General features: G+C 38.9%; 1 protein-coding gene across 1 annotated transcript; it reads left to right on the top strand.

Moving 5' to 3' along the window:
* Positions 1-45553: 45553 nt before the first annotated feature.
* On the top strand, positions 45554-57305 carry DLK1 (delta like non-canonical Notch ligand 1). The gene is made up of 5 exons (XM_054161838.1): positions 45554-45773; positions 46601-46664; positions 47066-47196; positions 51063-51204; positions 56148-57305. The coding sequence occupies exons 1-5, from the start codon at positions 45704-45706 to the stop codon at positions 56887-56889; spliced, it is 1149 nt and encodes a 382-aa protein (XP_054017813.1). The 5' UTR covers positions 45554-45703; the 3' UTR covers positions 56890-57305.
* Positions 57306-72089: the final 14784 nt, after the last annotated feature.

Genomic DNA, 72089 nt, shown 5'->3' with positions numbered 1-72089 from the left:
AAAAACCACTCAACACATCCCCCCATTCCTTTACCCTCGCCCCCCCCAAAAAAAATCCACCACCACACAAACAACAACCAAACACACACACAAGACACCTACTTTATACAATTTTCCAATATACTGAACTTGGCAGGCTTTTAATGCACCTTGGAACTTCACTGTTCAATCACAGATAGTTAATTTTGATGCAAGTCATTCTAGATAGGTGAATAGGTATTACTGTCTCTATAGACAGGGAAACAAAGAAAAATAAAGGGTCTGAGATAGCACAGTGAAGACTAATGACAGCTTCCACTGACTTCAGTAGCTGTTATTGCTCATCACTTTTAAAGACTAAGCTACTTGTGTTGACTGTTAGACAAAGATAGACTTGAGGTTTAGTAAGTTTTGTCCTTGGTGTCACATGAAAGCTATTAAATTTATTCTAGGAAATACTGTTTTCCTCTGCCTCAGAAACTTAGTAAGTTTAACACTGTCATGAATACCAACAAGCAAGCAATAACAAAGCAATTTTTTTAGTCGTTGTGATCATATTTACAATCTCTCTGGCTCATCAAGGACAAGATAAGTAAGAATTTTAGAGCTCTGATCTTCTGGGTCATGTTTTTCTCTTTTATATTGAATGACTGCATTTCTGTGTAAAAAGTCCTATGCTTTTTTTTTTTTTTGCTGTGATGTCAGGTACAAAAACCTACACAGTCCTCAGCTTGCATCTCAAAGATCTAATGGCTTCCTTGTTTCTTTTATTACTCAAATGTTCTACAATAAACAACAAATACCTTGCCATGCAGCAAAGCTGTTAACCAATTGCTTAAATCCCAGAGAGTGTTATGTACTTACCCTTAACTTACTTAAATGCTTTCCTGAGTAGAGATAGAGTGCTGATCTGAAACCAGAATATGTTGCCTGGGGCCGCCATATTTAATAGTTTCAGCACTAGAATTAGAACTCCTGTTCCTCATTCCCAAAGAACATATGCAGGTCACTAAACTGTGCTCTACTTCACAGGGAGGTTGTTTCTGCTGTAAGAATTCTCTTTTCACTAGGGTAACAAATCTGAAAGTAATAATTGGATATGGAGGAAAGCGTTTCATCATCAGCTCTTTATACTCCATGAGTAATTTACATTTCTTATGAGAGCAGAGAGGGATTATGTTTCACAGATATTTTTTTTCTTTTCACTTGTTTTTATTGCTGGGAGGATAGGAAGGGGCTGTGGTTGCTTATATTTCCACATACATGTGATAGTGATCATTTTTAATTTAATACAATCAGAGTTTTTGCCAGCAAAAATGTTTTTTCTCCTCACAGAACGTGAAAACAAGTGGGTGAACATTTGTTCACGTACGTCATGATGTACAGATCACACAATGAATTACTTGTTTCTTTAAAGTTATTTCCAGTAACCCTCAAGATAGCTGTTGCTGTCTTACACTCATTTCTCTTAGCATATCAGACTCAGATGATCTCAATAAAATGCAGAAGAAAATAATGTTCTTCAACACTGCAGACACTGGACTTTAAGGAATGCTTTAAAAGTCTTGCAAATTCTTCCTCATCAGCATAGCTGCAGAGACTTCATTTCAGCCACATGGCAGCAAAAGTGTGTGTCTGTGGATGATGAAGGCAGAGATCAATTATTCAAGGCTGATGTATCTGATGAAGAATGCTTAAATATCCATCTTCTCATCACCCAGATGGAATCAGTGTGCTTTCACTCAGATAAAGATTGATTAGGCCCCAATTCAGTAAAACAGTTGCAGGTATAGATTTGGCAGGGCAGGGGGGCAATAAGGAAAAGAAAGAATTTTTCTAAAACTCTGATAAAGATGAGATAAGGTACCTTGTGTCATACTCATAAAGAAATGGCTTTGAGATTTATTTTATTTTTTTTATCCAGACTAGAGAATTCTTGTTAATAGCTAGTTGCCAAAACACATGCCCTGATTAATGAGAACAGATGGATTTCTCCAGAGGGTCTGCAGATTTAGACAGTACTTACACTAAATGAAATGCTAATGATCTGGCACTGTGCACCTCTGTGTGGATTAGAAACCAGTAATATTATCTTATTGTATTTAATGGAGTTAGAACAATCCCTTTCTAACTTTTCAGATACAAAGTTCTAGCATTTTGCATCACCTCCATCTCACTAATTGCTGTACATAAGTGACCTAAATGCATGTATTGGATTTCACTGCCTGCAAGCTCTCTTGGTAGATTACACATTTCTTACAGATTCTTCTCAAGGTCTAGAGGAATATCTACATTTTGCATCTTTAAAATGCATCACTTCATTCTGGTAAAAATTTCTTTCCAAGTGAAAAAAATCTGCAAATTTTGTAGCACAGACATTGTCTGTGCAACTGAGCAGTTGTGTTCCCCAATCTACCATTAATCAATATTTCTATTACTATATATATATAAAATTAATACAGATTTTCAAAATAAAGGTTAATGAATTCTGCTCTGCAGAAGCTGACTCAATATCTTTCCTTCTTTTGTCTAAAAATCTGCTTTGGTGCAATCTATTCTTTGTTTTGTTTTATTTCCCTGATTTGTCAGTAAGGCTGCAAATCCACCATTTGCACAATTCACGCCTGCCTAGCTATATCATTCTGCCATCTTTTTTGTTTCTGGAAAGACCATGAGGAAAAGAATGCAGAAGAACTCAAGTCATCCATATGGATGTATAAGGGATAATCTGTCTTTCCAGTTAAAAAAAAAAACATCTAATTAATCTCAGGCGAAGGATCTCTAGCTGTTACTTGTTTTAAAGGATCTGCTTTTAGATTCTAGCAGGTAGGTAAGTCCCCAAAAGATGATTTTCCTTTGTAAATAGATTTCTTTGCTAAATATGATTCCTTTTCAAATCATAAAATAAGAATAAATTCCTTCAGGAACTCCCAAAAATCTATGTACCAGAAGTGGGCGTAAGAATCAGAAACCAGGCCTAGAAAGTTGAGAGTACAGTAAAGTACTATAACAAATATAAAGGAGCTTGCAATACACAGTCATTATATTGGCAGACCGCAGAATTTGCCATTGACATTTCTCCTGGGTGGGGAAAAATAAATAAAATAAATTCCTATGTTCAGGCAAAGAGACAGATGTGGCACTAATAGCCAAAAATGATGGTAAATTTGGAGTAGCAAGGTCTGAAGAGAGATGCCCTAATGGCACATATCAGTACTGTAAATTGTGTCCACAGCTGAAAAGTGCCAGTGTGGCAAGGATGAAAAGGAATTTGTTGTGTGGTCTCACAGAATATCCTGGCAAGTGGCAGGCAGTCTCACTTTGTTCGAGTATCACTGCACCATTGGAGATTTGCCAAACTGTTACTTTGCATAACATTTTGTGAGGAGCAGAATATTTGTGGTGGACTGTCTAATCCATGGTACTACACTGAGGAAGAGAGACAGCAGCTTAAAATAATTTTGATGCAGTATCTTCGTTTTTTTCGATTTAATTAAAGAAAGGACAGGAGACCACTTGGGGCAGACATTTGATGATGACTTCCCTTTCAGAATTAATTTTCCATGCCTGCCATCTTGCCTTCCTCTTCTAAATCCATTTCGTGGTCAATCCAGTTTCTGATCTTTCCTTTTCTTATTCAGAGCACTGCATGATGTCTTGCCCATACACTGTACTGAAGTCTAAGTTATATTGACACTATTGCATTCACCAACTATATTTGTAGTCTCAAAAAAAGTATCAGATTTGACAGGTTCTGGGTGCTATGAATTCATGCTGATTGACATTAATTATATTTTGTGCCTTTAGCTACTTATTAATCACACAAGCTTCTTTTTCAGTTTTTTCCTTCTATGGGGTTGTGTAGGACTTCAGATCTAATGGGGGGGGGAAAATGAAGAATAAAGCAATGTGGGATGATGGAATTCCAACTTAGTCAATAGGCAGAAATACATCATTCCTGGAAGTAAATAAGTATTCTTGCCAACTGGCCAGTGAAGCTCCTCTGTCCCAATCTCTCATAGTCAATATACTAAACAGCCAAAATTAGGTCTCAGCACATCAACACTGGAGTACATTAATCAACCTCAGAATGAAAGTTGGTTTTAAACTTTCAAACAGAATCTAGCTTTAGTGCAGCAAGCTTGACACTATCAAAAAAGGAGGTGGTCTGAGTCCTATTGCAAGTTACTCTGCTTAAATCCATTGAAATTCAAATGTTTTACTGCAGATGGAAGCCAAACATGAGACTCATTTTGGTACTGGCACTGAAGACTGTGTGCTGCTTAAGCCGTCTTAACACTATGCAAAGTGTCAACACTGTTGTAAGGGAGCCCTATATGTGACAGCAGGAAATGTAAATCACTTCCCTTATCTGAAACAGCAAAAGCATCAGGAAGTGAGGTTTGTATTTGAACTGAAGGTGGCCATAAATGCAGCCATCTGTGCTGTTTGCTTTGCCGTCTGCCATTAAAAGATGACAATAGATGAGCCCTGACCATATGATATTTATGCTGCATTAACTTTCTGATAGATTTCACATATGTTTCAGGCCAGTAGGATGAATACTGTGGATCTTTGCCTCCCCTTGCCCTCCCAAAACAGTGTGGAAACATCTTCCCTTAGACTGTGGACCTCAAGCCTGTGTGATGCCAGAGTCAGACAGTACCATCCCATAGAGACAGCTGACTTGCCTCCATGGGATAGCAGATTTTCACAGGGAGGGTCTTCTCCATGAATCTTGTGTTAAGCAATGGAGTAGCCTTAGGGCTCTCTCTCACATCAAAAGCTTCAGAAAGGAATGTCACCCACCCTGAATTTACATTACTGTCTCCTAAGGAATTGGTACTTTATGAAATTTTCTATAAAAATGCCAGGATAAGGCAGAAGGTAGAAACAAAACTGTGGAAAGTGAGAGGGAGCTTAATGCTGTCAGCCTTCTGTAGGTTTTGTTCTTGTGTGGTTTTTTTTCTGGCACAGTTAAGCTTACTTTGTCAAATGGCCACTTTGTAGTAAACAGCTTCTTTGGCAAATTACTATAGCAATTAAAGGAAAACATTTAAGTTTCCATATGAAACCAAAAAGCACACTCTACCAGATCTGATTTATTCTAATATAACCTTCACTGGCTTCCCTACATGCACAGTTTACATCAAGTTAAAGTAGCTGAAGCATTGAAGAAAACATTAAGGTATAAAATACTCAGGGTCTCATGATATATCAGATTGAATACAAGCATAAGTTCTTTGGTTTTGGACACACTCCAGCAGCTTTTGACACTGGTGGAAAGAATGCTGTCTTTGATATGTCTACAAAACCAGCTAAGGCCCTGAAAGAAATACAGGTAAAGAGAAACAGTTCTTGTAACTCAATAATAAAAAATACAAATTCTGTTTTTAAACATCTGCACTGTCACAGAAGCATAGAATCATAGAATGCATTGGGTTAGAAGAGACCCTCAAAGGTCATCTTGTCCAACATCCCTTCAGTGAGTATGGACATCTTTAGCAAGATCAGGCTGCTCAAGGCTCTGTCAAGTTTGACCTTGAATGTCTCTAAGGATGTGGCTTCCACCACATCTCTGGGCAACCTGTTCCAGTATTTCACAACCCTCATTGTGAAGAACTTCCTCTTTAAACTTAACCTAAATCTAGTGTGCTCCAGTGTAAAACCATTGCCTCTTGTCTTATTGAGACAAGCCTTTCTGAACAGTCCCTCCTCATCCTTCCTGTAGGTCCCCTTCAGATATTGAAATGTAGTTACAAGGTCTCCCTAGAGGCTTCTCTTCTCTGGGCTGAACAACTCCAACTCTCTCTCATAGTTATGTCACAACTGAGAACCCAGTTTTTACTGTTCACAGGGAAAAAACATGTTTATTTTCATTCTGAAAACTCAACCTGGGATTAAAGACCCAGATGAATTTTCTTTCCAGCTTATGCATCATCATGGAGAAAAACTTACAAACATACAGTAGCTAGAGCTTGGCTAACAAGACTGTAAGTGATGCATAAAATAGAATTTGAACCTATCTCTTGTTCTCAACAGTTTAATTGGTTCCCTGGGGCAAACTGTCAAGAAAGGAAACAGATATGATTCTGTATTTGAGGTGGCCTAAAAGCAAATTCAGATCATAGGAACTATAACCCTCATCTCTCTGAGTTACTTTATTTGTTCATCTTGAAAGCAGGATTTTACAGAATTTTTGAGGGCACAACAAATATTTATTGTTTAATAGGCATAGTAAATTGCTGGGACTACCATGCTGCTAGGTCCAACTTTCTCAGGCTTGTCTCCACCATATCACTTACTACAGGTGCTACAGACAAATCTTCAAAGGACATATACAATTTAAGGAGACATCAGGAAAAGCTTTGCTACTTGGAATGGGCTGATCCTCATTTTTGCCAATCTGCTGTTTTCAGGCTCAGCATCTTTTGCTTTCTTTTCTTTTTTTCCTCAGGTTCTTATACCTTTTCATGTCAGCATTCCTCACTCGAGTTTGAGTTTACTGACTGTTCCCAAATCAGCCCTCTGTTTCTACATCTTTTAATCTCACATGGTCTTGCTTTAGAGGTTCTTTCATTTACAGACTGGTGATGTTTTTGACAATGTAACTGAGCCAATGTAATGTGACATAATATCACAAAACTGGATCCTTGCTCACGAAGGCACACTTTCTCAAGGTACCCTTGTGCCATCACCTTCTATAGAGTTGGTGGAGTATCATGGTTATAAAGACCAGGATATATGGAAAAAAGGGAATAGTGGTTAAAAGTTGAAATTTATCCCAGGAAAAGATCTGTGAGATTCTGTGTACATTCACAAGTGATAAAGCAGATCTTTAGAAACAGTTGTTGTCAGAGGACCAGATTTCCACATCTGTACATGTCTTAGGGGCTTACTTCAAGTTAATCCTATTCCATTCCAAACATCCAAACTTATGCCAGTGGATGAGAAGTACCACATAAGCAGCTGGAGCACATCTTCTGATTTGGTTTTGTTCACAGGGAACACCGCTTGCAAACTCTGAAAGCCAGAGCACAGTAACTGGAGTGAAGTAGTAAGTGAGCAATTCACTTCAAACAGCTACTGCTGATTCAAATGTTCATGCATATGTAGAAGTACAGAATGCTCAAAACCAAAATCAAAACAAGAAAAAGGTTATTTTCCTTGATCTCTCTGCATAGATGTGAATCATGGCCATTCTTAAAATACAGGATTGGAAGGCATGCTTTTGGTGTGGAGCTTTCCCCCACTCAAATACATGCAGTCCATATCTGTGACACAACAAAAGTTCAAACCTATCCAACTGGATCCCTTTGTAAAGTCTGCAGTGTAAAACATTGCTGTAGATTTAGTGTTCTATAGTGCCAACAAATGCAGAAGTCACCAGTGCTCCAGTTCACCCCTCCATCCTCCAGCACCCTGAATCTTCATTTTGTGTCTCTTCTTTATATTACAAAATGTACCTTACAAAATTAATCATTCTCTTCCAAGTACAAGTAACAATTCACTGCAGCTACATAATTGTTCTGTAATGTTTTCTCCACTGGTAGATTAATGAACATTCAAGGTATTTTTTTTTTTTATCAAGGCCTAGTTCAGTGAACAGAATAATTTAGATTTAATGTGTGGTCTTAAGGACTGTACAGAAGGCAGAAAGGTATTCAAACATCTCACTATCTTAAAGCAAATGCTCATGAGCTTTGGTCCTCACTCGGTGGTAATCATAATTTCATTATCAGTTAATTTTTCTCACAGCTTTGAAAACTACAATTTTTCCTTCATATGTTGTTTTGGTTTTTTTCTTCCGTCCTCTGGCATTGTACAGATGACTATACTGATTTGGATTTAGTGCATTATTTAGAACTTTTTTCCATTAAAGGAAATGGTGATTCTTTGGCTACAAAGAGCAATCTGGACTGTTTCCCTCAATACCTATTTCAGTCTCAGATGGTAGCTATATCTCATGAGTATTTGGAGCAATCCAATCTCCCAAGGCATACACTAGGCTAAGCCAGTTCTGTACAGCACAGCATCTTGCTCCCTGGTATATAGTTGCTAACTCCAGCACATATACTGTCTCTTTCATCTGAACTCCAGCCTCAGACTTAATTAATAATAATACTAGTAATAATGGAAACAAGAAAGTAGAAGGAGAACAAAATACAGAAAGACAGAAGTACTTCATTTTTTTATATGATACAGATGTCTATGAACTAGAAAGATGTGTACACTTCTCTTGCAGGACCAGGAATGAGTACAGCACCAATGTGTGTAAAAATAACAAGAAACACATCCAACCATAATTGAGGAAAATTAATTCTGATATTGTGATTCAAAATATTTTCTCTAGCAGGTGGATTCAAGGAACCTCAATAATGCTGATGCTGTGACAAAAAATGGAATGAATTGTTTCTCTGTGTTTCCACAGGGGACATTTTGCTCTAATCCAGGATAAGGGCTTTTTAGAAAATATGAAAATGGTTGGAAATTAAGCACAATCTGATTCTTCCCTTCACCTGAGAGGAAGGAACAAAACTCAGGTTAACAGAAGTAGAGGCTGGGGAGAGAGTTGCTGAGAAAAGGCTGGTAAATCTGATTTGCAGTTCTTGTTCTTGCTATTCCTACAGATTCTCCTTGTATAAAGAAAGTAGTCAATACACAGAGATAGGCATGATTTGTTGAGAACAGTTTCAGTTTGCACTGGATTTACAGCAATGCTGCATAAAATTCAAATTGCATTCACAATGATGTTAAATGGTTTCGGAAAGTGGGAACCAGTTTCATATTCCTGGCTGACAGATAATGCCAAAGTATCATTGAAATTGAGATGAACCTGATGAACCAGGAGCTGGTGCAGAGGGACAATGCTGTGTTTTAATCAGAGAAGCCAAATGAAACTTTATTGCCCTCATGAGCACAGTCCTGCCTCACGACAGCTTTGCCTTCCAGCCAAGGCCTGGCTCACAGTCTTGCCCATGCTTTATTCCCTTCCCTGATGGGCAGCAGACTGCAGACTGAGTTGGAGTGGAAATCTGCTTCTGCTTGGCAGTTCTATCCAGAACAAACTGGCATTAAAAATAGCTGAATATCAATGGTTTGTTACAGCTGAATGACCCTTTTCAGGGGCCAAGCACCAAATATTTCTGTATTTCCAAATGCAGACACTTGCACTAGATATTTTTTTGCTAGCTGACATTTGTATTGGTGCCCAGAAGCTTTGACTGCCTGGAGTTAAGGTGCTGTTTCTTGGGTTGTTAATCTCTTTAGCTAGTCCTCATGGGGAAGAACATTGCATGTGTGTTGCTCAAGCAGGTATTTATGGAGGTCTATGGGAAGAAAGAGTGAGTTAAATAGAGTCCTTTCAATCTCTGTTATTCAAACAGTGTTTGTTTAGAGCTTTGTATTCTGAAGATTCATCCAACAGCCCAGAAAGGAAAAATCCCTTTTGCTATATTCTATAGAGCGTACCTGAAGACAGAAACTAGGGTCAGCATCAGTCAAAGGTTATTTGCATTGCAGCCTCTCTTGAGAGTTTGTTGTCTTGAACTGATAGGAAAAAATTCTCATGGGGTTATAATAAGCAGTTTTCTCAGTCAGGTTAACACATTCAGAAATCATACCGAGAACCTTTGAAGTGCTAAACTGCCCAGCAGTGCCAGCCTTATATACAGAGATTGTGATATTGATAAAACCCAGCCAATTTAAGATCGACTTGCACTCTCTTTTGCAGTGTAAATACGGCATTTCCAACTGTACCTAAATTTCCATCAAGGTAGATACAACCAAATAGGAAGAATGGTACCATGCTTCCATTTTCAAGAATAGAAATATGTCATGCAATGGCTGAAATATTTTACATTCTTAGTCCACGTTAGCAAAATGCAATAATAATGATCATAACAATTGATCCAATTCTGAATAATAGGGTAAATAACCAATGTAGGAAATATCCTTTCCTTGGACTGACTGATCACACCATGTTTGCATTGACATTATTTCTTGCTTTAGGACAGAGGGTTATGATGAAATATGGATACAAAACAATAAGAGATCTAGATCTCTTCTGAACGGAGTGTCATTGACTTCAACAAGTTAATACATCTCTGGAAACTTACTCTATAACCTTTGAAATTAAGAGTAATTTCACATAATACGTCTTCTGTGGAGTTTCTTACACTTAGCCATGATTTTCCTGCCATAACCTTGTACACCCTCCAAAGCTCCAGCACAAAATCAAATTCTCTGCTGCTACAGTTTAGACTTAAGAGTCAATTGCCCTTGTTCCTGTCTTGTCTGGATAGTATCACCCAGTTTGGACAATAAAACAAGAAAAAGTGTGGTACTTACAAAGCCTGCAGTGCAGTGTTTATTGCAGATGACACTGGCAGTGGCTAAAATTTAGCCTGATTTTTCATTAAGTGGCTTGTCTTTTCATTTGATGACATCAGAAACATCGTAGGGTAGATTTTCTGCCAGGGAAATGAGGTGAAAATGCACCCATTTACAGTAGCAGAGATTTTAGCCAGCATTTTTAAAGCTCCCACAGCAGCATATAATTTATGGGTTTTTCTGTGGCGATGTTCACTCCTACACAGTGTGTCTGAAACCAAACAAATCTTTGTGAGACAGATGGTTCTTATTATTGGAATGAAAATAAGTTCCTTAAAAAAATAAAAATCAGATCCAAAATTTTCTCCAAAAGGTGAATTGGTGTTATTTTTTGTTTTCTTTGGCTAAGGAGTCAAAACTGGACACATGAGGAAAGAGGGAAGTTTTCACCAGATCCTCAAGATATTCTGTCCATTGTACAGTTTGAAGCTGGGACATTTAAAAATTGTCCTCATGTAACCTAAACATTTACCTACATTAAGGTCAAGGTTGGAGTTTAAAATTCCATAGGAGGTTGTATGTTCTTTTCACTGCTTCTTCCTCACTTTAGTGTGGAGAAAGTAGGCATGATCAACAGCCTAGAAAGCATAAGGAAACTGTCGGTCTACTCTGTGTGCCTCATGGTTTGCTGGTTTTGATTTCTGTCTTCTAAATTCCCAACATATTGAGACATTTGAAGGCATTTTTCTTTGGCTGTTAGCATCTCATAATGGTACAGCCAACCTCAAAAATCAGTCTCTAGAAGAGACTGCAACAAATGATACACTTTGGACAGAGCAGGGTGCAAGCATAGATCATAGATCAGTGCAGAAGCCACTTGGCATTAAAATCCACTGCTCCAGTACATTTCTGAACAGAAGTAAAAAAATCCCTGAAGTACAACTGCAGCAATGTTAAAATTAAAAAAAAAAAAAAAAAAAAAAGCACATTTAATTTCTATCATGATGTTCCTGAAAATCATAGCTATCACTGAGTAATTTAGGACACTAGCAGAATTCCTCTTCCAACAGGAAAAGCATGCTGGTGCCCAATGTCCATCCCTCTGAGGTGAACAGTGGTACAGATGTGGTAGATGCTTCCACATATCAATTACTGCCCACGGACTGCCACAAGCAAGGGAAAATTGCAAGTTTCCCTTCTTTGGAAAGGTGGAGGACCTAGGAGGCCCTTTTTTTCTATGAGAGTGTTCTATACTTTAGGGGTATTCTGCTAACCACCTTTACAATATGCACAGTGTGGACGATTAATTCCAACTCTCAGAATAACCTTGTTAATGCTATGAAGGGAACGTGTTTCCCATCTTATAGCTTCTCAACTTGACTTCCCTCAAAGTTAAGTGTGATTTGCCCTCTCACACTTAGTTCATTTGGAAATATAGGTTTCACAGAAAGAGAAGTATTCTTAGAAAGTAAGAAAAAGAACATTCCTCCAGGATGTGCAGCTCACAGGTGATGAGTGATACTCAAGATGTAGTTTTCCTTCAGATTAATTGAATGACAGACATTTCATTCCTCCATACTATGTGGTCTCCATTTGAGAGATAATTGTGGTTATCATAGGATCCCATAACAATCAAGAAACAATCAAGACAAAGAGTTCAGGCAGTTATTTGAGTTCTTGGGGTTTGGTGGTAGGTGACCTATGAGGATAACTGTGTAATTGCCTATTAGCCACTGTCCTGGTTTTGCTGGACCAGGATCACAGGCCATGGGCTGCAGGCCATTCACAGTTCCCAATCAGCCAGGACAGCTGACTCAAGTTGGCTCACAGCTGTATCCCATGCCATGAGCATCCCTAACAGTGTAAAGGAGCCTCTTGCTTGGAATCCTCCTCATCCTGTTATTGAGGACTTCCTTTCTGGAAATTCTAACTGCTGCACTTTTGCTGGGCTGAATATAATTTTATGTATCATGTATTGACATTGGTATTAATATGATTATTTCATTAAATCTGCTTTTATTTCAATCTGCAGGTCTTTCCTTTTCCTCATTCCCATTCTCTGCTGGGGAAAGGGGTCACTGAGTGATAGAGAAACTGCTACAGTTTAGTGCCAGATGTGGGCACAAAGACAGCCACAAATGCACAAAAATGTGGAGTCATAAACTAATCTATGGAAAATCCACCATCTGCTTCTGTGAGCTGGGGTGATAACATCTGAGGTCTTAGGCTAGTAGACACTTGTGATTACACACCTATTGAAATCAATTCTTGATTCCTACTCTCACAAAGAGAGAATTTATTTCAGGATGGCATGTGGAATAGGATTTTTTTTCCCCTCTTGAGCACATTATATTTTAATCTGTTCTTTCTTTGCTGGGTATTAACAAAAATAAATTTATCACTGGCAGAACAAAAACATCATTTCCTGCATGGCAAAACATCACAAGTTAGAAAGCAGACATTTATTCATAGGTGAAGTTGATTGTTTCCTCTTTTTTTGCATATAAAACTGTCTCCTTTACTTCTAGTATCTCATAGTGGTACAGCTAGCCTCAAAAATACAAAGCACTCTCTATCCAGAAGCCACAGCATATGCACTGAGGTGCCTTAGAGAAGCAAAGGTAAGAGGTTCTCTTTTGTAAAATATGTATTGCTTTGGGCAAGCTTATAATATTCAGTGCCTCATATTTCTGTGCTCAGGAAGAGCTCCATAAGAGAAATGTTCTCTTTAGAAATTGTTGGTCACCTGTTTTAAAGACATCATAATTGTTGTTTCTGGACTGCTTGTTCCCATGTAGAAAAATGTTCAGAGACACGCATAGTAAAGACCAAGAGATTGCAAAAGGCAGGTGTGTGTATTGCAAACATAATTTTGCTACCTCAGCATTTTGCAAACAAAAGTCAAAAAGGACAGCAAGCCAAACGTGCTGTTAATCATCTGATTGTACATGCAAATCAGGCAGGTGAGGACATGATGATTCAGATTGGCACATTGAGGACTCAGATATTAGTGGTACAAAGTGTAGCTGGGGAAAAAAGGGAGCTATTGTAGCAAGCTTATGAAAATGTACTAGTTAATAATACTGTCCATAAATAGACCACCTCTAGGAGTGAAATTATCTGTACTAAGCTATAAGAATCAGTTTTTAAATGCAACCCTTTTATTGAATATACCAGTCAGGGCAACAACAAAAGTGCAGTTGCAACTAGGCAACTGGGTGTGGATCTTTTACTTTGAACATTTCAGCAGAATGGTGATAGATTCTAGCTGTAGGCCACACATTCTGTCTCCAGAGTCTTATCTGAAGAGAATCAGCTAGTGCTGCCCTCTCAAGTTTCAGGTCATAATTGTCCTTTGAAAAGGGGTAAAAAGTATTTTTTCTGATGTCTAAGTGATTTAGGAATTTAAGTCCCACTGGAAAGTCACATCATAAAGATATTTCTCATTTCTTTAAGATAATAAATATTCATTATGAAAGCCAATGCTAGTAGAGCCAGAACATTTAGTAGGACAGATATCCCTACATGGTGGGACTTAACAGACGACTATTCTTATACAGGAACATAAAAGAAAATGTTGCAGATGAACTGCCTTTGTTTTGAAGTGTCCAGATGTTTGGGGGTTTTTATTTTCATCTTTGTAGAAGCAATGTGTAATGGGAGAAAACAGATTTTTTTCAAAAACTATGAAACATTAAAGTAACGGTGGGGGAGTTAGTCTGACTATCATTAGCTCAGAAAAGGTCACCCTGGCAACCTAGTTATATTTAGTGTTACCTTGATAATCTAGTTTTATGGTTTGATTTTCATCTGGGGGAATTTTTTTCTCATTCTGTATTTTAAAAAATTGTTACTACTAATTCCTGAAAGCATCTCTTACTTCAAATTAAACTCCAACTGCAGGACTTTCAGAATGTAATTACCCAGATGTTTAGCCAAAGCAAAGAGGCTTACTTCACTGTTCTTTTGAGAACTGATCTAATTTCATGATCTGCTCAGGGCATTACTTCCATGCATTGTCTACTTGTCCTACCCCAACAGTTAGGTGTGCAAGAAAGGCAGCATCTTTTGTTTCTCCTTCTGATGTGGCAGAAGCCCAGGTCATATTTAACAAATAGCTTATTCTAGATTGATTCTCTATTTTCTTCCCTCCTTCCAAAAAGCCACTTTTGTTCCAACAGGGGATCTCCGCTTCAGAAAGTAGATGCACATCTTGAAATCCCCAAAGACTGGCAGTGTTTTAATTTGGGCCTTTGAGTCAGGCTGATTTCTGTTATGTGTCTTATGAATGGCAGAGGACTTCAATATTAGCTGTTGCTAAAGTAAAGAAAATAAAACTGTTCAAAAAATATATAATAATCACTGTATCATTACTGAATTGTTTACTTCAAATACTAATGCTGAGATATAAGCTATAATAACTGTATTACACAGTTCATACTGTTCACATGATGTCTAAAATAGGTAGTCTTAAAAATTGTTCTCATTTGACCAAGCTATACTGAAAGTGGCCACCCTTGTACATGCTATAAAGTCTACTGCATCTGATTTGTGAAGGCTGAACTGTTTCTACTTACCATAAGCTTTATCTGAGTCTTCACATTTCATACATGTAAAACATAAGGGCTTGTAACTGAAGACTAAATCATAGAATGCTTTAGATTGGATGTGACCTTTATGGGTCAGGTAGTCCAACCACCCCACAGTGAGCAGGGACATTTTTAACCAGATCAGGTTGCTCAGAGCATCCTTTAACTTGACCTTGAATGTTTCCAGGGATTGAGCTTCTACCACCTTTCAGGGAAACTTGTTCCAGGGTGTCACCACCATCACTGCAAAAGAAAAAAAAATAAATTAAATATTTCCTTATATCTAGTCTAAATCTATCATCTAGTTTAAAACTATCACCTCTTGTCCTGTTGCAGCAGGACTTGCTGAAAAGATTGTCCCTATCTCTTTTTATATGCTTCCTTTAAGGACTGAAAAGCTGCAATAAGTTCCCCCCACAGTCTTTTCCAGGCTGAACAACCCCAGTGCTCTCAGCCTGTCCTCAGAGGAGAGGTGTTCCTGCACTCATAATTTTTGTGGCACTCCTGGACACACTCCAATGGATTCATGAGCTGAGGGCTCCAGGGCTGGACACAGTAATCCAGATGAGGTTTTATCAGAGCAGAGTAGAGCAGCAGCCTGCTGGCCAGGCTGCTTTTGATGCAGCCCAGGTTGTGATAGGAATTCTGGGTACATGATTGGCTCATGTCCTGCTTTTCATCCACCAGTACCCACAAGTCTTTCTCATTAGGGCAGCTCTCGATCCCATCATCCTCTAGCCAATACCAAGTATTGCCCCAGCCCAAGTTAGGGACCTTACACTTGGCCTTGTTGAACCTCTTAAGATTCACACAGGCCCACTTCTTCAAGCTTGTCCAGGTCCCTCTGAATGACACTTTGTCCCTCTGGCATGTCAATCACACCACTCAGGTTAGTGTCATCTTCAAACCTGCTGAGGGTGCACTTGATCTGGCTGTTTCTCATTGAAGAAAATGTTAAAAAGCACTGGTTCCAGTATGGACCCCCAACGGACACCACTTGTCACCTATTTCCATCTGGACACTGAACTGTTGATCACTGCCCTCTGGATGCAACCATCCAACCAATTCCTTATCCACTGAACAGTCCACACATCATATCTCTCCACTTTAGAAAGAAGGATGTTGTGGGCAACTGTGCCAAGGGGGTTGCAAAAGTCCAGAAAGATGACATCCATATCTCTGCCTTTGTCCACTGATGTAGTCATTCCATCACAGAAGGCCACCAGGACTGTGTACCTCATCCCTCCACAACAGGACAGTGTTTCTATACACTTCCCAGAATCAAGCATCTTGATGGAAAACAAGAAAACTTGTCCATAAAATCAAAACCAACTCTAAACATCATCCCAACCAACAGACTTGTAAACACATTAGAACTCTGTCCCTGTTCAGACATTTTGGAGCTGTACTTGGTTATTTAGGATCTGCTCATTAATCACATTTGTTCCTCTTTGTAACCAAAGCAAATTTAAACTAATGAAACACCAAAAGGAAAAATACCTGACTGAAAGATATTCTGGTCTTGAAAATACTGATTCCTCATCTTGCCATGATGTGTGATGTTGCATCTAGCCAAGGTGTGGCAAAAAACTTAAATTCTTTTCCTGAAGAAATAAGTGGTGAGAGCCTTAAAAGACAACCTACAGATAAAAGGAATCAGAAATTTGTTTGGAATTACAGGACAGTAGCCCCAGTGTCAGAAAGGATACAGACACCGATAGCATCAGATTGTAATTAGGTTATACTCATGAGTATAATTAATGTAATTACAATACATGTAGTCTACTTGTCAGGATCCTTTCTGTTAATACTTCTGTTTCTTTCTTAAACAAATTAACAGAAATTTCTCAGAATTTTTATTAAAGCAGTCTCCAAATAGTTTTTAAACTCCAGTTTCCTAATTATTTTAATTTAGCCACTAACTTCATATGAGTTTATATTCCAGCCTGAGGTCCACACACACATTGATAAAACTCCCTTGACGTTAAAGGTTGGACAAAACAAATATTAAGTCATGCCCATTATTTATCCAGCAGCATTAAAATGAATGTTTCATTGGAAAATAAAGAGTTCCTACTTTTAATGGTCATATGTTGTTATAATTTGTTTTAATTTTATGCATTCATTGAGTGAACACCTTTATAGATGAAGGTATGCAATGAGGGGCCCTTTATCCATAGTTTGCTTTTTGGATGTGCCTGTAAATTCTTCTGAGCATTGTTAAAATCAGCCTCAGTCTAAGTTTTGAAGATAGCTTGACTATGTGGCTACCATGTTCACTTTCTATTTATAGTTTAATTGCAAGTGTGTAATGACTGGGTGTAACAAACTAAGTTGCTTCCATATGACCAGCATTCCCAGTACCTTTTATGCTCTCCCAGAGACAGCAACCTAAGTCTGTGGAAGGACTCATTGAGTCAGTCTGTGAATAAACAGAAACAAAACAGCCCCTTTTTCAAAGACAAAGAAACTATTCATCGATATAGCTCAGCACACCAGTCTAACCTTTTCGTCTTTGTAATTACTGTAGGCGTTACAGAGCAGAATTGTTTTGTTAATGAACACTCCCTTACTGAGAAATGTGCTATTCTTCTGGCTTTTAACTCTGGCTTCTGCATATAAAGCAGTCCCACACTACCACAGCTTTGTGTGAGAACTCCTTCACTCTCTTCAGAGAAGGCTCAAGCTTCAGCTAGACGTTTGCTAAATAGTATACAATATTTACACCTGAACTAGTAGCCATTTAGCACTTATCTAACTCAGCTATTAGCTCAGCCTGTTGGCATATAATTCTACTTGAAAAATGCTAACTCAGGGTGTCTTGTTGTTTGGTTTTGGTTTTGTTTGTTTGTTTTGTTTTTTCCTCTCAGTGCATATTTCTTTAGACAGTAAATTCTGTAATGTTCTGCAGCATTACTTGCTGGTAAATTGTGAGGAAAAACGTATTTTTTAAGCACTGTGGGAAACCAAGATTCATCACTTTCAGATTATTAAATTTGTGTTCTTGTAGAATGAGCTACTAACACGCAAAGGAGTGGTACCAACCTTTTCTAATTGATGGAAAATACAACTATATTTGTGTGAAGTTTAGTGATTGACTGGGAAGGTTTTGCTGGGATGGCAATAGCTTCATTCTCAGGACCTTCTGCCAGCTCTCACTATCAGGTAATCCTATGAGCATTTAGGAGTTGTGCTTTCATGCATGTCATCACTTCACACTGTGGTCTGGATCTGTCTCCAGCAAGTTTCTTACTTGCCATTACAATCCACTATTTCTTTTGCTGATGTCAGACAGTTGAGAATCTTGCTTCACTGCAGCTTGGTAAGCTTACGTTACCAGTTTTATCTATCAGGGATTGGGGAAAGGGTGGATAGAGGTGGAGAGGAGTGAGAAGTGGCCATCAGCAGACTTGGTTTCACTGCTTGAGCATGGGTGAAAGGGTGAAATGTGCACCTACAACCACTCCCTCCCTCCTGCTTCCCCCTTTTTCGGCCTTGATGTTCCCTCAAGAACTGCTTTCAGCCACACTAGTTGTTTAGTAATGAAAGCTTTAATTATCATGTTATTAAATTTTTAATTACTAGGAGACTGGCAGAGACTAAGGTCAGAATACCAAAGATGGATATTTTTATTATCATGTGACCTACTTTTTGTTCATCCAGGAAGAAATCTATTTACAGCCATGATATTTATAAGGTTTTATTCCTGTTCTAGGCAAGACTTATGTGAAGAATCACTAGGTGCATCTAACATTTACAATGCTGCCAACTTGGATTAAACCTTGCATGAAAGATTTTTATGTGTTGGTTTTGTAGAAGGTCTTATCCAAACCTGTTTTAAGTGTATAAATGCTTAGGTAAATCATTGCCTGTAATCAAAAGATAGAGTGACTTTAGAAAATATGATCTTATAATGGAAAAACATACATGGAATAAATTGCTGCAAAGAGAGAATTATCTGTTCCTTGCATCTACAGTGAGCAGGACAACAAGTAAAGAGGCTAAATATGACCAAAGGAGACTTAGGATAGATATGAAAGAAAACTCTAATGGTAGTGATAATTAATCACTGAGATAGCTCACCTTGAGAGAGCATGGGCTCCCCACAGTTACAGCTTTTTAAGGACAGATTGAAAAAGTATCTAAGCAATGGATTTGATTTCCTGTGGGGTAAAACCTAGATGCCTTCCTGTGATCTTGCCTGCATCTTTATCAGCCATTAGTCTGTGAAGGCAGAATAAGACTATAGATTGAATTGCTCATTGTGATTTTATAACTAATTAGATACAGAACTGGTGATTTAAATGCATTTATGAGGTGCAAACATTTTGACAGAATGATCTTCAAGCAAAGCAGGTACTGTAATTCTGAAGTACATACTAGACTCAGAATTGTTGGCTTCTCTTCCTTCCTCTATGGGAAACAGTTGCAGAATTTGCTTTATGGACACATAGAGATGTTTGTAAGGTCTTTTGTTGTGAATTGCAGTTATAAGTTCTTGTTTCTACAGACTATGAGAGTATTTTTGTGTCCTACTTAGGACAGACTGCTAGAAAACAAATACACACACTGGTCTTGCATGATTATGGGGCATTGCGTTAATCTAAAATAAAGGTAGCATGAAAAGCTGTGTAATCCTTTATGGAGATGTAGACAAGTTTTGACTGCAGTCTAATCAGTTACATTAAGGAATAATCAGATTAGTATGTAGCTGTCACACAACGTTCTCAGTAGATTATTTTAACTGCCAGTATACTCAGAGTTGGCTAAAGCAGATTAGGTCTTGGGTAGAAGTTCAGAATTTTTCCTGTTTAAATTTAGAACTCTGGGGGATATCTGTACCTGCTCCCACTCACAAATGAAGCTTGTCATACTTCACAGAAAAAAATGTGTATTAGTTGCATGAGAAAAATGTTATTTGTTACATAAAAATGTGTCCAAAGGACAATGGATTTTTCTGCTAGTAGGGTCTCATAGTTTTCCAAATGCAAAATGAAGTCAGAAATAAAATGAGCTACTTTTGGAATCAGCAGTTGCTTTGCAAGGTGTGCACGTGTATGGGTGTTTAAATTTATTTGCAGGAAGATTGTTTAAAGGACAGTGTGGAGCTTTATTTCAACAAGGGATTTCTGAAGATAAAACCCAGCTGCAATGCAAGAGAATCCTCATGGGTAAGTAAAACATCAAAGGAAAAGCAGAGACAAGTAGGCAGACAGAGGAGGTTGGCAGAAAGAAACAGAAAGGGAGTAGACAGATGAAAGTAGAAATATAAATGAAGTGCAGCTTCAGTAGAAGACCAGATGCTCAAACTTTGTGCCAAGGGTCAGAGAAAATAATCAAGAGTCATATGATTCAAAGTGACAAAAATACAAGGCAAAATAGCTTCAAGAGCCAAGGGTGGGGAATGCAGTTTCTTCTGGATATTTTTGGAGTACTTCCAGAAACCCTATCTAATCAAGGAACATGAGAAGCTCAGAGGGATGTTGAACCAACTGCAGTAAAGCAAGGTAGGAGCTGGAGTGGCTAGCCACATTTAACTCCACCATGGATACACCTCAGGCCATTTGCAAGTGTGCATAGAGAATTACAGCTGTGAGAATGGCTCTATTACAGTGGGATGAACTCAAAGGAATCCCTGGACATAGCACTCTTTTATTGCACTTTTTTTTGCACTTTTTTTCCTTTCTTTTTTTTTAAACATTTCTTTTCTTTTTTCTTTTCTTAGTCTATATGTAGGCAGCTGAAGAATTCAATACTGAAATATAAGAGCTGTTTGTCTCTGGATAAATTATTTCTATCCAGAGACTGCATAAAATGTTAATGAGCATGTCTCTTTTTTCTCTCAGTTGACCAAGAAACAGGGATTTAGGCAGCTAATTTATTATTATTTACACTAGCATGCAAATTAATCTGTCATTCTCTACACCTAAAGGAAGAAATATTCTTAGAAGAAAAAAAAAAGTAAAACACAAAGAGACATGAAATAAGTCCTCCTATTATTGTGACTGTCCTCAGGTACACTTCTTTTTTAAAAGGAATTTTTCCTACACATAATTTCAGGCACATTGATGCATTTCTTTCTGTCCCTCTGGCTGGGATAGGTACAAGACAGATGGCAGATGCAAGCATCAAGGACAGCTGGTGCAAGGCCTTCCAGACTCTGGTGGTCAGTCAAGACCTTCTGTGTCATATGCAGGAGCTTTCCACTACCAGATTGGCATCTACAAATAGAAACAATCCACCATCAGTGGGACAATCAAATACATAAATGCCCAAGTGATTTGCCAGAAACTAGGTAGAAAATAAAATTTTGGTTCAGGTGATAAATGAAAAATGGCAAAATCACTGTAGGATCTGAGAAGACAACCTGAAGAGGGTTAGGGGAAGAGGGAAATAAGAAAGCAAAGGGGAAAAGGATGTAGGAAAGATTTAATCCATTTAACTAGCATTTAGTCCAAAGGCACTAAATGGGACCTTTGTGAAGTGCTCACAGTAGTACAGAGTGTAGTAGAACATCAAAGTAATAGGATTTGACAGCATACAATAACGATCCAATGTTAAAGCTGATGAGAAATTTGCTAGGAAGCAGCTTCACAGGCTGTGACATCTGCCAGAACTACAGTATGTCTATGGAGATATCCAACCCACAAGTGGTGTCAAAGATGGTGACTGCTGAGGATTTTTTAAACGTCAGGAATATGAGACCAAATAAGAGATCTGAAGTGATGTGAATATGAGGTCTCTTCTTCACTGCTGCAGCAAACTTGCTGTTAAAAATACAGTCAAGCAAGTGAGCATCACACCCACTAAACCCTTAGTGTTCCCCTTGTAATCTGTATTGTCTCCCACTGCTTGTTTGGCAGCTCCCAGAACTTCCAAATCCTGTCTCTAACCCAGGCTAATAGGAGGCAGAATGAGGGAGATATAGCAGAGGGCTGCTGCAAAAACTGTAATGTGGTCTTGAAATGCAAGTAAAACATATTGTCACATTTGTCTTACAGATGCCTTGTCTATACCTAGCCACGTTGAAGTAGTTGACTCTGGGGAAGCTATGTTCAAGACCATGTATAAACTCTGGCACAAGTTTCTAGTTTTCCTAACCCAACTGAACAATTACAGATGTTCTTTCTTTGCGTAACTGTATGTTAGATCATAGGGCAAAGAAGGAAGGAGTGAAAAGCGTCTATCAAGTACTTCTGTTTCCTCACTTCCTGCCATTTGCTGTCCCCACTAGGAATCTTTTCCTCTCTGAGACCTTGCATAGCTCTAAGTAGCTCCAGGTCATAGGAGAAGGCAACAGGAAATCCTGAAATAAGTTGCATACATGCCTATGCCTGCTTTAAGCACAATATTCTGTATAGAGAGATATAATATAAAGCTTGCTAATTCTGTGTGGACCCAATTTTAACATATATTTTTCTGTGAAGCAAATAAAAAAAGCCTAAGAAAGTACTTCAGTTTTGCCATCCTCAGTGTCTTCCACTAAGGAGGCTTACAATTAATATTTCAGTTGTTGATCATCAAATATATTTACAAAGGTTCCTAGTTTAGGAACATCAAAGATAGAGTATGCAGCTGTGCAACTTCAATACTAATGTAGTGTTAAATGCTTTCACTTGTTCAAAACTCTACAAGATTAATTAGTCTTGAAAGATACTTGCTAACTTTTATAATCAAAAATACAATGTGCCTTATTCATAATACCTACCTTTATATTTATCTTTGTTCCTTTATTCTAACTGAGAGTTCAAAGCTAAATAATTGAGGAATGTTTTTCAGAAAAAGAATGATGTATGGTGTAGTCAGTTATTTCTTTGATGCCTCCCCATTATTTCAATGAGCATGTGAAAAGTGATGTTTCTACACCCAGGAGGACCTAAGAGAAATACTTGCCTTTGCTAACTTTTGGATGTTTCTTCTAGCAGCACTTGGCCCCAGACGTGCAGTTTTTAGTACTCTGTTCTTGGCAAAAATGGCTTAGACTAAAATTTAGATCTTGTCACAGCTTTCTCTCTGGTTTGGTTGCTCAGCCCTTATCTGGTACTCCTGCATGAATGCCCTCAAGCTAACTGACAGCAAAAGTCTCCATGACAGACCAACCAGCTTTGGTACCATAGTGCATTGGCATGGAGCAACTCTTCCTGCTGTGGTAGTTAGCTTGTTAAACCTGTATTGGTGTATCTTTGTATGCTGCCACAGGGCACACAGTTTTCAGTAAAAGGCCTAAATTTATGGTGGATGAAACTGGATTTTTGTAGCAGGATCAGAAAACATTTTTTGAATGTACCTTAAGGTCTTAACAGTTATAAAAATCCACCCAATTCAGTGAAATTTAACGCAACCTATAATATGATTTTATATTGCCTTGAGTAATTTTTCACTCTGTAATTTGTAGTATTCTTTTAGAAAATAAGGTTGAATAAATCATAATAGGAAATGTATGCAATGCTCTCATCAGTAGTTTAAGCATTTTAAAACATCAGAGAACTTCTTATGGAGCTATGTGTATGTGGTGAGAAGGGTAAGAATGAACATTGATAGAGGTTAGAATTTTCTTGTATTCTTTCTAAACTGTTGTTTGTTGAGAAGAGGATATGACATCATATCATATACTTGGAAACCACAAATATTTGCAGTCATACTGAGTCAAAATACCTGATTTCTACAGAATGCTGGCATTTTTTTAATCACTTTTGAAGTATCTCTTCAAAGTATTGTAGAGTTAGAGTTATTGCAGACTATCTAGATCTTCTGTAAGAAACCCAAGCACCAACAAACATGAGAACTAAAGAATTTTAAAACTGGGCCAGAATTTCCTCTAGTTCAAGGTCTTTTTATAATGAAAGTGGAAATTTCTTCAAGCAGACATTTCTGCTTTGTAAATTCCACTCTTTCAATTAAAAAAATTTATAATTTAAATTTTCAACCACTTATAAAAGATTTGATTTCAAAGGGTTAGTTATTAGTCCCATCTACAAGTAGTTCTGATATCTTCCTGTCAATGTACAGGAATTGTTAAGAGCATAGTGGATTTCCTCAGGAAAGAGCACCAATATCCTCAACAGTATTGTGTATTTACTAAGACAGAACCAAGAATTAAGTTTCTACATTTTCCCAGCTTTTAGTGTTGCAGGAAGACTTAATTTTTTTTTTTGGGGGAGGGGGATGGGGGGATTTTTTTGTTTTGTTTTGTCTTGCTTCTTTGGAACAATAAGCCATTAACTGTTTGGTTTTTACTCTTCATTTCCGGAGTTTTGTTTTGTGAAGACAATTCCATTTTTTACATCCCCAGTAGTGGCATTCATTTCACTGGGATTATTCTTATTGCACTTGGCTACAAGACAGTACAGAATATAGGGATGCATTACTAGATATGGTTCTCCTCACTAGCAGAAAGAGCAGACATTTGGGGTGATGTTGTCCTTTGATTGTCTCTTACTCCAGCCGAGCTAAGGAAAAGCTCACTGCCAGCCAGAAACCAGCCTGCTTTTCCCTTTCTTTGCTTTATCTGTATGCTTCTCTGTGTACATGGGAAATCTGACTGAAATCAAAAGTTTACTATTTCTTCCTCCAGCCACAGTGCACCAGTGACTCACGGTAAAAGGCAAACCTGCTGTGAAACAGAAAATCTTTTCCAACTTGCAGTGATTTCTCATAAAGATACTATACCCATCAGTGGTTTCTTACTTAAGGCAAATGATATTTCACAGCAGCTAACCATGTACACAAGGATGCATAAATTAAGCAAAATGTTCCTTATTTGCCTTTTCCTTTAAGTGTCTGGTTTGTGTACACAAAAATACAAAGGGATTTTTTTTTTTTCTTTTTGAAGGCAGACAATGAAAGCACCTTTTTTGGGGGTCCAGTACATGTGAATTCTTCCAGTAACAAAACCAGAGCTAATTTTCTGCTTAGAAATTCATTTTCTGTGTGAATTTTTTATTTATAACTACCAAAGAAATGTGTCCGTGAAATCTTAAGCCCATTGTTGTAACAGCCAAGACCTATCTTTTAGTAAAAGTTGTTCTAATTTTTTTTGGAGTAAGAGTGGATTTTGAGTACAGTATGTGCTCCTTGAAGATTACCAACTCAATATATGAACTGCTACCTTAGATGGGAATGTTCATGCCTGGGTTATTTCAAGGAAACCTTTTCTAACAGGTGAACAGGTGTCCTTTCCATGGGGCAGCAACCATATGTAATTGGACTCAGAGAGAAACTCATTCGCTAATTTCATTGACATCCATTACAAATCCCAGATATGTTATTGCCTATGCCTTCTCTAAAATAAAAGCATAGCTAGAAAGTTACTCAAAAGGCTCAGATACGACATGAGATGTCCTTGTCATCAGAGAAGGCAAAACCTGTTACAGATACTAGCCATAGTGTACTGCTACAAGGCACTTGGATGCTGCATTAGTGAGAGTTTCCTCCCTCATGTTCTGGGAAAGGCCAGGAGGCTGCTCAGTGCTGTCTCAGCAGACCTTTTGTGATTTGAACTTTTAAACTTATGAGGTTTTCCCCTAAAATACCACTTCCTGGTAGAGAGAGAAATCATATCCTTCACATATGTCTCCTTATAAATCTTGCGTACTTATCTTTTTAATTATACTTTTAGGAAAACATTCCACTCATTTCTTAGTGTCTTGCATTAGGGCAGAAGAAGGATGATTATAACAGCATTTTCGGTGTATTCCTATGTTGTAATGAGGATTGATTGTTTACTTTTCCTGAACTTTCTCCAAGATTTTAATGAATCATACCTTTGCATTCATCAAACTCCACTTCCTCCAGTTTTTATGGAGATATTTCCACATCTCTATTTTTCTGTGGTGAAGGTTAAGATTTTCCTATGTTTCTAGTTGATGTATTCCTGTGGAGAATATGGAGCTCTCCAACACCAAATTTCAAATCCTCATGTTGTATAAATTAACTAATCCCTATTAAATTTGAAGGAGATAATTTACACTAGCTCAAGATCTAGACTCTTTTCTGCCTTGAAGATAAAAAAATAATAAAGTAGAGAGGGTTTTTTTCATGCAAACAACACATTCAAAAAAACACCTAAATGTTATAGAACCCCTTTATAAATATATTTTGGTCAGAGATGAAATTTGAGCTATATATCTCCAGAACAATGATGAGTATATAGTTGTGGGTTTTTTCCCCCTCTGCTAAAGTACATCATCTGGGGGGTTTTAGCCTTTTTCATCCATTGTATATCTTGAAGTCACTTCACACAGCAGCCAGCTGGTGAAACAGGAGAAACCTATTTCTCTAGTACTGGGGAAGATGTGGGGGAGTTTATGATTTCTCCCCTCATATTCTGTACTGTTCAGTAATACCACTCATGAAATCCCTAAGGCACACAATGCTGGAAGGCAAGAAGAGGATGTGTCATCACACAGTTATCCCTCCTCTGTTTCTTACACTAAGCAGATAGTTTGAATCTTCAGGCTGATCTCACCACAGCTATTTTTATTTTAAGATCAGTGCTGGATTGGGACTTAAGGATTAAAACATCTTCCTAATCAACCATTTGCAGACAAAATTAAAATTATAAAAGTTGCAAAAAAATGAGGGATACTTTTATTGTTCACTACAGAGAAGCAAGGGAACAAACAAGTGTGAGCCCTATATTACCTAGTTCATTACCTAAGTCTCTAATGAAACTACTGTGCATTGAAGAGATGATGAAAATCCGTGTGCTTTAATGATGCAGTGCTACTTAGTGCATGGCAAGAGATTAGGTGCAAACAGCTGGGGTAAATATAACTAAAATTGCTGTGCTGAGAAATTAGTACAATACATATCAATCCAGCTCATGTCATCTCAACTCACTTACTTCTCACTTGTCTAAAAGGTATCTAAATGAGATGTAAAATCTGGCAGATTCCCCTTGATGACACAAAGGGCTGTATTCTTTGCCTCTGTAAGATCTGCTCCACAGAGGAAGCCCAGTTGTAGCTGTCAAATTCTAGAGCTGCCTGGCCTTGAATGTGAGTTGGAAAAGACTAACAGCTTTCTAACTAATCGTGGTTATTAAAGTGCATTCTTCTGTGGTTGATCTGTGTGGCACAGTGTCCCCTTGTTGTCTCCCAGAACAAATCCCATTGTCTCTTTACCTGTTTTCTCTAACACCACATCTCTTATGCCAGGATGCTGTGTGGCAGTTGTTATCTCAATGGCCTGCATGGCTCTAAGCCCACTAAGGATGCTTCCATTTTTGATCTGTCAGCAGGTGTTTCCAGAGATTTCCCACTAATGAGGTTGCTTGCCAGCAGGAATGTTCACTTTTGTCTGTAACTGTGATGGCTTTGCTTGGCTGCTTATTCTTATTTTATACTATGTTCCTTGAAGGTACTAACTGTGCAAAGTGGACACCTCTAGAAAGTAGAAGATTCCTGCCTCCCAGGGGATAAGTTTGTTCATAGAAATAAAGTTTCTGTGACACAAAGTTGTGACAGTTTCTGCTCAGAGCAGGGAGCCCACAGTTCATGCATAGTCTGAGAAACTAGAGGAACAGGTATAGAAATCTGGAAGTCTGAGATGATGGGAGTAAACACAGCAGGACCAGAAGGATTTCTTGGAGTTTGTGGCAACTCAGAAGTATTCCATGTTGTCTGAAACCAGTCCCAGGAGCGACAATGTACTTGCAAGGATGCAATGAGCAGAACTATTCTTGGCTGTAATAGAAGGACATTAGCATAGCTGTGTGAAGCCAAAGGTTAATTTTGCTCCCTATCTTACCTCTGTCAGTAAGCCTCCCACATCACAAGCATAAAGTTGCAGTTACTGTGAAAGACTGTACCAAAATCATTCTGAAAATCTGAGGATTTATCAATCACATCATCCTTATCCATATTTTCATTTATCAATTGAAAGGATTGTAAAAGACTCGCAAATAGAGATTACCTTTACAAAACAGCATACTTTTTTCTTAAAAAAAATAAAAAATAAAAAATCCTGTTTAATTCTTGCCAGTGAAGTCAGATATACCATGTGTCCATTAATTCAGTTCTTTAGTATAATTTCTACTAATTTGCTCCATTAAGCTTTATAGGCCTGTTGATTCCCCATAACTGCTCTGGGAACTTTTTAAAATAGACATCTTAATGTCACCCTTGGGTCCTCAGGTATAGATACAATTTAAATACGAAGGCAAACACTGTGATTAGAAATTCAGCTATTTCATCCTTGACTTCCTTTAGAGCTCATGAACGATTATGATCTGGTCCTGGTGAAGTCTTTTACAGCCCAGTCATCAGTAGACTGCACAAATTTTCTGGCAGGCCTTTTGTTTGTGTTGAGTATTAATAAACACTTATCAGTAGTTTTGTATGTTTTTGCTAGTTGCTCTTCAATGTCCTTGATGCCCCTGCAGCTTTTGTTTCTAGACATATAAAAGATTTATTTGTTTACCTATTTACATTCTTTTCCACTCAGTCATTTTCAGGTTACTTTATTTAATGCTACTGTTTTAGTCCATGTTCCATTAATACTAAGTTTACTTGAGTTTTAAATAATAATTTCAGTCTTTTAGAGAATACTACAAAAGATCTCTCAGGTCTTCTCAGAGCACTGAACAGTTTAAGGTCCTTTCACAAGGCTGTTCTTACTCTACATCCTATTTAAGGGTCTAATTTGATTTCTCACTTCTCCCAAGCAGAAGTCATCAGTACCCCAAAATCTGCACAGATCAGAAGGAAAAAATATGTGTCAAAGGTGCTTCAGGAACATGTGTAACATCAGCTTCCAGGTAATATAGAATGTGGCCTGAGTGACTCTAGTTTACGGTCAGTTAATCATTAACTTTTGTTTTCAGATTTGCAAGTAAATACTAGTTTGATGCTCTTCAACACTTTTTCAGATATTGTATGCTGCTTGTCATTGATACTTCCACACACCAGTGTACATCTCAAGACATAATATCTGTTACTGAGCTCTCTGTTTGTGAACCTGGACTTTCATTTGAAGAAACCACACAAGACATTAGACTGCTGTCTGGTTTGTTCCTGATATCCATGCAGCATCTACGAAAACATGATGGCTGTCCCACCAAACTCTAAGATGCGCAGGATTGTAAATGTGTGAGCTCAAATGAGATGACGTTTTTTAAGCAGCTCTTGGAAACAAAATTGGCTGTAAGTCTCAAAGTTGTCACACGCAAATGTAGCATTCATTTTGAATGATTTCTTTTTCCTTCAGTCATTTATATATACATACCCAAGCTGCCCCCACTCATCCTATACATGCAGACATAAACTAATTAGTTTTATCCAGCAGCCTTAAAGAGAGCAAGAGAGATTTTCTGTTTCTAAATACTTGGAAGCTGCTACGATGGAGACTTGATAATTACCAGCATGGCAAGAAAAAAAGCAAGTCTTAAACTGGGAAAAGACTTCAGATACCCTTAAACTGTAGGATATGTGATAGACATTTAATAATTCTTATTATGATAAGGCTATCAGGAGAAAGCATTATGGCTGTAAGGCAAATCATACGGTAGGGATAGAGGCCAAATACTAACAATTGCAAAAGAGTGGCTTTTTTTACTAAAGAGCAGAAGATGTTAATGGATATCTGGATGCATTTCTGGACAAATCAGATTCATGATCTGTGTTGTTACCAATCATATTAGAGAAGTGTGGAGAACACCTAGAGTTTAAATTTAGGTGGACGTACAAGGAAGGAGTGTACAAAGACAAACCTGGAAGACAGATTCTAGGTCACTGGGTCCCAGAACCTTTGCCAATTGCACCAATGATATCTTCATAAATATATCAAGAATGCCATTCACAACATGTTTTATTTGCCCTTGATGGTCTTTCTAAAAGGCTATTATAAGCATTCTTTGAATCTCCAGTCACAATTAATTAGCATCCAGTTTAAACTAACCTTTATGCATGTGGTATGTGCAACCTTTGCCCTCAGCACAGATAAATCTTTTCTATCCACAGTGATATACTTATTGTCAACAGTTGTTCTCAGCCTAGGCTAAGCTCAACCATCTCTTCTAGTCACATTGATTACACCCCAGATCTCACTATTCTCTTCCCTCCACACCTCTCACAGCTCTGGATGGGCTTATGCAACTGAGTGGCTGGGGTTTTGAGGACACTAAATTAGTAAGACCTTGTAGAGCCCATTCATGGATAATTTTTTTCTGAGCAATTGTTTCACTGTCAACAATAATCAGTTATAGATCCAGTGGTCTTCCTACTCAGTCATTTCCCATGGATGAGCTCCTGACTTAAAATCTGACTCCTTAAGAGAAGAAATTTGCATGCCAATTTGAACTCTATCTCATTTCATCTCCTATTAATCTATTCAGTTCCTCACTTGACCATCTGCAATGTGAGGGGTTTTATCAGCACATTTGTATTTTTTGTGGCAAGACCATAAATATAAATGTTAAACAAAGCTGATCTAGAAAAATATGCAAGAACTCCAATAATATCCCTCCAGCCAGTGAAATGCTTTCTCTTTCATTTTGCTTTTCCTACTATATCTGTCTCCCCTCTATCAAGTTCTTACCAAGATTACAGTTCTTGTACTTTAATTCTTGACTTTTCCACTTAACTAAATTCCCATGTGGTGTGCTTTGTTGATACCCAGATAGATGGTTTGATTCTTCTTTCAGTTGTATAGAAAATCAATTATCAAACTGAAGAAAATTATAATTTTTTTCTGATAGTATCTAAATTTGGTAACCCCCTTTTATATCTTTCCTGTTTACCCTGATATCCAAAACAGAAGGTTCTTTCAGGGAGGAATTCCCTTAAAAGGGGAGTGAGAAGCTCTGTATTCTTGAAGTGCCAGTCACAACTGGGGAGCAAAAATGATGTAGACTAGAGAGACATTTGTGTGCAAGTCTTTGGTGTTTCATATCTTATATGAATTTGTATGCAGTACTTTGTTTTGACATTGTTTTCAGCCATTTCAGGCAAAAAAAATTCCAAGGGGAGCCAAACTTATTCAGTTAATAGGAAATACACAGAAGGAAGGGAGGTCTGCTCCAACAGTGTTACACAGAGAAATCACCTGTTTCTAAGAGCTCCTCTTGTCAAGGCTATAGATATTTGCAAAGCACATCCTTCCCTGTGAAAGGAAAGGCTATACATCCCCAAATCTCCTGAATAACAGAAAGAAATGACACCTGGTCTAGAAGGACACGTTGTATATTCACTGCTCGTTGACATGCAATTTGAAAAGAATGTGAATAGAAATTTAAGCAAAAAGAGGCAGCAGATACAGAGTTTGGTACATTAGAGTAAAATTCCTAAGTTCTACAGGAATACAAATTTTCATCAATAATAATAATAACAGAAGTAATAATTGCATCAAATTCTTCAACAGTAAAGTTCAAATTTAAAGACAAACATCACCTTTGTCTCATAGTAAGTGCAACATGAAGTGGGGAGTATGGAAAATGCCCTGACTCAGTAAAGCTCTTTAAGGTATTTACCTTGGGTGATGTGTATTTGAGAATCCAATATTTCTTTACAGAAAGCCAAGTTATCTCTGGAGGATAATAAGCTAGTGGTAAAGTATTTTTCCTTTCTGTACCAGCAGTAGTAGCTGCTCCTGGTAGGGAAAGTAAGAACTGTCTATCTTCATCTGTTTTGGATAGAGAACAGTCTTCTAAACTAGACTTCAGATACATCTTTACATGTTTCTTATGCATATCTGCTTACAGATAGCAACAGATTCTTTTTGTTTCTGCTGTAGAGGGCATACAATTCTGCCCCTATGTCTATAAATCACTGTTGGTTTCCTCATGCATTTTATTTATTGACAACATTATGCTAGCCTTAGAAATTAAAATACCATTCTTAGAATTTCAAATAAATCAATCCCCATATTGTTCATCCAATCCCTCTTAGGAATAAATAAAATTAAAAAATAAAATAAAGGCAAGCAAACAACCTCCATTTCAAAGAAATGTGATATTCTCAGCTGTAGACCTTTGTCACTTCAGGTGAGCTTCATCTCTCATCTCACAGGGGTCAATGCAGTGCAGTACAATGACAATGGGAAACTCTCTTGCATGATTTTTTCTGTAGAGTATTGTCAGCCTACAGCAGCCAAGCAGCAAGGCTGCTCAGAGCAGCATTCTGCACTGGGTATCATATTGTCATGGCAACCGTACAAATGGGTCATCCCACTCCTGCTCAGTTTCATTGTTGCGTGGTGTGTAAGAGAAATCACAGCACAAGTGAGCATGAATGTGTTTTTGAGCTTCTGTGAGTCTGAGCCAAGCTCCCTTCCTAATTTGCCCTGAGGCATGGTACCGCTTGGGGAGGCACTGAGCCTGTGTGCCTGCTCAGGGGCATGCAGATGCTTATGTCTATGAGCTCAGAGGGTGAAGACAAGGGCTTTGAAGTGAAAGCAACTGCCAGGAATCAGTGATGATCTCTTCTCCAAGAAAGCATTGGGTAGTAGAGGGAAACATACTACTAAGGCAAAGGCAATGATGAGGCAATGGCTGAGACAAGTGCTGCTAGTGGAGTTAACTGGGAAACGTGGTGATGTAGTGGGAGTCCCCTGAGGAGTGTGAAATGGTGTGTCTGCTGAGAACTGACTTATTCTGATGATGTCTTTCCTGTGCTTTCCTCACTGTTCCATTCTTGTCCTCCTTCCTCATGGTTTTTCTTATTCTTCCCTCCTTTTTTTCTTTCCATTTTTTTTGGCACATTCTCTAATAATCCTTCACTGACCCTTCATCATCTATTCCTGTGGTCCCATTAGCTCACACCCACTCTGACACTCTTAATGGCTTCAGGTAGGACCGTTTCACATTACCTGTCCTTTACGCTGCAAGATACTTTCCACCATGAAACCTTATTTTCAGACAGATGAAAACTTAATCTAAGTTTATAGCTATTCCAGCTGGAACTGTGTGTGCCAGACATCTGCACGAAAAAGGTATTTTCTTGAAGTTTATGTAATTATTGTCAGCCAAAATTCATAAAACATTTGCAAGTTTGAGGACAGAGTTGACATGGAGCTAGGCCAAAATTATGGTAATCTTAAAAAATTTAAATACTTTACCCTAGCTCCATGGTACAGAGCAGAGATAACAGTTTATCAGGACTTGCTGCTGTTTCCTTCAAGGCATGCTTCCTGTTTTCCTTATGAATATCTGCTCTTTTCCAAATAAGACATAAGCCCCTGAAAGACTGTTATTTGTGTATCTCAACAGAGAATTCTTAGTGTTTACTAGATAAGGTTTTGTTTATGCTCTTCATGCTGCAATCCAGAGACTGAAGTACAGTGTTATCCAAGGAGAGGATGAGACAGAAGTCTGATAAAGGTAAGCAGACTCTTGATATGGGAGGTGGATCACAAGTCCAAGACTACTAGGCAAGGAGATGAGTATAAGATGATGAGCTGAATCACAGAATCATAGAATGGCTGCGATAGAAGGGACCTTAAATAGCAAGAAGAAGGACTTGGGGGCTGTCAACTGATGAAAAACTCAACACAGGTGTGCTTGCAGCTCAGAAGGCCAACTATATCCTGGGCTGCATAAAAAGTGTGACAGGTCAAGGGAGGTGATCCTGCTCCTCTGCTCTGCTCTTGTGAGACCCACCCCACCTGGAGCACTGTGCTCACTCCTGTGCAGGGACATTTTCCACTGCAACAAGTTGCTCAATGCCCCATCCAACCTGGCCTTGAACACTTTCAGGGATGGGACATCCACAGCTTCTCTGGGCAACCTAATCCATTGTCTCATCACCCTCACAGTATAGAATCTCTTTATATTTAATCTAACTCTACCTTCTTTCAGTTTAACACTGTTACCACTAGCACTGCCTTTTCTGATAGAGTCCCTCCCCATATTTTTTACAGAAAGAAGACCTAAAGCCAGTGATTAGGTCATTTCAGAGGCTAGATCTAATGTGCAAACAAATAAGAGTTCTGGATTTTGTGGTAGTATCGGGTACAGGGAAAGAACTGGGACTGGACAGGCAGCCAGGGACTGGACAGATTGTGGGGAAATGATGGTGTAATTTTTCATTCCACCTGTAATGAAAACATACTGGATGCAGCTTCGCAGATGAAGAACCCCTTAGGGGGGAAGAGGGAGGCACAGGAAACAGCCATGGAGAAGATGCAGTAAATAAAGAGGCTTAGCTCCCCGGAGAGTAATGCTGCAGAGGAAAAGGAGGAGGAGGAGAGACTGCATGAGGACTAGGAAAGAAGAAAGTAAGATTGATTGCAAAGGAAGACTGGTGTGAGAAATCCACGGAAGTGTAACCTTCCTGACTGAGACAGGACTGAGAGCTACAAAACACTCTAACAAGGAAGTGCTAGAAACATGAGCAGAAATGATAGATCTTGCAGGAAACAGCAGGAGCTACACCTGGAATGGAATTAAAAATTAATCAATTTCACTATTCATCTACTGTCAGTAATTATGTGAAAGCTCCTCATCAAAGGGGTCTCATTTCCCCACCAAGGACAACTTGCTGTGACCAACAGCTACTTCACTATATGAAGATGCAGAGCTCTGTGCAGAATCTCCAGCTATTACCAACAAGCAAGTGAACCATGAAGACACCAGGATGATGCCACACCATTTGACTGAAAAAAAGAACTATCAAAGAAAAATCTGACTATTACCTGCGTACTGCTTTTAAAACAGCACAAATTTGACAAAGCATAGAAAATTTACTTCTCTGTGCAATCTTTTAACCCACTTGTATGACTTTTTTTTTTCTTATGGTGAAAGGTTTACTTAAAAATCATGCCTTTCTATTGCAAAAGGAATAAGGGGTCCCTTTTATGGAACAGCCTGATGTGAAACTGAGCTACATTTATGCTCTGAAAATTGTGCAGTCTGCAGGCCTGCAGGTCAGGTGTGTACAGAAGGAAGTGGAAGGAAGAAGTAAAGCTTCTGCAGAATTATCTTCTACTCTGCCTCTCTCCATGATGTTGACTGCAATGTCACTAGAACCAAACTATGCAGGTCTGGCAATTACATTTTACTCATTATCAAGATCTCTCACTTGAGCCTGAATTGATAAGGTGTTGTGCTTTCAACATTGCCTTTCATGTCTTTGAGAGCTGTGCTTTGAATATCTAATGTGCTAAATGGCCTGAAAAAAAACCTCTTCCATTGCAACTCAGTACAAGTAGGAACTGTTTATTTTAATTTCTGTTTTTCCTCAGTCCTCCAGATATAAAATGGATGTACAACTCCTGCCTTATGTTACAAAGATATTCTGAAAATATGTTCATTTCTATTTGTGTAGCTGTTGGGTGTTAATATGAACAGCATGAAAAATCTCAGAGAACATTCAATAACTCTGTCTTTAGAACAGGTTTTGAAAAGCACAGGAGATAAAGCACAGGAGCCACAATAAGTAAACAAAATACTGAAAAGCTATTTGAAAGGTGAGTACTCAATCAGGCAGATGTGCCATGAAAAAAACACAGTGTGTGATGATGAGATTGCAGGTGAAATTACAAAGCATAATCACAGGAAGCCAAATTAAGTTTGCATGCAGATCTTAATTCTTACATTTCTTATCTGCTGAGGGCTTGACTTCTTAGCTTCAAAAATAATACATTAATATACCGTTGCACAGGTTTTGTACAGACTCATATTTTCCACAACAGATACAAATGGTGAAACAATAAGAAAACCCCTTCCTTCAGAGCCATTTGGATAGTGTAGCCTTTCTAGATCTTTATGGTCATGTTATTTGGGTGTGGCTGTATCCTGGTCTGTTGTTCTCATTTGACTTTTTTCACATTTCTGATTAAGAGTGTACCTTTCCACATTCATACAGTGCCCTGTGCAGTGAGATCACAGTCCTGATAGCAGTTCCAAGACATTTAATGCAACAAAAAAATTAAATTGTTTTCACATTGTCAATGTGACCTGTCACAAAGACTAGGATTTTAGAAACTCAACATAAAAAGGCAATTCTTGACCTAAGGAATCTATACATTTAAAATGAGACATATAAAATAAGACAGCCATATAGTTAAGACCCAGGCATGTAAAAAAGACACAAGCAGATAAAGCAATAAGATATGAGTCTTATCAGAAAAAAAAATCAGTAGTCTTCCGCATTAATGTAAATGTAATTGAGAGGATTGTTGTGTCTTTCACATCAGATCTGCTTGTCACTGCTTTCCAGTGCATCAGTTAAAAGGATTTTTTACTTTCCTTCTTCCCAGTGGAGGCTTTTACCTATTAAGCAAAATGCAAGCCAGTGATTGCATAATATATGATAGATTCTGTGTTCTGTTTCCAGTTCCCAAAGCTCTGTTGTGTCCGCTGTGTATCACCATCGAAAAAAAAAAATATAATAATCTCATAAGGTATAACAAAAAGGGAGAATGAATCAAAATCAGTATGAGAGTAATGGTGAACATTACTAAATCAGAGAACTAAGTAATCCAATGTCACTGTATTCTCAAGAGAGCAGGACTCAAAAGATTTATAACACATTTTTGTTTGAAGATGGGAAGGGAATAGTGAGGAGAAATATCACTTGAACAAAATACCTAATTGCACTTGGAGAAGAAATATCATACTTCTTCATGTATTTAACATTCACAAATTGTATGTAGATGAAACATCTAATCATTTTATAGAAGATCTGCATATGTGAACAGTTTATAGTTAATGTATTTCATAGTAGCAGTGAAAAAAGGACTATAAAGAATGCATATAAAAGTGACTATTTCAAGAATGTAAGTACACAGACCTTACAGCAGAAGATCCATAGTTCATATTAGTTTGGAAAATGGAAAATGTGCCCACTTCTGACAAAAAGAAGCAGTATTGCCTTTGTCAATAACCATCAAGATTGGAAATTCAGAATGCACTGAAACTCTGAATTTGGTTCCAGGTCCTTTTGAGTTTTTCCTCTCCAATTTCATTCTTCCTCTTTCCAAGGCTGAGATTAACTCTAAAGGTGTCAATATAGTAAGAAGAAATGGGGATGAGGAAACCTGACCATTCATATCTGACTGACTTTATCATGAGTGAGCTTGAACTAGTTTCCTTCCCTGCACCTCTGCTTTTCTTTCTGCGAAATAGTCAACAGCAAAGTAGTGCAAAATCAGAAGCTCAGCATACACTGCAGTGAGAAAAACACCCAACTCATTCTTGCATTTCAAGTCATTTGTCTTTATTAGATTTGCAAATATCTTATCAGTTATATCTGATTTGGGGAAAAATTAATCACAGCTAATTCAGTCTTGCCTCAGCCACCTACTTAATCTTTACTGCTAAGGAACAGAGGTGTTTCAGGCACAACAACAATTACATTCCTGCTAAATTAATTTTTAATTTTAATCTCAAACCATGATAGATAAAATCATTCATATTGCTGAGCATTCTACCTTAATATGTATAAGTACTGGATTGGCTTACTGAAGTAGTTAATTTCTTTCATTGGAAATTTTTCACTGAAAATTGTCTTTCCAAAGTCACAGAATATCTTAAGACTGACACAGAAATTGCAGGTATTTACCTGCATTAATGATTTTAAATATATTATTATGGTAGCATTATTTAATATTTTTCCTTCTTTCACTTCAATGTAAGAGCAGAAAGAAAAAAGATTTTCTGGGAAATGCAGAACTGAGACATAAATTAAACCAAGGGAAAGAGGTTGGGTAGCTTTGTGAAAATGTCCTTTGCAATAATATATTTGTATAAAGGCTTGACGTTTTGCCAATCTCTATTTTTCTTGTCCTTGATGCTAGATTGAGGAAAAGAGTTTCTGGCTATGGCAAACAGGACTGCTTCTGGCATGCTCCGCTTCATTAGGTGTTCAAGAGGGGATTGGACGTGGCGCTTGGTGCCATGGTCTAGTCATGAGGTCTGTGGTGACAGGTTCGACTCGATGATCTTTGAGGTCTCTTCCAACCTTGGTGATACTGTGATATTATTCATCAGACATTCCTCCTGGTTTGGGTTCATTTTATTTCCTAAATAATTATTTTTATGGCACCAATTGTTGTCCAATATTACCCTCACATGTATAAATGGAACAATACTCCTGAGGCAGTGTCTTCATGTGTGCCTTACCCAGGAGGTAAAAGTGCATTGACAGAGTAGAAATTTCATCAAAATCAATAATTTTCAACTGATGGTTACATGATATCCTGTAACAAAATAAAGATTAAATAGACCTAGACGAAATGCAAGGTAAAAATAATAATGCTACTAGAAGTTAGTTTTGGTTAAATTTTGTAGTTTAACATAATTATTAAAAAGACCAATAAAACCATAACGATAGAATGACACATTAAAAAAAATAGCAGCAGAGAAACTAACTAGAAACAGTATGGCAAAGGAAAGGATTGCAACAACACATAGTAACATTTATAATGCAAAAGGAGGGAACAGATTTCTGCTATTAGTAGAGGTATAGAAAACCAGGAATTTGAGCAAATAATCATACATACTGGGGGGGGGAGGAATAAACCAAAAAAGCTAAGACACTAACAGCAAAAGACAGTCACTGGAGGAAAGTTCTGGTTTCTTTGTTAGAAGACAAAGTAAAAAATACCGGAAACTTTTTGCATGCTGCAGGAAACAGCAGACAATAAATACCCATTTGTGAGTGTATATAAATAACAACAATGGATCTGCTAGGAGTTGTATACAATGGAAGTAAGCACAGCATCTTTTCTTTAAAATGGCACAAAATGAGAGAAAATACTAAGAATGAAAATAACAGCTTACTTTCTATAGTTAGCAAAAAATTCCAGCTGAGATTAAGACAAAATCAAAGATTGAATAGCAGCTAGAATTCTGACAGCAGTAATGAGTGTAGAAAGGCATGTGGATTGTTTTTCATTTATTCTTTTGCCAAACATTAACCTCTCCCTGGGCTACTGCAAGCCCCTAAAAGCCTCCATCATAGCTAGTTCAAAGCTCTGAAACTAGCAGGCACCTCAGCATATCAGAATTTAGGTCAAAACTGTTAGTATCAGAAGACACTAGGGGTTTCAAAGAGTAAAGTTTTGTAAGTTGCCAGAGTACCTCTATTTTGTACTGATTTTTTTTTTTCAAGTTTAATTGTGCATTTCTTTTTTCTGTTATATACTTCCCTTGTATGTTTGTTTTCCCAAACATTATCCCTACATAGATATCACATATATATTACATATTACAAAGATAACATATGAGTAGATTCTACACACATTAAGAAATATATGGCAATGCTTTCTCTTTCTGGATTACCCATATGTGGACAATTTTCCATAAAACTTGAACCGTGGTTCAGTGTTGAATTTCACCTCTCTCAGATAAATTTTTATGGCATTTTAAACTCCATGTGCCTAAAACTAAACTCTTTGTTTTGATAAATGTCCATCTCACACCAAACTGTCCATTTTTCTCTACAAATCTCCCTTTTGGCCAAAAGACAGAATAACTCATTTAGAAATTCAGAAAACCATAAGATCATGGTGCCTTAATGGAGCAGCAGTTTCTCCCTCTCTTGCTTTCTCTCCTGTGCACAGGCAGCTTCTGCCCTGAAATGAAGTCTCAGGTCTAGTTATGTTTCATATAGGAAGTAAATCACTTTACTAGCCTCAGGAAAGTACTTTCAAATATTTTTAAACGCAGTATCACTAATACAGTAGCAAAAATGTTCTGTTTACTGACTGTTAAGAATCTAGGTGCATCTTCTCTGCACCAAATCTTTCACACTGCAGGAAAATAGAATATAACAAGGTGGTGTGAGTTACAAACTGGATGTTATCTTCATCTCCAAGTGGGTAAAGCATGTGGGAGCGTTGCTTGCTATCATTAACTTCAGTCAGACTGCAAATCACCTTTTAAAAATCCTAGGATTCAGTCTGTTTTTCACATCAGTTTGCAAAGGAACATTTTCCTGACCAATAGATATTGCAGGACCACAAATGACAGCTTTGAAAGGGACATCTAAACAAAATTCCTGCTTCAAGCAATGATGGTTTTGTATTCATCTTTCATCTTCCTCTAAGTGTACTTAACCTTTCCTTAAAGACATCTAATTATTTTGCCTCTAGTGACAAAATGTCTTAATGTCTGATCAACCTCGGTGCTAAATAGATGTCTATATAGCCGTCTAAATTAATCCTTCTTCCAAGTAAAGTTCTGCCCATTACTTCTGCCCACTACAAATTTTTGCACTTCTGTCTTTCCTGTTTTCACACTTTATGATGATCCATATCTTTCTTTAGACTTAAAAACTCCTTCCAGGATTCTCATGCTGCCTATCAAAGAACTTGTCTAAATTTTTCTAAACTTCAAGTACAGACAGCCCAGTACTACATAAAATTACAGCGATACCCTTCCAATTCTTTGGAAAATATCTTTTATGTCATTTCTTGCTTTGCTTTAAATGTATTCTTTTTGTAACATCTTCAGTTAGGATCCCATTTTTGTTTGCATTAGTGACAATCATATTTTCTGAATATATTTTGTTTTAGTTTATCCCTATGCTATGTATGTTTGGTTGTTAGGGTTTTTTTTGGTGGAAAAAATCTACTTGAATGATAAGGAGATTTTTTTGCTGTCTTCATGGATTTTTATGTAGTGATTTTTTAACCCTGTATTTTAGTTGTTAGGTGCATACATCTATCAGTGGAATAACTCTGAATGTGGAATCTTACTGAATATTTCAGATTTCTACATTTAGGGCTTTTTACTTTACAATATCAAACAGATAGATTATGATCTCAGAGACAGCAAATCTCTCTTTCCCAACACTGAGAAAGGTGAAAATTGCATTCATTTTTTTCATCAAGACTACAGTCAGTGGAAAACAGCTCCAGTGCTGAAAGCTTTGCCTCACTCTTCAGAGTGGCCAAGATTTGATGTAATGTATTTTCTAAAACAGCTGGCAGAATTCTCGGTAATGGGATGATAGATACTGCTTTGTCAATAGCCAGAGAGGGAGGTTATGAGGATTTTCAGTGCTAGTCAATGGGTTTGGCTTTAACTCCTGTAAATGATTTAGTTCTATATGCTCTGGCTGCTGTTCCAACAGAGAAAAAAGCTACTGTGATAAAAAAATATTTTGGTAATCTCTAGCTAACTATTGATAAATGTTATTTTTGTGTGTAGTGAAATCTGTTCTGTGCAGAAAAAACTTTGCTTTATGTGCCCTGATTCAGAAGGCACTGAACAAGATTCCCCACTAAAGTCTGCATACTTCACCTGTTGCCTTTTGTAAGGGCAGAAACATGCTCTTGAACTGGGTAAAACAGCAGCACAAATAATTTTTCTTTCTTGCCAGTCTTCTGTCAATACAGTCACTGAAGGGTACTCTCATTAAAGAGCCAGAAGGGACACAAGTAAATGGGGGTAGCAATGCAAGGAGGTTAGGACAAAAGGACAGAGAGGATGTTCTGCTCAACCCCAACAAGTTACACGTGAGGATGGGAAAGCCTAACATCAGAACTGTAAAATAGTTCCATATGGCTCCAGCTGTGCCTGCTGAGCTTTATTATCATGAGCAATGTTATCCACAGAGTCCAGCATGGAGTACAAACTTGTAAACCTGATTAACAGATCCTAGAACTATACTTGTGAATATCTATGGCTGATGAGATGCCTTGAGGGATAAAGGATAAACATCTCCAGTGATAATGTTAAGAGTTTCTGATACTCTCATTCACAAAGTATCATTTCTTTGCCAGGGAGAGGGAACTGCCTTGTAATTGATATTTTCTTCTTTCACTTTGCAGAATGTGTAAGGATAGCCCAAATTAATCACAGATTTTTCTCCCTCTCTCACATGTAGTTTCTATGTGACCCTGCTGCTAGCCTCAGATTTCGGCTACCAGGAGTTTGCAGGGACCCTCTTGTATTAATGACTTTTTTTTTTCCATTGATGCAGGTTCCTGCAAAAATGAAGTAAAAATTTGATTGAACTTCTTGCCAGTCAAAAGGAGTTATGCTAGCAGACAAACAAGCACCACTTAGGAGTACTCATAGCCTGGCAGAACTTCAAGGGTTCCTAGCTGCTCTTAGATGTTCAGACTTTGCAAAGTTGCTTGCATGTTGCTGAGCAGAAAGTTGGTGTACACTCATTCTGTGGTCAATGTAGAATCATGGAATTGTTAGGGTTGAAAGGGACCTCAAGGATCATCTAGTGCCAACCCCTCTGCCATGGGCAGGGACACCTGACACTAGATCAGGTTGCCCAGAGCCACATCCAGCCTGGCTTTGAAAATCTCCAGGGATGGGGCTTCTAACGCCACCTTGGGCAACCTGTTCCAGTGTCTCACCACCCCCATGGTGAAAAACTTCTCCCTAACATCCAATCTGAATCCACACATTTCTATTTTTTTTTCCCCTTTCCTATCACTCCCTGACACCCTAAAAGTCCCTCCCCATCTTTCTTGTAGCCCCCCCTTAAGATACTGAAAGGCCATAATTAGGTCTCCTCGGGGCCTTCTCTTCTCAGCCCCATCTCCCTCAGTCTGTCTTCATAGGAGAGTTGCTCCAGCCCTCTAATCATCCTCGTGGCCCTTCTCTGGACATATTCCAGCACATCCAGATCCTTCCTGTAACAGGGGCTCCAGAGCTGGATGCGGTACTCCTGGTGGGGTCTCACCAGAGCAGAATAGAGGGGGAGAACTGCCTCCCTTGACCTGCTGGCTATGCTTCTCTTGATGCAGCCCAGGATGTGATTGGCTTTCAGGGCTGCAAGTGCACACTGCTGGCTCATGTTGAGCTTCTCATCCACCAAAATGCCCAAGTCCTTTTCTTCAGGGCTGCTCTCAAGACAGCTGCTACCCAGCTTGGGTGCTTGGGATTGCCCCAACCCAGATAAAGGACCTTGCATTCGGTCTTGTAGAAAAGGATGTTTTTAGCAAGCCTAAATTAACAGTCTGCTTTTCTCAGAAGCTCAGCCTTTACTACTGCCTAAGAACGCAGGATTGTTGTATGTCATTTTCTTGGAACAAATGAAATAAAAAATATCTCCATTTCTGGACAAGAATTCCTGAAGATTTTTTCCTGGATCCAGTTGTTGCAGGCAGTCTTAGATGACCTGATTCCTGTTACAAGTTCCAAAGCTCATCTCTCAAGGATTCCACAAAACTGTTTCCTAAGAATGACAGACTGGTGAAGGCTAACTAGACTAGCACTCCTCAGTCTGTACTCACCATTCAATTATTTTTAGGTAAAGAAATAAGTAGAATTGTTAGCACCTTGGATGATCTCCATACACAGACAACTACCATGTGAGGTTCTTTACTTTCCAATTTCTAACACAAAGATCTCAAAAATTCATTTTTTAAATTAAGGTTATTCTCAGTAGAAATCACTAAGATCTGCCAGACACAGGTACTGTAATTTTCAAGGATTATTGTGAAGACTGTGGAGATTTGGATCAGGAATTTGGCAGCAAACAAGCTAAGTAAAAATGATTTGCAGCTTGGTTTGCTCACGTGGGAGGGAGGGAGGGAGGGAGGGAGGGAGGGAGAGAAGAGAATTAGTCTAAATTTGCAGAACACTGGGGTTTCTTCAAATTATTTTTGGATTAGTATCTGGGTAGATTCTGTTCCGACGGATTCTGGTTATGTTGGACACTCTGTTAAAAGATTCCAACCTTTTGGAAATAAAATTATCAAGTTTTGTTTTGGGACCTCTTGAAGTAAGTAGAAAGGATGTGAAAATGGAAATTTGTCCATATTTCAGCAGTCCAAGAGGTACCCCTGAGACACAGAAGAGTAAATAGCAGGGGTTTTTTCTAACTATTTTTTTGCCTGATGGTATATCTATGTAAAAAATGTAAAAAGCCTCAAAAACAAGTAAGACAAAGGGAGTACACAATGTTCATAATGGTGATTATCACATTAATATATAGGATTGTGGGAACAAGATTTTTTCATGAGGTGTTGGGTTTGGACAATACAGTTAGTATTCAGTAGTTGACTCAGAAGAAAACTAAGCGTGTCATCATATGTCAGAGTAGATATTTACAATGCAAATTAAGGTAGACAATTTGACAGTGATGAGTGTACAGATAAAACTTATGAATTCTACAAACTCTCCACTCTTAAATAAGTCTGAATCAAAAAGAACACATGGAGAAATTGGTAGGAGAGGATGCAGAAAGTGTAAGTTCTTCATTTGACCAGCTGGTCGAGCTACTATACTATAGGAATATCACTGAAATCATGGAACATACCTAAGCTTTTAAACTACCGAGGTTATCTCTTGCTAAATATATATATATATATATATATATATATATATATATATATATATATATATAAAATAACATAACAAGGCTTCTACATCACCAAGCAGAGAGCTTTTGACCTAAGGGAGCAACAAGCAGCCTTGGACCTATGACAACCTGAGCGTAAACAAAAACCTAAGAAGGTCAGAATAAAAGCAGAGTGAACAGACTAACAAGGAGCTGCTGATATTTATCCTAGAAAAGCACAAGTTCACAGAAGGACAGAGTAAAGGATTAAACAGTCATCATTACCACGCCACATTTTCACTTCTCTAGAGTGTCATTGGCCTTGTGAACTACAGTGAAACCTGTGACACCAAAGTAACCTTTTCAAAACATTATGTAGTTTCACTAGCAAAAGGAAAGCAAGGCAAGCAGAAAAGGCATGGTGTCAGCCATAGCTTATCTCAGGTACCAGAACTTTTGAAGAGCTTTCAAGAAGCAGTGTTTACCCCTCACACCTTACTTGTAATGTGTTGTGTTTTAACCTATCCCTCATTCTCTGCTCCTTTTTCTGTCCTTCACTTCCCACATCCTTGGTCAAAACTAAAAGCAAGCATTACTTTTCAACCTAAGTACATCATTGTCTTCAAATACCAGCAAATGGCCTATCTGAAGTGAATGTGAGCTTTCCAGTGTGTGCGTTTTGAGTCAGGTGATCTGACTTAGATTAAAAGTAGATGGTTATATAGTTTTTGTAGCATATCATAGAGATTTCTAGTTGCTTCATGTAAATGCAAAGTGGTAAATGAGGTCTGATGGAAGAAAGCACTACATCAGCAAGCAGCAAACAGTCCCTCAGGAATCCTAAAAACCAGGCATAGCTTCTTTAAAAGAAAGCAAATAACGTGAAACAATGCAAAGAATAAGAAATAGCCACATTATTTCCATAAGAGACAGCTCAAAGGAAGACTGGAAAGATAGAAATGAGGAAAGAACAGTCACAGAATTTAAATTGCCTCGTGGTGGAAGTAATGTTTCTTCTTGATCTGTTCCTTGATTGCTAAAGGTAGCTTTTAGGGGGTTAGGTGTGGGGGGAAGGGTGTGAGTGTGTGCTCTGGAGATTTTTTTAACTCTTCAGTCTCGTGAACAAAATATTTAACCTTCCTTGCCTTTGCTGGTGTCTTTTCTGAAAAAAAAACCAAACAACTGGAGCTCTGATGTGAACGGCTAAGGAAAGAAGTCTTCATATTTCTGAAGACAATCCCCAAATTAGCTCTTTGTGGACAGCCGGAGTAAGTTTTAACGCAGTTAAGGGGCGTGCTTAACACCCCCACCAGACCTCCCTTCTCCCTCGCCCTAACAGACTTCCCCCCATTGCCCACGGCCCCGCAAAGCAGTATACGCAAGGTGCCCCGCTATATTCTCCGCCCCCACGGAGGAGCGCGGGCTAGCAAAGGCAAGGCTGGGCACTGGCTGCCTCGCCCCGTGGGCAGATCCCCCACCGGCGGGTGGAGGGCACGGGGGCCGGGAGGAGCGGGCAGCCCTTCCCTCTCCGTCGTCCCTCCTTCCTCCTGCTGCGGGGGGGTGCGCGGTGCTGCCTTTCCGCCCGCTGTCGAGCTCCGCGGAGCGGCCCCGGCCATGGGGCTGGGCGCCGTCGGGTTTCTCGGCTGCTGCTGCCTTCTGCCCCTCGTCCTCCCCGCAGCCCCAGGTAACTCCCGCGACGGGCAGCGCTGGAGCAGGGCGGCGGGGAGGGTGGCGAGCAGCGGCTCCCCGGCGCTTGCCGCGGGAAGAGGAGGCGAGTTGGGAAAGTTTTCGGAGTTTGGCAGGACTGGGCGGCCAGCGGCGGCGGCGGCAGCTCCCCTGCGGGGCCCCGAAGGCAGAGCCCCCAGCGTTCGCTCTGGCTCATGGTGCCGGGGGTCTTCAGGAAGCTTTTCTATTGCATCTACTTCTGGCTGGGCGCGTTTCTCGTGCCGTTTGCGTCGGTGGCTAACGGTGGTGGTTCAGAAGATATTGCTCGATGCAAATACAAAAGTCCGTGTCTTGAGATTCTCGTAGCTATCCATGCATAAATTAAAATGATGATATTTTTGTTGTTGTTTTTATTAATCTGATGGAGGGTTGGAATTAATTCAACACTTTTACTGTAAGTCGTTTTAAAAGGAGTCAGGTACCATTGTTCTTAAGGTAGTTCTGAAAAATAGCCATTTAGAGTGGCATGTCGTGAAATGACATCTGTTCTGATATTTCCCTGTCGGGAGTATTTTATGGTCATACTACACGCACCTTGCATTCTTTGCAGTTAGTTCTTTATGTCCTTTCACTTATCCTATAGGAACAGTGCAATATGCTCCAGATTAAGTCCACCTAAAATTTTATGTTGCAAAATGCCTTTGGGGAGAAAAAAAAATCAGATTATGCAGTCTGAGTTCTTTTAGAATGTCAGTAGTATGATCAGTATACTGGAGATGGTTTTTGGTGTTGTTTTTTTCTGAGTGCTGATTTTCCTGGTTTGATAGCTCAAATCTTTTCTTCCAGGCGTGAACTGTAAAACTGGCTGCCACCCAGAGAATGGATTTTGTGAAATTTCCAATGAATGCAGGTAAAAGTATCTGTCAAATAGGGCTGTTACCAGAAGAATGGGCAGCTTAAATAATTTATATTGCTGGTAGAACAGACAAGATTAAACGATTGACCCTCTGAAAATACGGAATGGTAACTGGAATGATAAAGCACAAACAGATAGGCACTTCTCCCAGTAAAAGAAGTCTTTGCAAATTAGCATTTATTTATTTTCTCACTGCATGAAATAGTTTTCTTCACATACACTGCTTCTAGTGTTTCAGAAGCATTGAGGGTATCTGTGTGTTTCTTCAAATGTGCTGCATAGTCCAATTTTTTATCCAAAAGTTTACTTATTGTGCCTGAAAAAAGTAGACTATCTTTGTAATTATGTTCATTAAAAATAAACTATGCTTCTGTCTTCTCTTTTATCTCTTTTAGGTGTCAGCCTGGTTGGCAGGGTGCTCTTTGTGATCAGTGTGTTCCTTTCCCTGGGTGTTTGCACGGCAGCTGTGCCAAGCCCTGGCAGTGCATCTGTGAGGAGGGCTGGGTTGGCAGCCTCTGTGACATAGGTTTGCACATCCTCGCCTGTCCTTGAGGAAGTGAGACGAAACAGCCCCATCTGGTGCTGGAAACGTGCACAAGTCTTTCTGAATAACTAAAAGATTGAATGGCAGCACCAGATAATAAGGGGGTTCTGAGCAGTGGCATGTAAACCTGGACGGTTTATAGTAACTTAGGCAGGATCATGGAATTGCCTTTGTAACTGGGCATATGTGCAAGCAAAGAGTAAACTCATTCTGTTTTAAGCACTGGTTATCATGACAAGGCCAGCAAATAACTGCTCCCTTGTCATTTAAACATTTTCAATAAAAATACAAGTAATCTTTTATATTTTAAATAATCATAATTATTTATGTAATATTTACATTATATATGCAGCTTTCTTAACACTTCCTGAAAAGGAAAACATTGTGCTATTTCTTTCTTTACTAACCCTGTGATGATTCAGTGGAGTAGCATTAGTATAACTGAGGAAAAGTTCTGCCTGACCAGACTACCACTTCCCTCTCAGCTGTTCTTCATGTTTGCGCTCTCTCACCCCTTGCCAGTCAGAATAAGCCAGTTTAACATAATCAAGCTGAAGAAATAGCCTTTCCTTAGATGGTTTATTTTGGCTGACACAGGCCAGTGCTGAGCCAAAGAGGTCTGAGGAGCCTGAAACTGCATGAGCATCCAAGAACATGTGTGTTTTCAGCCCATGTAGCTGCAGCTGGAAGAGGACAGGTGTTCAGAGCTGGATTTTCTTTTCATGGCTTTTGGGATTTTGTTGTTACAGTTTAGAATTTGTAAAGCACATTTGTATTCCACCCATGCCAAAATGCTCAAAAGAGTAATTAATGATGACACAGTTTGAGATGAATAAAATTTTCAAAATGACTAAAAGACCTGGAAGATTTCAGATAGTTCACATCCTTGCAGTGACATGGAGCTTGGTACTCAAGGACTCCTTCAGCTTCTCATCAGGTTTTGCAGCCCATGCTCACCAACTGCACACATAAGCATAGACAGATTGAGAATCATAGTATCATAGAATGCACTGATTGGAAGGAACCTCTAAAGGTCACCTAGTCTAACCCCTCTGCAGTAAGCAGGGACATCCCCAGCTGGTGCAGATGTGTATAAACTCTCAGAGATGTTGTTCTGAACACCTCTTGCAGATGTCTTAATACCTGAGAGAGTAATCTAGGTTCTCATTAAAATTAGTGAGGAGTAATGGGTCCCTCTGCTGTCCATGATCTACAATCCCATGATATCTAAAATCCTAGATATCTGAAGCTAGGCAGAATGACACACACACACCCCTGCAACCTTAGGAGGCTCAGTTCTGTTTCTTGCCAATTACTCCAAAGAACCAGATTTTTAAAGGTGCCATCTTCACACCTAACGATTGCTGTAAGATAATTTTTTTAAGCTGTGCATACATTTAAAAGCCAAGCTGCCTAGCTGAATTTTGAGACACTTAACATATGTTAGCAATTCTGCACCTTGCAAACTTTCCCACTTTGCAACTAGTAGTTAGGATACTTTGTACCTATGAGAAATATAATTTAAAAACATATTCAGACAGTTCTATAATGGCAAGAAAAGGTATCCCTTGCTTAAGCAACTGTGAGCAAATGTGAATTCACAGGGATGACAAAATAGGAATTGGAAATTTACAGGAGAGTCTGAAGTTCATTTGGCCATCACTGTGAATAAGTATAGACAACAGTTTCAGCAGCTTATTTGCTTGCTAGGCATGGAAGGGGGAAAAAGATTATTTGGACTAGTAGTGATATCTCTTTTTCTGTTTTCTATAAAAGTTAGTTTCCTTGGCTTGTATTATGAAAGGTCCTTTCTGAAGTAGTTTTAGATCACCAAGTGGTTTGCTTTGTAGACAAGCATGACAGAAGAGTCAATATGAGTGTTATCACTGCCGGTTAACCTCTTTGCAGTGGAGTGCCTAACTGAATGCCATGGCATGTTCTCATCCTCTGGAAACGCAGCCTTGAAATCAAGTGTATGACCATGTAGAATCAGGTTGCACAGCACAGGATTTCCCTCTGCAACTCTCTGATATACACTACACAGTACAAGAACAGGTACCACATCAAACACTGGGACAAACAGCAAAGGGAAAAGCGGTTTAGTCAATTTATTCCAAGAAAAAATGTTAGCCCAGTCAGACCATATGTTCCACCTTGCTAAATCAGTTAAGTCATCTCTAGCTGTACCTGCATAGTCATGGTAGCTTGCCTCTGACTTTCCATTTGAATCTTAATTTGGCTAAAACCCAACGTGTAAGCTGGGAATATACTGTGCTAGATGTCACTTGACTGCTTTGCTTAGGGCATGTGTTGGTAAGACATCACCAAAGAGCATGCAGATGGAGCCTCTAGCACCTGTGCTAGGCATGCATGAAAGAGGGTCTAGATATTCTGCTGTGACTGTTACTGAGTGTGCCTTCCTGTAAGAACACTCCATGATTGCTTCACATACTGCAGCATGACAACTTAGTTTTACATAAAGATTAATTAATGTATTGGTAACATGATTGTAGCCCTTCATAATACATGTGCAAATGTACTGTCCTGTTTTTGAATTCTCATTTCAGACTCAGTTGACACTTGAAGCAAATAAATTACTTAGTTGTTGTCCTTTCTAGAGTTAAAGTAGACTAAGTAAGAGAAAAATGAGACTATTTTAAAAGAATATGTTCCTACGAGCTTTAAAGTTTTACAATTAAATCCTTGACAGAAGTGACTAGAAGTAATGTGTATATGTGTGTATATGCACACACCTGCATGTATTGATACATTTAAGAGAGTTTCTCCACTCCTGCATCAAATTTCATGTTTTGTTAGCTGCCTCTAAGTCTTGTGAAAATAGGTGGCAAACAGCACTTCAGAAAGTGTTCAAGATTATTTTGGTGGTTGTGAAAATTGGAGCTTACACTCAAAGTGCATGGGAAGTGGCTGTCTTGCAATGAGGATAGGCTAACACATTAGAAAATAGAGCCTCTATCCAGGGAAGATGGTGTTTGAAAGCTAAGGCTGTCAAAATGTTTTGCTGTGCTTAAAGTTTTGCAGTACCTCGTGATACTGTCTAACTTTTGTGTTACATTTTGGGAAGTAAAACATAACTGCCCTTAAATCCCTTTTCGTCTTCTTAGAAAGTGTATGTATGCACATGTGTGTACAAAGCGTCAAGACAACTTGCAGTTAGCACTTCTCTGCAGCTGCTTCATCAGTTGGCTAAAATATGGATTTTTTTTTTTTTTTAATTATTTTAAAATTTTAGTAATAGTTTGAGTGGGAAGTGGTTTAACAGGAAAAATGTAAAGAAAATGAGATGTATTGACTTTGGGTTCAGAATTCATACAGCTTGCTCTTCTGGTACAGTTATGTAAGGGTTGGATGCAACCCAGCTAAAAGATTACATTTTAAGACATTATTTGTAACTTTCTGATCTCGGTTATTATGAAATGTTTGTTCATAAGCACATAGTGATAGGCTCTGAGCACGGAGCAGAGAGAATTCCCAGTTCCTGATTGCTTCATCAGAATTCTGCTCATGGAGAAGCCAAGGCTGTGAAAGGATAACTGGGCTACATACAAGTTGTTTCTCCTGTGCTAATATTTTATTGATAATATCACTTATTTATAAACCGGAACAATTCAAATATGTTTTACAAGTGGGAGCTAGGAAAAGAGAAACAAGCTGAAAATGCTTGAAATATCTGAACAATCCGCACTCCATTTTAACAGAGGGAGGAACAGATCAAGATTTATGAGATGCAGAGTGAGAGACCATTAAAGCTGTACTTTGAAATACTATATACTATTTACTGATTCATTAGATTAATTGAGCTCTGGGATATTTTTTTTTTTAAACAGATATTCACCCATGTTCAGGAAAGCCCTGCACCAATAACTCAACATGCATAGAAACTGGTGATGGAGGATATATTTGCCTGTGTGCCCAAGGATTTAGAGGAAAAAACTGCCATCTCAGAAAAGGACCTTGCATTATTAATGGGTAAATATTGATTTCTAATGTGAAGTTAAAATCCTCACTCCTGCTGACTGCTACTCAGAATTCTTTGCTAAGTAGAAGTATCTCTATGCTAGTTGCTGATATTTTTTTTTTTAATCAAAGTTTATAATTCTGATCTGTTTGTTCTGTAAAGATTTACATATATCAGCATGAGTTTGTGCATAATTTGAGTACCAGAAGTGATAATTTGCACATTTTGTTGTGGTGAATTTATGCCTTCCTGTGATTTTTTGTAAACAAACTTGAAGTAACCTCCTTTCCTATATTCTCACCTCTACTGAGAGATAAGTGTATATACAAACCATATACAGTAATGAGAACAGTAGCCAACGCACAAGCTGTCTTCATAAAATCATCTAGTGCACCAGCTTGTTGTTTTTCTTAAATGGCATATAATAATATATCCATACATTATTGAAGGAGATAATCTCACTTCTACCAGAACAGAGTATGGGAGGCCATTGTTTTCCATTCTCTTAGGAAAGTGGGACATGAGGAACAGCGTTGTCATGAGGTTGAGGGAAGTATCTTTCCCCCTCTGGTGAGAAACATCTGGAGTGCCGAGTCCAGTTCAGGGTTCTCAGTACAACAGGATATGGACATACTGGAGTGAGTTCAGTGAAGGGCCATGAAGATGAATAAGGGATGGGAACACTTCTCCTATAAGAAGAAGCTAAGAGCTGGATTATTTAGCCTGTAGCAAGTTCTGGGGGAATCTGATGGGGAGAAGCAAATCAGGCAGGGACAGATTTTTCTTAGAGGTGCCCAATGAGAGAAGTAGTAGGCACAGACTGAAAAAATGCAGCCCTATCACTGGTAGAACTGCCTGAAAAAAGGGAACTTCAAAGTTAAAGAAACTGTGAATTGGTGGGTTTATTGAAATCTAGACGTGTCTCCTAGCTCATCAAGGATCTCATCCCATAAGCATGTATGCATTACTGGTAGACATAGGCTTGGTAAAACTCACCTTAAAATGACAATTTTCTATGGATTACCTTCTTTCTCTCTAGTTCCATATTGGTACCCTCTGGCTCATTTTGTACTCATCAGCAGCTAATTATGAATATTCAGATCTACCTTATGGCTAAATATTCCTGAACACTCTTGTTTGAGGAACCTTGACACCACTCACTACCTGGCAAAAATTGCCATTCTTACAACTTTATGTCAGTGGAATTTCTTTGCCATTGCTTTTTATTGGTGCATAGTTGCACAGTTCTGTCTGAGTTTACCTTCAGCCACTTAAGATAACGGCACTGATTTGACTTTCTCTTCACTGACAGTGAAGAAAATTTAAATTCCTTGAAATTTAAATTCCTTGAAAGTGCCTTGAATGACATCCAAGCTACTTGGCTAGCACAGGAGATGTGAATAGCTTGCTTTCTCTAATTGTCATCTGTAGAGCAAATATTTCAGTAACTCAGCAAGGACATACATTAACCATCCTGAAGAATAGGTGAGGCATAGCATTAACAAAATAATACAGATAAGGTGCATGTACTTCATTCAAATCCTCATGGTTTTAAATTACTGAAACTGTGTTTGTGTGATGGTATTCTGTGTTAGAACTGAAGGCACATGAGCTAGTCTGGAAATCATGAACAATTTCTCTTAAAGAAACAAGACGCTTGAAACAAATTCCTTTTCTCTAGGTAGCTGTGTCTTTTTGCAGGAAAATGAGAAGCAGGCTCTGAATTCTGGTTTTAGTTCAAAAAGACAACTGTTCTCAGTAAAAACACTTGATGTCTGCTAAACTTCAGTCACCAGTGTACCTTGCATCCTGGAAAGAGACCTCATTATATGATGCCACTTCATTTACATTTCACTTCCTCTCAGTTTCTCTGTACCTCAATGCTAATGTTACCAATGTTGGTATCACTAAGCATTGCCACTGGCTCCTAAGATAATGTTCACAGGTGGAACCAAGTCAATTCACAAATCAAAGTGACTGTTCTAGTCTACAAAATCAGGCAGGTGTATCTGCTCTGAAGCAGAGCAGTATGTGATATGTTCTAGAATGAAAGCAGAGTATTTGGAAAGCAAAGAAGTGGTACATCTATGTTTCCACTAGTCCTTCATGTACCACACCTTGCTGAACATGCATTAAATGCCATGAATTCAAACTGAATATATTCAAGGAGATTAATATTAATACCTTATTTATTTCAGCATATTAAAATTAGACAAATGCAACTCAGTGTCAGTAATAAATAAAGAATAAATTTTCAACATTTAGCATATTTTCACTTAAATGGTTTTTGTTAAAATGTTGTAGACTCTGAAAGGTTCAGAAAAAAATAATTTATACTTATATTGCCCAGCAATTCTGCCCTATCTGCTTAGAAAGTACTGTAATTCAACCCACCCATGAGGGTTCAAACTTCTACACATTGCCATATCCAAACCAGCTTGTCAGATTTTCCATGAGACCTGCAAAGCTAAAAAAAAAAGGTGCTAGACTCTCCAAGAAGGCCATAACCACTCATTTTCTCAAGGGCTGTACAACTACAGCTTCAGTATTTTGCTAAAAGTTGACACAATGGCTAGTGATCGTAGAAAAATCCTTGTTTCAATAATCATCTCAAATTGTCACATCTGCTATGTCCAAGCCCACAGCCAGCCACACCTTTCACTTGACTAATACTACTTCCAGATCTCTAGTTTGTTCTTTCAGTAGCCATTTTTATCACCAACTTCTACATCAAAGGATACAAGAAGACAGAACAGTTTTTGAGTAAGAAGCAAAAAAAATATGCAGATGATTCCTCTACCATGATATTCATGCTTTCCTGATGCATGGCTGACAGATGCTTCAGTTCCCAGTAAAGCCAGATGTGCTTGGTGTAATCTCCATCATAGCTAGTATCAGAGTAATGGCTGGGCACTTGAGAAACTCAACTTTAGTTTATCTCTCTTTCACAGTCCTGTCACTCAGATAGCAACAGAATCACAGAAACACAAAACATTAGGGGTTGGAAGTGACCTTGAAAGATCATTCAGTCCAAGCCCTCTGCCAGAGCAGGATCACCCAGAGTAGGTCACACAGGAACACATCCAGGTGGGTCTTGAATGTCTCCAGAGAAGGAGACTACACAACCTCTCTGGGCAGCCTGTTCTAGTGTTCTGTCACCCCCACAGTGAAAAAGTTTTTTCTTATGTTTGCATGGAACCTCCTATGCACCAGCTTGCACCCCTTGCCCCTTGTCCTATCATTGGACATCACTGAAAAGAGCCTGGCTCTGTCCTCCTGACACTCACACTTCATGTATTTATAAACATTAATGTGGTGACACCTCAGTCTTCTCCAAGCTAAAAATACCCAGCTCCCTCAGCCTTTCCTCAAAAGGGAGATGTACCACTCCTTTAGTCATCTTTGTGGCTCTGTGATGGACTCTTTCAAGCAGTTCCCTGTCCTTGAACTGTGGCGTCCAGAACTGGACACAATACTCCAGATTCAGCCTCACCAGGACACTGTAGAGCAGGAGGGGAACCTCTCTTGACCTACTAACCACACCCCTTCTAATAACACCCCAGGATGCCACTGGCCCTCTTGGCCACAAGGGCACATTACTGGCTCATGGTCATCCCATTGTCCACCAGGACTCCCAGGTAATTTACCCCATAACTACTCTCCAACAGATTAGCCTCCACCTATTCTGGTATATGGGATTGTTCTTTCCCAGATGCAAGATTTGTTATATTTCATGAACTTTCTCCCTGCCCAACTCTCCAGCCTGTCCAGGTCTCACTGAATGGCAGCACAGCCTTCAGGTGTATCAGCCACTCCTCCCAGTTTTGTGTTGTCAGCAAACTTGCTGATAGTGCTCTCTATTTTGTCTTAAATATCTGGAAATCCATTACAGCCAATTGGCTGCTGCTACTGCCTGTGTGGAATATCAGCATTCATGAAGCTGTAATGTTTGTTACCCAAGGGACTTTCCCCTGTAGAAGCAACAACAGCCTGGACGTTTCAACTATGTACTGGTTTTATGTTTAAAGCTTTTGTTTTTTAAAACTAGTGGGTTTTAAGCTTTTTTTTTTTTAAACTAGGATCCCTTTTCTGTCAACAGGGCCAGATGAAGGACCAAGTCCACACTGCATAGCTCCCCTGAATTGGCACATTTGTGCCTTTCTGCCAGATGGGTGTCCCTATCTGTTCACCTAACACTCAGTGAGGCATAGTTATATTTCAAAGGTGAAAAAAAAAAGGTGTCTCAGTGAATTTTCACCACTTTAAACATAGTGCCAGGTGATTAATAATTAAGGGCTTCAAGAGTTTGCAGAAATACTTGGTTTCCTGTGGTCCTGCCCTCACAGCTGCCTTTGTCAAGGCTGAAGTTACCCCATTTATATTTTTAAATGTAATGATATTTATGAAAATTTTGTTAGAACAGCACAGTTTGCAGGAAAGTATCGTTTTGCTTCTAATTTTTTTGTGTTTGTGGAGCCCTGGAAACAAAAACAGTCAGCTTTACATCTTGCTGCTCTGGCAGAATGTTTTGCTTTGCAAGTATAATACATAGATTATTTTATGATTAATCAGGTGAAAAAGAAAGCCATGCTGCTGGTGTCTTTGTTCAGTCTTGTATGAACAGTTGTTCATCTAAATAGCTCTAAGCATACAAAAACACTGAGAAGCTTAATTTGAATAAATATTTGAAATTTAAAATCCCTTCACAGCTCTTCAGGCTGAATTTATAAACTGGTTTACTAATCCTGCCTGAGCGTCAGCGGAAGATATTATAATCTGTATTGACAAAGCTGTTGAACAAATTCATTCTTGATTCAACTCCATTGACTTCAGTGGATTTCATTTAGAATTGTCTCTTCTAAAGAAATCCAGCTTCTTTTATTACATAAACTCTTTCCTGATAGCTTCCTTCTTTGGACTTCAATTCTCTCTATGTATTTGCCACCTGTTCTAGCTCTCCCTGCCAGAATGGAGGAACATGCATTGATGACAGTGGTTTTGCACCCCATGCTTCCTGTTTGTGCCCTTCTGGTTTTGCTGGCAACTTCTGTGAAATAGATAGAGATGACTGTGAATCAAATCCATGTGAAAATGGAGGAACATGTACAGATGTTGGTATGGGTTTCAGCTGTTCTTGTCCCCATGGCTATACGGGAAAGATCTGCAGTAGCCGTATCGTATTCTGTGCAAGTGGCCCGTGTGAGAATGGAGGGACATGCAGTGAACATCCTCAAGGAGGATTCGAATGCACCTGTAAACCAGAATTCATTGGTCTGACCTGTAAATATCCCAGCAGAAACACAAGTCTTTCTGGAGTGAATACAGAGACAAAGCATATGCAGAATTACAAGCCACCCTTAAAAGCTCATCACAGATCGGTGCATCAACAGCAAGAAATCCTGAAAATAACAATGAAAGAAACAATCCAAAATGTAGATCCCTTGCTGAGCAGAAGTCAGGTGATATGTTTTGTTGTACTGGGCTTGCTTACATGTCTTGTTGTCTTGGGTACAACTGGAATTGTGTTTTTTTCAAAATGTGAAATGTGGCTTGCCAATGCCAAGTACAGTCATCTCCTACGCAAGAAAAAAAACTTTTTTCTGAAATCTGACAATGGGGAAAACCTCTCAGTTAATATTATCTTCCCAGAGAAGATCAAATTGACTAATTACACTAAGAACTACACTGCCATCTAGGCCCTTAAAAGGCAAGCAGCAACTTGCGACTTTTCATAGCGATGTGTAAAATAGATTGAGTTTATTACCTGTGACTGGCCTCAGTGTTTGTGGGTACATTTCCTGTAGCTTGTTGTCGTGGTCTAACGAGCGGACTACGAAGTGATAATGAAGAAATGCGATGTATCTGTACTGCTAAGTACTTTTTTATGCCCCAAAATAAAAGAAGAAAAAAAATAATAAAAACTTAAAGAAAAGGGAATGCTCATTTGTTTTCTTTTCAAGGCAGCTATTTTTTGTAGATTATAAAGTAATTTACCACTGGAACTGTACTGCAGCTCTTCTGTGTTGTTCGTAACTTATTTGGCAAATATGGTACCTGTGAATTACCCAGTAATGCTTTTATTTAATAAACAGAATTTAAGGGCTATAATGGTTTACTTACTCATTTGTAAATATTGTGCTACAGCAAAGTCAGCAACAAGTGTCCCTACTTAATTCTTCTGCTATATGTGTTGAAGACTTTAGAGACTATGACCAGCAGGAGCAAATTCACACTGATGTCTCCCCTATCCAGTCAGTTTTGTTATTTTACATGTTTATAAGACAGATTACTCCTTCTACAGATACCTACAGGTCTATAGATCTATTTTATAATGTCAGAAAGGTGTTCATTCTCTTTAGTTGTACTTTCTGTTGGAAAGTCCTAGTAGAGATTCTGACTTTTCTAAGTATTCTTCAAAGAATCTCCTGTGCCGTGGGGAGAAGTGAAAAGGAAGCATGTTGCCTGAAAAAGGACAGCTGCTTTCAGTTCTTAATTTCTGCTTTTTTTCTGCCACATTTCAAGTAGAGGACAAGGTTTTCAAGGATTCAAAGGAGCACCAGGAAACACACAATGGCACATGAGAGCCACAAAATCATTAGAGGCTTGCGGTCATTAGGGTCATTGAGGTCTTAAGTCCCTGAGGAGCATCGCCAGGGCCCTCAGCCACTCACTACCCACAGGCCCATTTCACATCAGCACAGAGCTATTGGTCCTTATCTGACCTATACTATAGCAATGCTGATCTCCACCTTCACCTACTAGATGGACCTCAGACATGTAATGTAGGTGGCCCATCTACTGAATTGACTTTTGAACCTGTGCTCCAGCCCCATCTCTGTCCTGTCTTGTTTTGCTCCTCACTTGAGCCTATGGATGGACTCTGGACCTGATTCATTGCTTGCTGTGTCTAGTGCTGACCCCCATTACCAGCAGCAGCTCAGGTGATGTTCTCAGATTCTGTGAGACTGTGAAATCCCACTCTGGAGCATGACCCTCCTAGTTTTCCAGTTTCACTTCCTTAGTGGCTGCTGTCTGCTCCTTTAAAATAAAATAAAATGAAACAAACAACCCACAAGCTCAAATAAAAAAAAAAACAACCAACAAACAAAACCAAATCATTTTGAACCACAGTGCCTAAAGGCGTCTTCACTGCTGGTAAGCAGCAATTTACTTCCCCAGCCACCCTAAGGTAAGAAAATTTTGCATCTTCTAAGCTGCCTGATAACTGTGCTATTCCTAAATCCATTAACTACCGCTCAAATTTTAAAACAGCAAAAAGCCTTAAAGCACATACAGGACTTTTTCTGTTGACCTCTCTCTTAATTGCTTATAACATAGCAAGTTTGCTATACTGCTGATAATATTTGCATGTTGCTAGGATCGTATGGAGTTTATTAATACTTAATAGGTAGAACAATTAATAATATTAACCTTACTAATTAAAAGAAAATGTGGAAAATATTAATAAAACCTATTTACTGGTTTGAAATATCTAGTTGTGGAACAGATATCTCACCAGCAGGAACATGTAACAATTTAAACAATATAAGCAGAAATCCAGAAACAACAAACAGTGATTTAAACTGTAAAGAAAAAAGAGCATCAGCAACATGCCAGAGATTGCCCCAAATGGGGGGGAACTCTAGAATTCTCTCGGGCAACAGATCTTTAGCAGATGCTTATAAAAGTCAGATTTCTTAAGCACTCACTGATCCTGGTACCACGCAGTGTGGGGGGGGATTTAAACAAAACCAAAATGATGTTGACCACGTGAAATCTGCCGGAACAGTTTCACTTTCTGTTGCTTCTGCAGCTTGTTGCTGTAGCACATACAGAGTTTAGCTCCAAAGGCTTTGTAGCTGAAAGCTTTGTAGAAAGGAGGTTGCTGCCAAGGCTTGCAGGGCTTGTTGGCTTTGTAGCTTTGCCTGTCTTGGAGAAGTTCTTCAACTGCAATCTTCGCAGTGGTGATTGTTGCTCCTTCCAATAAAACAAAACTGTCCAGGGGACTCTTGGCTTCTCCTGAGGTTCGTCTCTCGGCCCAGCAAGACACATTTGTCTGCTTCTGGACACATCTGTTTGCTCCTGGGCTTTACAATGCTTACAGCAAGGGGTCTTGCAGTCTTTCCGGGTAAACTGAAGCACAGCTTGGATTCCAAATTGCAAGACAAACAAAGTTTGTGACTTCTCCCAGAATTCGGACAATTGCAAGGCAAGGCACTGGCTCTTTGGGATGATATTTATAGACTTCCTGAGACAATGATGGCCAATGACAGCAAAGATTAGGAGATAGAAACCTGACACTTTAACCTTTAATCAGATTTCTCCAAACATGGCCAAAACACACACCTGGCCCACTTGGACTCTAAAGCATGTTCAGAGAAGCTTGGGCAATGTGGGCAATTCCCTGAATAAACAGGGCTCCTGCCCCATTGTCTGACTCAGAGCATTTTTGAGGCTTTCTGTCCCTTCAGGACACACCATATGCACTACAATGTGGTGCAAAGCTTATACCTATCAGGAAAAATGATGCTGAGATGCTACTGTGGAAAACATTGATTGGTGGATAACCAAATGAAAATTTTAAAAGAAGCAGATGTGTCCTCTCAAAACTATTGTTGAGAGGACACATATTCATCAAATGCAAGGACTTTTAAACCAGTCTAAGTGAAGATGACTGACTTAGCTATCCAGATGAAGGCAAAGGCAGGTAAGCAGTGTTGAATTTGAGTCCATTAAACATGAGTCACGGGAGCTTATTTCTTTCAAAAGTACATTTCTTTCAAAACAATGTGTTTAAAACATGGCATTCAGTGTTGTACATTTTAATGTGATCTGTTCTGTGATTGGAAGTATTCTGGGCTCAATTTGGAGATAATCAGAGACACTTATTAGATCCATTGGCTAGATTGAAGCTTTGATTCAAACCCAGTTGCAATGGTGGATATCTGCTAAGAATCAGTGATTAAATTCCAGACTCAGCTGTACTCCTTATTCCTCCCTTTGAACAACAGTGCTCCCAACCCTTAGTGCTTGCTCTGCTCCAGGCCAGAGCATGGTTTTCAGTGACAAAGATTATGTTTAAAATATAAAATCCAGGTAATTCATATTTATAAATGCTCTCATGACTTCTGGCCCTGGTGACCTAGCTGCAGCTCCTCCATCAGAGTGTATTTATTCACATGTAGACAGAAGAGTCTCTTTGAGAAGGCCATTAGTGCAGCATGGAAAACAACACAAATTTCATCTTCCAGTATCTTTAATATTGGCAGTGTTGGTGAACACTATAGAAGGCTGATATTGTCCTGTTGTACTCTCCAAAAAGATCAACTATTATCTTCAATGTCAAAGGCTGGAAAAAATAATAGTTGTCTTTAGCTTCTCTGTTTGAGAAAAGTATTAAATAGTTATGGGATTATCTCATATCAGTGCTGCTAGTTTAGTGAATAGTTCTGTAAGTGACTGGGATCTAATAAAGATTTGAGTTTTAGAAATCTTCAGTGTTTGTATCAATAGCATACAACCAGTTTCCAAAGCAAGTTTTAAAGCAAGAAGTTTAAAAGCATTGTGCAGAAACACTGATATAAAGGCAAAGAGGAGAAAAAGGACATTGACACCACTTCAATTGTATGTTTATTCTTTATATTTTCTTATTAACAGACAAAAACATATCTATGATGCTTATTGCCATTTCTCACCTTTTTGATTTCTGAGTGCTCTGTTTTAGTCAAACAATGATGTCTCTGAACCTTAGGCCCCACCTCTACCTTACTGCCTGCAAAAAAAGTAAATGAGTAACGACAACTAGGTTGAGGGACAGACAGCTAGGCTGAGGGACAGGTTGGGACAGCTTGTGAAAGACAGTAGTTCCCTCTTGTTCCCAAGATACAGGAGAAAGTTCATTAAAAGTTCTTAAAAGTTATTTTTATTTTAACCATCTCTTTTTGAGCCATCGTAGGCTCTGTTCCTGCTGAAGCTCATATCTGAGTCAGAATCTTAAACAAGTTCATGGGAAAAAAGTGCAGTCTAGTCACCCTTAGTAATCCAGACAAATTTTGCAGTCACAGAGCAACATCCTTATGTTTGTGGTCTCCCAAAGACAAGTCTGAGCAACTTTAATGATGTTAAATATGAAGATGGTATAATACAAAGAGTGACTAAGTCAAGGTTAACTAGAAGCTTTGATCAGACTAAAAAAGTTTTTATAATGTTTTGCTACATGAAACGTCCTCTCTCCACCCACTATCCTCTTTTGAAATTATGTCCTTGTTATTAATTGCAGCCTTCTACTCTGTATACCCACTTGATGGCAGCATCTGAACACAGAACCCTTTGAATCTCTACAAACTGTACCCTTCATGTTTTGTGTTTGGAAGTTTGTAACCCATCCCCAATGACTGGTTATAGGAAAAGGGCAAAAAGGGAGAGCATGAACATGCCTGTGGTTCTTTGCTAGTAGGTCACCTGGTGAGTTGTGGTAAAACCAAAATTGTATCCGCATTATTAGAGAAATTCAGCAGTGTTTCCCCAAAAGCATTACTGCTCTCCTCTGGAATTAGATACCTGACAGCTACACACCCATGGGATTAATGATACGTCTGGAAATGGTACTGCCACAAGAACACCTAAGTTGGATCTTCTGCATCATACATGAGCATGTTCATGTCTGGATATTCTTGACTAATGCTGCATTTTGGTGTGCTACCTGTGTCATGAAAAATTTATCCATTCTCCTAACTTGCATGTGGCTTTTGACAGACCAAACATAAACAGTGTGCACTTCATAAACAAAACTGTACGAATAAAGGTAGTTTAAATAAAGAATCACTAAGAGGAAATTAAGAACAAGGAAAGGAAATCCAAGTTAAATGAAAAGGTTTTGGTACACTAGTGTACTCCTAGCCTATCCCATTTTACTCATGTATTTTTTTTCAACCCAAAAGGACACATGCAGCAACTCTGTCAGTAATCTCATTCATTCCCATGCTCCCCACACAAAATTTTGATTTGCCTGCCTCTGTCTTACTGACTTTCAAACATTTTCAAAGGAAAATGGGAAAGGACATGTTTAATTTTTGTTGTTGTTGTTGTTGTTTGGTTGGTTGGTTTTGTGTAGAAAATTCACGTAAGTTTTCCAGAGTAGTGGCAGGCAGGCATCTCACAACTTGCTGGAGTTGTGCATCTACAATATTTCCAATATTTAATATTTTGACAAGCTAAATAAATGTGGTGTTCATTGGAGTTACTACATTCTACCTTCCAGTGCTTAAATTACTGGAAGTATTTCAAGAGTTCTGCAACTTATCATGGGGCAAGTATAAGCTTTTCAGGGATTTAAGCCTCAACCCTCACCTGTGCCTGGTTTTCTTCTTAAATAATGGGACTTGGAGAACTTAGGAGATCTGACTGATCTTATGGCTGGGAGCCTGTTTTTAGGGAGTGTTGGAGCAGTCCCTGTAGTTCTGAGCCCAAGAAAGAGTTAGTGATGCCTTCTTGGAGGATAAAGATTGCCTGGAAAACAGAGAAGAAAGCGTAAGAAATCTCATGTGGACTTATTGGTGGGAAAGCACCATAAAGGTACCAAGGAGGTACCAGGAGCCCTGTCTGAGGTAGATTTTCCTTAGAGAACTGCAGGGCTGTTATACTGCTAACAGATAAGCTTATTAGGGAAGAGCATATGTGAGGTTGAGAGAACTAAAAGCAAGAACCTGCAGCTTTACCTTGCTTGTGCTCCACAGCAGGAACAGTCCTGTTCTCCACTCCAGAAAGCTGGACTGGCCCAGTGCTTTTGATGAGGCTGCTACTGTTACCTAGGGAAGTTATCTTCCTTTGAATATCAGCCCTTTTGACATTTTGCTCATTACTACGAAGATTCTGCATTGACCTTGGCTAGAGACTGTAATTTTTCTATCCTACAGTCAAGATTTTCACCAAAAAACAAAATAAAAAAGAAAAAGAAAAAAGAAAAGTACTGATGAGTGAAAAAGGGTAAAAAAAAAAAAATCAAAACCAAATCAGGCTGTCCCCTGGCCTCAAGCCTTTATTCTCTAGAGAAGTCAACAAGAAGGGCTAGAGGTGATTAGCTCCATTGGTCAAATTACAAAACTAAATGTGACATGCAAATGGCCTTTCCAGTAGCTCTGTCCATTTCCTAAGAAGGTAGATCCAGGGTCATCGTGTCCACTGATACCCTTTGCAGAAGTATGACCTTGGGAGTAAAGGGGCTTGTTTTTTCACTAGATCATTACTGTCTCGAATCCATCTATCTTTGAAACTTACTACATGTCAATGTATATTAAACATGAACATAAGTAAACAAACTAGAGTGCTGATAGATCACTTGGGAACATCCACATCAATGCAGCCAAACAACTTAGGCAAGGAGCTTCATATGTCCTACTTTGCAGAGGCATGAAAAAGAGACTATAAAGGAGAAATAGCCTAGTTTAAAGGAATGGTAAGTTTAAGCATTTGCTTTGAGGATGTGAAGTAAAACAGTGTGGTGAGATGGCCACCACAGAGCCTCAAGACAGAAGGCCACCCAGTTAACCTGGAAACAATGAACCTCAGAGTCCTTGTCAGTCTGGCAGGCGTGAGTAGCTTGAGGCAGGGGAGGAAATCTAAGTAGGTGGCATAGCTAGAAGACAAAAAGGATTCAGGCTTTCTTCTTTTCTTCTGCTCTCCCCTGTTCCCCGCCCTGCCCCAAAGATGTGCTGGTTAGATTTGTGATACTGTACTCAACTGCTCACAGGCAGCAGGGTATGTGTGACCACTGCAAGATGATGGGGAACTGGCTATTCTGTCATGGATTAGTCGCTAACATTTATCTCACAATTTGGAGAGGTAGAAAGTGAGTAGGATGAAATGTGCTTGTGTTTATTCAGCAAAGACTGAACTAAATGCTTGACATGTTGATGGGCTTCCTGTAGCTTGTTGATGCCTATAGCTAGGCAAAACCAGTGTTGTTCTGTTGGGTGGGACCATGATGTAATTCTTTTAAAAAAAAAAATCATAACCATAGCATAAAAGGATCCCTTACTGATCGTTTTTCCCTCCAGTCTTTGGAAGAACTTGATGTAGGGGAGACAAAATGTTATTAAAGCCTGTGGTACAAATGTTGGAGCATTAAAATATCATCCTAAATATGTCTTCAGATGTATTCATGTAATAAACACTTGCATATGTTCTGTCTCTTGTGGGCAGTGCTGAGTTTGCAAACGAGTGAGTTTCCATTGAAAAAGTTCCAGCTAAGGCTGCCCACAAAGCTCTGCCCAGCCAATATTCATGTTTCTCCTACAGAACCACATTTGCCATAAAGCTTTAGTGAGTCCAACCAATTGTGTGTAATACCTATCTCTTGCTGCCTCCAAATTTAAAAAGAAAAAAAAGGAGTAGTTTGAACATGGACAGCTCATGTGCTTAAATATTTGCAAGGTGCTTTAGCAGGCCATGGCAGTGGCAGTGAGCAGTGCCGTGACTAGATGGTGCACTTGCCATGCAGTATGTAGAAACTGCAAATAGGTATTTGTGAAAGCTCTAGTAGTGATTGCTGTATGCATATATGTCTTCATCTTTGAAGGAGGATAATTTCAGTCATGGGATAAGCGGGAACTTTGGGTTTGAACTCTGAAGCCATTGTGAACATGTGTTCTGCAAAATAAGTGCAACACCTTCACCCCCAAAACCAGATAAGCCCACCCACAACACACCAGAGTATTTCTGTCCAATCATCCAGCAGGTTTTATTCACTATTACTTGTATTGCCTGGTTGCAATTATACTGTAAGTAAGCCCCCCTGTACTGAAACTTATCTGACAATCCTCTTTCTAGGAGCCTATTCTGGGGCTGCAATAACATTGTCTGATGAAAATCATCCTCATTCAGGTTTCCTAAACTCAGTATCTGGCTCAGGCTAACATTAAGTCTCAACAAAAGAAAAGTAAATATAAAAGAGAGAAGAAAAAAAAAAGCCAGCTTGGTTTCTAAGGACAAGAAGAGATTGAATCTTCTACTTCTTATTTTAAAATAATAATCTGACAATTGTGTTGAAGCATAATGCTACTATGCTGAGAGTTGCTTGTGTCCTTTTATCATGAGTTTTATTGGCCTGTCCTGAATTTCTAATTATTATCACAATAGTTAAAACAAGTGTGAGGGGAGCAAACATCAGGCTTACTGGAAACAACCATTCCAGATAAATGTCAAGCATTTTAAATGTAGAAGTACATCTCCTGCAGGTCAGAGAATGGCTCTCCCAAACCCTCGCAACTTCTGGCCAAAATACATATGCTCAGAGATAACAAGTTATTGTGCCTTAACTGTCTCTGGATGCAAGCTGCATGGAGCTGCCTATCCCAGAGAAAATCAAAAAGTAATTTGAGTTGTTTTGTCTTTCAGTTTCAGTGAACTCCTGATGCCTTGTGGTTGCTGTGAGCTGACAGCTGTGCACCATTACAGGATACAGCTGGCTATGTTGATCTGTTATCCTGCAGGAGCATGTAGGTCTCTGTGCCTGGAGTATGAAGGACCCGAGAGCCTTTGAATTCCTTCCAGTGTCAGAGATGGGCATTTTAAGACTGTTACACTGAAAAGCTTCATAATGTTTATTCAAAGCCCATCTGAGGTCCTTGCTCCTGAAAAGGGCAAGTGGGGAAAAAATACACTTGATTCCATTTCTGTATCTGTGTGTGTGTCTGAATACAGATTTCAGGACAAAGCTTCTATTCCAAAATTAGAGCTGAAACTGAAGCCCCAGAGGGCCATCAGGTTGCATTCTCATTTGACACAACTACATTCTTCTCAAAGTTGTGAGGACATTGTATGCTTACTGGGATGTGCAAGCTTAATACTTCAACAAAACAGTGTGCATCACACATATGGCAAAGTGGTTTTGCCTTGGCACACAACTGTCAGAGCAGCTTGAAAGGTTCGGCAGGAGCAATTCTTTCATTCTATCCAAATGGTCAGATTTTTTTCAACAAGTGCACTCTGCAGAATCAATTTCTACTTGTCAGATAGAATTTTGACATGAGGAAACAAAAAGGCAGCTGTCAATTACTCACTTTTGCTCATGCTGAAAGGTGTAAGTGAACTGATTTAGTACCAACTTTGAAACAGCATTAGTGAAGAGTTAGTCTTGATGAAGTGTACCATTTTGGAACCTCTCCAGGACATCTAAATTGTTAACACTTTATAGTGGTGAAGGAGGGTTGAAGGTTTTTCTTGGGTGCAAGTATTTTAGGAGGATTTACCACCAAAGTCACCTCAAAGCCTGGGTGGTAGGATACATTTATGTTTTGAACTCTTTTTTATTTGTACCAAATAGAAATATGTCCAGCCTAAGCATAAGATTGACTTCAATAAACCACACATTAGTATACACTGGTTTTGTCTCTCATTCTGAGGTCTAAGTTCTTTTTAGAATAAGTGCTTTCGTTAGTATCACCTTATTCCTTTGGTACTCCTGTGACAGGTAAGTATTCTCATTTTCCTCAAAATGAAAGAACTGATGTCTTGTCAAATTTCTACCATCAGGCTCCTAGGAAGGTCTTTTGCCTTGGTACATTCCTTTTCCATGGGCTTGGTTTGCTCTGTGAATGAACAGCAGTTGTAAGGAAACTACTAACTATCCTCTGTGGAAAAAAAAATCATTCTAGACCACTCCATCTTCTACCTTAAAGCTACTTCTTTACTCAGTGCTTCTTGAACTGCTGAAAGACATTTGTTCCAGAACAAAGATCTGAAAAGACATTTCAGAAGTATAATTCCTGGTTTTCCCCTTTGTATACTAGTTTTGTGTCTGTGGTCAGATGGTAAAATACACTGCGCAACAACCAGTGGTATTGCTTGCAGCTGAGTAAACCCTCTTTAAACTTACTAAACCAAATGAAATGCCTCTATGTTTTCAAGCAGGGATATAGACTTTGCTAGTATAAAATAGTCAAAGGGTAGACAATGATATGTATTTACCAGTGCATGCGTGAGTTTGAGCTGGTAAAGCATATGTGCTGAGGAGGCTGAAGAAACTGAAGGTTTTACAGGGGCAGGGAGGTTACTTTAACTGTCATGTTATGACAGCATGTGTTCATTACTTTTCTGGGCATGGCCCTTTGTTCTAGTGCCTTGCTGTATGTGTTAAGTCCTACGTAGCACTGAAGATCTGCAGACTCAGAGTACAGTAAAAAAATAAAATCCACCATGCAGTGCCAGACTAAGCATTAACCTGTACACTCAGATGAGTATTGAGTGGGCATTCAGCTGGATTGGGAGAACAGAGTAGCTCTGTTAGCCCAGCACTGCCCTCAAGGCTATGAACTCAGGTTTTTAGGTCAAAGCAGCAATGCACTGACAGAGCTGTGGTAATTCTGCTTCCAGAGCCCAGGCAATCAGAGCCAGTCTCATTATGCTTCCAGACTCCCCAGTGTTCCCCCACTCCACTGGGTACTGCAGGTTGACGCAGAACAACTGACCTCAAGATCCTGAGAGACCAAGCTTCCTTGAAAATTCCATTCTAAAAACTTCCCTACTGAATATAAAGGAAAACCAGGGAAAGGTCAGCAAAACACTTCAGTTCTTTCTCATGTTCACATTCAATTGCCATGTTCCCCTTCTCCACAATTTTATCATTTAAAAGTAAACTAAGCCAGTAATAATTAAATCTGAAAATCTGTGAAGAAACTGTTCACAGGTACTGGTATAATGAAAAATGCAAAGTAAGAGATGTCTGTTTTGACTGCCAGTAGACTGCCTTTATCTACGTGGTAAGACTTAAATTTTGCAAGCTGGGAGGAAAGTGTGTTTCTCACTGTGTGAAAGCAGCAGATGTTGGTGGAACAGAACACTCCTAAAGAAAAAAGACTCGCCATTGCTTAACAGCTCTGCAGAAGGTCTTTGGGGAAAGAAAGGGGGAAATTAACTCAGATACAACATCTATATGAAAACAAGTCATGGTACTGACTAGTAAATGGATGCAAGTATGGTAGAAATGCTACTGCATCCATTCATTTCAGTTCCTTACAGGAACTTGTAGGGAGAGGATGCCAGTTTGGCAATCCACAAACTCAACTGAACCTTTCCTTTGAACTTCAACTGTTTTTTATTTTCTTGTGTTATTTACTTTGGGTGCAAGAGATACTGCAGAAGAAAATTAAAACCACAAGCTGATATTTTAGATCTCCATCCTGCTCTTGTGGACCAGAGATTTGGATGACTATCCAAGCATCTGGAAGCTTCCTAAAAGCATCTTCAGAGGTTTTAAAGTCTGTTCTTTTACAAGATGGTTCCTGATGGATTGTGGTCTCTTCTATAAATAATAGCACTATCTCTGTGTATATCTGCACACATACCAGTTACACTAGGTTACCTGCAAACAGGTGTCAAAGATCCAAAGTGATTTATTATGTCCTTTTTTTTTTTATTTGTGAAAAGTCTCAGATTGACAGTGTTCCCATAGAGTTATTTGTTTTGCTGTATAAAGACCTGAAAATATTCTTTTCCTCCAACTTTGGGCTTGAGTGTTTGTTGAGAAAGGGGCAATAGCATACTGGGAATTGTGCATAGAAAGCATACATATGCAATGAATAAAAATAATCTATGCTAATGACAACTGCTCTTTTAAGAAGAATTTGAAATACATGTGGCTGTTTCAGCACTCCTATCTCCCATTCTATTTAAAACTCCCCAGCAATATGTTCATCCCCTGGACAGAGGGAAAGGACAGCCATTATGTAGAGAAGGGGCAGCTATCAGATTTTACTGACATTTACTAAATATCAGAATCACAACAAAACTTGGGTGAGAACTCTTTTGGCAGTTATTGCAGAGATACTAATTCAGTGCCTAATACTGATGACACGGAACAGATTTTCCTGTTTCTGTTGTTGAAACTTCAAAAGCAACTTAGAGTTGAGTCTCTTCTCATTGCTGTATAACTGGTGAAATTTAGCCAGAGCAAAAGGGTACAAGTCTTGTACAAGTCTTCAGACTACAGACTTAATTTTATGAGAGCACACATATTGATTTAGTGTATGAAGGAAAGTGTTCTGGTTTCATCTTACTAACAGTATATATGAACCATTTGCTTCTGCCCTATTCCATAGGGAAAAGTCTGTCTCACAGCAATGCAATTTTATCCTCTAGCTAGCCAGTTGAGTTGAATTACATGCAGAAATCCCCAGGAAGGAAGATGCACACGAGTTACCCATCCCTTTACACTGGTGGATCTTCACTCATAAGAGGTCACAGGAGTCTTCAGCCTAGTCTCTCTTGTCCTTTCTTTAAGACTAGCTCAATATAAGTTTATTTAGGTTCCAGTTTAAATATTCCTATTTGTTTCTTGAATCACAAAGTGGAAAGCTCCTAAACTGAGAGCAAGGTAAAACTAAACAACACTAGTCCTTTCCTGTTACCCAATTCTCTTACGTGGTGATTTTGGGAATTCATACCAGTCAGTAGAAGACAGGTGGGGAAACAGCAGCCACATTACATCCTAAGCAACACCAACACTTTTTAAAGAGGTACTGTGAGAAGGACCACAAGAGCTGTGAGAAGGACTGTAGAGTAATGCAGTGGCATACAGAATTCACTGAAGTACTGAAGCTTGATGGCCAGAAACCCCAAAGGTATGGAGTGTTCCAGAGCAAGGCAGGAAACCATGTTCTGTCACCCTGATTCACACAATGAGAAATTCTAGGTGTACCTTCTGAAGGCTGAGCTCTTGCAAAACTGAAAATCTTCTGTCATAAACTTAGACTAGAAATGTACTCGGTAATGTGGAGCTATTTGTGCCATCTGGCAGCTGTCAGCTTTCTCTATTCACTTCCCCCCTACTAATGAAAAACACAGAAACTGGACCGTTTACATCTCTCTACATTAAATAAGGTTGGTGTTTAGAGGCTTTCTAAGGCCAAATCATTGCACTGTTCTGGTGCCTGTTATCTGGGCGTCCATTGCAAACATTAATAATGACTTACCCTGTTTGCAACAACTGTATATTCCTTCTTTCTCTAATATTCCTTTATGGCAGTGTGTCTTCCAAGAACATTGCACATGTCCTCTTAAATACCTGACATTCACCTCGTACACTGCTTCAGAAGGATTTATAAAGCAGCTGGTGTTTATCTCATAGCTATTTCCATTTTTAGCTGCAGTTTACTGACCACCATCATTTTTATCAAAGATTGCATTCTTTTTGGTTTTGTTTTGGGGTTTTTTGTGGTCTTTCTTTCTTTCTTTCTTTCTTTCTTTCTTTCTTTCTTTCTTTCTTTCTTTCTTTCTTTCTTTCTTTCTTTCTTTCTTTCTTTCTTTCTTTCTTTCTTTCTTTCTTTCTTTCTTTCTTTCTTTCTTTCTTTCTTTCTTTCTTTCTTTCTTTCTTTCTTTCTTTCTTTCTTTCTTTCTTTCTTTCTTTCTTTCTTTCTCTCTCTCTCTCTCTCTCTCTCTCTCTCTCTCTCTCTCTCTCTCTCTCTCTCTCTCTCTGTCTCTCTCTCTCTCTTTTTCTTTTCCAGAGCACTCACAGCAATTCTCAAATCCTTTTTAGTCAGTGCTGGCACTTTGCTATAAGCCACCTGTGACATGAAGTGATTAATTTGTTTGTTTTCCATTTGTGTTGTGTCCTGTGAGGAGAAACACTAGGTCAGGAAGGATCTTCTGGTGGTTATTCAGAAATTGTGCCTTTCCTGGAGGGCAGAACAAGGGCAGAGGCTTGGGGATAAGAAGGCATGGCAAGGCAGCAGGCAGCAGTAGTTGCTGCAAGTAGCTGGGAAGCTGCCCCACAAACAGACTGCTGTGAAAGCCATGAGCAGACAACAGCCAGACCTTCATGGTGAGGGAAAGACACACTCATTGCAGAGGAGAATGGGCTAAGCAGATTTTGAATTGATGGAAACTAAGCCTGGGGAAATAAAAACAACAACACACACACAAAAAACAACAACAACAACAACAAAACACCAACCATCACCACCACCACCAAAACACCACCACCACTCAGTTGCTCCCCAAAGGCAACTGTCTGTGTAGACTAACTAAAAGTAGGACATAAAAAAACTTAATTTTTAAGATTAAAAGGTTTATTCCTTTGTTGTTTGGGGTGCAGACTATAGGTAAAAAGTCCAGATACACCTGTCTTAAAACTCTGATTGCTGTGGGGATGGTCCTTCTTTGCAGTGCAAGAATAAGCAAAGGTGTGATTTCTCTGGTGGCACTGACTACTGTACATCCATGTCTACCCCATGGAATGTGCCAGCATTTCAATATAGCAATAAAAAAGTAAATCATGAAGAACCATATAGAACAGCATGCTGTGCATTGACATTTTGTTGGGACCACCCCTACCTACCAGAGATGCTCTGGTTCTGTACTCTGGAGGCAGGTCTAAATTCAAAGGTTTTTAATTTTCATAAAATGAATTAAAGTCTTGTGTATTTCAACAAGTGGCCTTACAGCACCTCTCTTTCCCCTGAGGTACTCAGCTACCCAGAGGGCTCAGCCCAATTCACAACTGCACTCTAATATCTAGGAAAAAAAGAGAAATTTCACTGTAATTCTTCTCTGTAGCTACGCATTTCAGATAAGAACAGTGTAGGGCAAACAGTAGCGAATAAATCCCTTCTGCTTTTCAGCAGAAAGGTAAAGTGGTGCATGAACCTTACCTTTTTGGAGCTTTGTGCCTTTAGATTGGAACTAGTGTTCATGGAGCACTCCAGCGTGGTGAAATTTTCTGCATCAGATGTCACAGTGCTGTGAGCACGCATTGTAGGCAATTGGTTGCCAAATCCTACAACAGTGCCAGCTTCAGAAATGAAAGATGTTGGTGGGGGTGCTGCTAACCACACATCTTATGTTCCAAAAAAATAACATATTACCTGGGCGAAGTCCATCTGCTGAAGCTGTAAAAATTCTG

This window comes from Dryobates pubescens, chromosome 5 (assembly GCF_014839835.1).
Source record: "Dryobates pubescens isolate bDryPub1 chromosome 5, bDryPub1.pri, whole genome shotgun sequence".
NCBI classification, from domain to species: Eukaryota; Metazoa; Chordata; class Aves; order Piciformes; family Picidae; genus Dryobates; species Dryobates pubescens.
This window is presented reverse-complemented; position numbering and strand designations above follow the sequence as displayed.

Bases quoted from the DNA above. Each gene is read 5' to 3' on its own strand.
- DLK1 (XM_054161838.1), top strand. From the start codon at position 45,704: ATGGGGCTGGGCGCCGTCGGGTTTCTCGGCTGCTGCTGCCTTCTGCCC. The intron at 45,774-46,600 runs GTAACTCCCGCG...CTTTTCTTCCAG, and splicing joins CGTCCTCCCCGCAGCCCCAG to GCGTGAACTGTAAAACTGGC. The intron at 51,205-56,147 runs GTAAATATTGAT...CACCTGTTCTAG, and splicing joins GGACCTTGCATTATTAATGG to CTCTCCCTGCCAGAATGGAG.